This window comes from Lithobates pipiens, unplaced genomic scaffold, assembly GCF_037356315.1.
Source record: "Lithobates pipiens isolate NorthernLeopardFrog02 unplaced genomic scaffold, aLitPip1_a1.2 Scaffold_10, whole genome shotgun sequence".
Classification (NCBI taxonomy): Eukaryota; Metazoa; Chordata; class Amphibia; order Anura; family Ranidae; genus Lithobates; species Lithobates pipiens.
This window is the reverse complement of record NW_027507686.1, coordinates 147023174-147095262: the sequence shown is the minus strand read 5'-3', so window position 1 is coordinate 147095262 and position 72089 is coordinate 147023174. Positions and strand designations below refer to the sequence as shown.

Sequence of the window (72089 nt, the reverse complement as noted above, 5' to 3'; positions counted from 1 at the left end):
AACATTTAATAATCGAGGATTAATCACAGATACATGATTTGTGACAGACAGTAAAATTCATGACAGCAAAAAGAATACAATTCAAACAAAGGTAATGTATATAAAATTCACATGATTAGTACAAACAGAGAACATGGTACGTTGGGGTTGGTTGGAACAAGCATAACTTGGTTACAGTTTGGAGTAATAACATTAACAATATCTTATAACTGCCCTATCATGGATTCAAAACTACCGTTATTCTATTTTGAGAATATCTTATGAGCGTCTCTAGCCTGATACTATATGCCGAGAGAAAAAAAAATGAGTAGAGAGGGAAACACAAAAAGAAGAGAAAAGACAAAAGGAGGGGATTACCAAAAAGAAAATGAAAAAGGGGAGGGGGAGAGAGAGATAAATGAGGGGGTGTTCTGACATAACAGCCGCGGGGCACTATACATAAGTACAACCATTGTCCTTGGGTTTTACTGATCAAAGGATGACCAGGAGGCCCACTTTCTTTCAAATATTGGCAAAGTGCCCCTCAAAGTGTGGTGGACTCTCTCCATGAGCCCGATTGCCTCCATGCGTCTTATTACCTGGTCCCAAGGAACCACCGATGATCTCCAGCGCAGGGCGATTGCCCAGTGCACCACACTGAAGAGCATATGGGGCAGCCCCCGGGAGGTCCACAAAAAGAAGGCCCATCTTCTGTAATGGTAATGGTATATTCCTGTGATTTGGGCCAATTTATTAGCTACTTTTAGCCATATGGGCAGGAGGACCCTGCATCTCCAAAAAATATGGAGGAGAGTACCCCTATCTGGACAACCTCGGAAGCAGCCCCCCGGGACCAAGGGGTTAAATTTGTTCAGTCTTGAGGGGGTATAATACCATCTAGTGTGGAGTTTTACCACAGTTTCACTTACTGCCAAGGATTTTGTGCATTTTCTCATATTTGATATCATATCTATCCACATATCTGGAGCTATTTCTGGGCCTGTTTCTGTCTCCCAGCCAAGCATCACTTGTGACTTTGCGGGGAGGTCTAAGTCATTGAGGAGTTGATACACCGTGGAAATAGTACCTTTGTCCCTGGAGGAGGGCCAACATAAAAGTTCAAATGTGTTCGGTGTATTCGGCCCCTCTCTTTGATAATGGGAAGCATAAAAATGCTGGATCTGCAGATATTTATATAATTCCTCCCTAGGTAGACCATGCTGCTCCTGCAGAAAGGCAAAGGAGCTAAAGGGGGGTTCTTGGGACAGAGCCTCGAAGGTGGTTAAGTCTTTCTGTATCCAATGTACAAACCTACTGGGAGTATTATAGGCCGTCGGGAACAACGGGTCTCCCAGGAATGAGGCCAGGCGGGGGCAATGTGAGACTAGGGCATATGATTTTTTGTATAGGGACCATAGTTGTAGTGATTGGGCGACCAATCCGTTTAGGGTTGCCAAGTCCTTGGGCCGAACTTCATCTTTCCAGAGAATACTCAGGAGGTAATATGGGTTCACCGAGGTTCTCTCAAACTGAAGACATGAGACCTTTCCTGGGGAGTGTGCCACTGTGCCATTTGTATCAGTCTAGCTGAAACATAATATAGTCACAAATGCAGAAGCCCCAGGCCTCCCAACTTCGCTGGTCTGTAGAGAAGCTTTTTATTCAGGTTTTTTTATTTTGCCATTAAATTAAAATTTAGGTTTTTTTATTTTGCCAAACAAAAGCATTGACCTCTTTTTGAATAGTGTCTATAGTTTGACGTGAAACTTATAAAGGCATTGATCTGAAATAAATGAGAAGTTTAGGAAGTATAGACATCTTAATGGCCAGTATCCAAAAATGATATGCAATATGTATCCCACATGCGTAGCAGTTGTTTAATGTGAGCAAAGACCTTAGGGTAATTCACAAAGTATAGCTTGGGAAGGGAAGTGGCAAGCTTAATACCCAGGTAAGGCAATGTTTCCGTGCATAAAGTAAATCCAAAACTTGATTGAATACCCGTTAGTGTATGTTGCGGAATGTTGATTGGAAGTGCAGCACACTATGATAGATTAACCCCTAGGCCCGACAGACTATGGAAGGTGTCTAATATAGGGATCAGGTTTGGCAAAGAGACCACCGGGTCGGATATAAAAAGGAGTACATCGTCTGCGTACATGATTAGTTTAAAATCTTGTTCCCCCTTCACATAGCCCCTGATGCTGAGGTTCAAGCAAATCGCTGTGGCCAGAGGCTTAATCGCTAGCGCAAAGAGCAGGGGGGATAGGGGACATCCCTGCCTGGTCCCCCTGCCCAGAGTGAAATATTCAGAGGTGCAACCCGGCAATTTGATTAGAGTGCGAGAGTGGTGGTATAGAGCTCTAAACCCATGCACGAACTCCCCCCGAAACCCAAATTTGGACAGGACAGATTCTATTTTTATATCACTTTTGCTACAGTATTCTGACTGATAAGTAAAGCTTTGCTGATCTTCTTGCAGCCTTCACCTTTCTTGTGTAAATTTGTATAAGGGTTGTGACCTGTCTCAGCCTGGAACTATACACCAAACAAGCCTCCATCCCTGCATATATATATATATATATATATATATATATATATATATATATATATATATGTATAAAAACCAAAGAAGGGGTAATTGGAATCAGACTTTAAATGAGGCCTGTATGTGTGTATAATAATATAGATGTATCGCATGAAAGTAACCTTAGGGGCAATTCATGGTAGTGATATTGAGAAAACATAATTAAGCAACATAATAAAGCATTATGTAAAAATACAATCATAAAAATTCAACATAAGTTGATAAAATCATAAAACATTTAATAATCGAGGATTAATCACAGATACATGATTTGTGACAGACAGTAAAATTCATGACAGCAAAAAGAATACAATTCAAACAAAGGTAATGTATATAAAATTCACATGATTAGTACAAACAGAGAACATGGTACGTTGGGGTTGGTTGGAACAAGCATAACTTGGCATCACTAGATGAACACTCTACCCATTTCATGACCTTGCGCCAATCGTCATGAGTTGGATGCATGAATTGTACTATAAAGTAATGAGATGTGACATTATTTTAATGGTTAACTAGGTATTAGGTCCAAAAGATTAATAGACAAATGATTACTTTGTTACTTACAAAGTGGCCCATAGATGGAAGGCAGTTCCTGGGGTGGAGTTATGCAGGGTTCTGGTAAGAATGCTCTTAACCGGGACTGAGGCGGGGAATAACCAGATGGAATCCAAAGGGGGGTGAAGCTAAAGGGCAGGTTGACGGTCATTGGATATGTGTGTATATTGAATGATGAATTCAGGATTGACATTAAGTGAAATCTGTGTGAAAATGAGGAGAAAAAAATATTAAAGAAAAGGATTGAAAAAGAGAAAAAAATAATATATATATACAGTATATATATATATATATATATATATATATATATATATATATATATATATATGGGGGGATGTGTGTGTAAAGGGAAAGCTATGTTGAATGGATAAGTGAGATGAAGAGTGAATGAAGGGTCTGAGTGAATGTGTAAGGTAAAAAATAAAAATACCGATATAATGGGATACAATTATATATGCACCTATGAATAGGTGTAGGTTACCAGGAGTGACCTGGTAATAATGTTAGTGATAATAATAAATAGAAAATGGTGAAAATAAAAATAATGAAAAGTAAATGGAAATGAATAAGGATAAATATAAAAGTGGTAGACTGATAAAGAAAGTCCTTTATTACCTGTATGGTTAAATGAAAGTTAAATGGTCTGCTCCTCAGATGGAGTAGGGGCAGAGTGAAACCGTCGGTCTGCTCCTGACTGGAAATACCCCAACTCTGGAGCTACATCCCCCTCCAGCATCATGTATACCACATAAAGGGGCATGTGGGAGGGGCGGCGGGGGTCCACAGGTGTTTGGGAACACACCAACGGATGCCCGCATCCCTCTGCTAGAACAGGAGATGATTACACCTGTGGACAGAAACATGCTGTAATCATCTCCCGTTCTGCGCTTGAAAAAAGTGCTTGAACAATGCCTCAGTGTGAAAGGTGTCTAAGATTAAATCGTCTCTAAGATTAAATCGGGCTATCTCATATGATTTTCCAGCCCTGAATACCACACACCCCTGTGGGACAACATCTTGCATGCTGTCCGGCAAGAAAACGAAGAGTCGCCAGCCTCAACGGTCACTTACCACCTATCTTCTTTGCGCCAAGTAACAGGCAGGCTTGACCAAAGCAGCACCCAGGCCCAGTGGGGCTCCGCGGCCCCAGCCACATCGCCCATGGTTTCTGCCCAACAACAGGAGAACTGTGAGTACCCCACACAGCTAACAAAAGCTGATCTAGAGGATAGTTTGTCTTCTATGAATGAAAATCTAGCAGACAAATTCCAGACAGAGCTGCAAAAGACCACCAGGCATACTGACACAGAAAATAACTGCATTGGGCAACCTAACCGATTTATTAGAGACTAAGCTGATGAACTTGCTCTAGCTCATGCCGATCTCATGCCGAAAGACTATAAGACTTTGGCTGTAAACTTCACATTCATACAGTCCCAAGTAGAGGATTTAGAAACCGTAGAAACAATCTTCGGGGATATCAGGCATCCCTGAGACAGTCAATGATCTCCTGTCAGCATCTGCTAAACTATTCCATATCCTCCTTCCTGAAGCCTCAACAATGGTCTTTGCGTGTTACAGAATATTTCAGGGCCTGCGCCCAAAACTACCATCAGATAAACCTCTTTGTGATGTAATTCTTTGCTTGAAAGATTACCTCATTAAAGAGGAAATTCTGCGAGCCTCAAAAAACACTGCAAACATTGAATTGGATGATGTGAAAATACGAATCTTTCCAGATATCTCCCAGATTACCCTAGATCATAGATGCAAAATGAAGGAAGTCATATCAGTGCTCCAATCAGCTCATAGCCTCTACCATTTGAGGTTTTTGACCTTTAAGCTTATGGTTCCTCATAATGGCACCACGTACATGGCTTATAATGTTACCGAAGGCAAAGAGCTTCTGATCAAACTTGCCCTACTGGAAAGGGATGCATTACCCCACCACACCTCCACTCCCACACCTAATCCATTCTGGGCTACGCCTACCCCCCGCAGGGATCAAAGAAGATGGCGCCAGCTATTCCAAGACCTAACTGCCTAACTGATACTCAACACCATTTTAAATGAATGGCTTCAAAATTTTGGAACTCATACAAACTTTGGCATGACTGCAGAATTCGCACTCATATGGGACAGTGTTAGAATTACTTTTTTCCGGACACATGTACCTTTTGGGGAACTTCCTATGCCACCCACAAAAAACAGATCAGTTGGAGTATTTGAACTGATTTCTTTTGGTTCAGGACCCCCTCTGTTCTTTGCCTCTGTAAACAAAGCATGTACTGCCCTGATGGCACTTCCACCCACCAAAGTACTTTTCAAATAGGACTCAAATAGGACTGGTTTTTGAGCATAGTTTTGAATAACGGTTTGTTTAAGTTTTATGTTTGAGTGGCAAAGATGTGGAATTTCCTTCCACAGGCGGCGGTCTCAGCGGGGAGCATCGATAGTTTAAAAAAACTATTAGATAAGCACCTGAACGACTGCAACATACAGGAATATACAATGTAATCCTGACATACAATCACACACATACTTGATAAACTCGTGTCTTTTTTCAACCTCACCTACTATGTAACTATGTTTTTTGGTTATGGACGATCTATTACGACAGTTCCATTTCAATGTATGCTATGGACAAGGGTCTTTGCTGATGTTCATTATATGCAGCCACCCCACAGACATGGCTACATGGTTCTGGCTACTCCACTGGGACATTCTATCCTGTGCTTTAAACTCTACCACAATAAGACAGAGGATATAGACACAGAAGTGATAACTTTCCTTTTTAAGTCTTCACATTCTACTTTTAAGTCAATGGGCCACTATAACCAAGCTTCTTTTCTGTGCACGGCGGTCCCATTTCCTAACTGGAGCAAGACACTGGAGGGGCTAGATGGTCCCCCTCCCTTGAACCTTCAAACTTCCAACCATATAAACAAGTCTATCCGCTCCTTGCTCCATTGGAAAGGTTGAAGAGATGGAGAACCTGGCCACTCTAAACTAAGAGATTATGGTGCAAAATCATCGCCCGCTCCTGTTTTACACTACAATTATTTGAAGCCTCTATGCTAATCGCAGGCTCCTATATAAGTAAAAGTGTGATGTCGATGTGAAAATCGCCCTATCTGCTTAGAGAAATCCTTTCTTATTTGTTATTTCTGCCCTTTGGCACAACAGTTTTTTTTGGGTTTCTTCTTTCCCATTAAGAAAAAAAATTGATAAAAGCTCCTGAGGAAGCGCTGGTAATAACGTGAAACATGTAGAGCGCCAAAGTATTTCTAAGATCGGTTCTGTAATTAATACCCTGTCCACTATACCCCCTTCTTCTCTGTGTCTTCTCTGTGTACTAATTTACTAATATACTATTAATGTATATTTGTTTACCTTCTGGGTACATATATCTGATGGAAATAGACATGGATATGATGTAAAATTGTATGAAGATAGACAGGTTATATAAAAACAGTACTCAATGTGTTTTATTATTGTTTTTTAAATAAATATATTTTTTTATGCTTAATATATATATAATTTTTTCTTCATTATTTTTTATGCTGTATATTCAATCACAGTGGTATGCCTAAAAAGTCCAACACAACCAACTATTTTTTTTTTTTTGAGGTCTTTTGTGTTTTTCCCCTTTCTGTCTTCTTTTTTCTTTGTTTTATTTCAAGCTTCTTATCTGACAATTTATCATAATACCTAAAATAATAACCCATAATGTGCAGGGTTTTAACCTTCCTCAGAAGCGCAAGGAGGCATTTCACCACTATAAAATAGTAGAGAGGCAGATATCCTATTGTTACAAGAGACAAATTTTTCTACCTATAACCATCCTCAATTTTTTTTTTGACAAAACCTTTAAACTATTTTACTGCACAACCCATTCCACTATTATATTCATACAAAATACAAAATGTTCTTCATGTATTTAAGGATCCTAACAGTAGATCAAGGCACTATTCAAGGCTGCTCTGTTACTATAGCTTCTGCATATGCCCCAAACAATGCACAAACTTAGTTTTTTTTTTATTCTTTATTTTATCAAGATTTATCATACACAGAAATAAAAACATTTCCCCTACCCAATAGGGATATAGGTTAACAAATTTTATTTTCAAACCCTTATCTACCCTCCCCCCCCCCTTTCACCTCATTCTTAGACTCTTCTTTCTACTCTTCTCTAAGTAACCTAAAGTGAAGCTCCACCCTAAAGTGGAACTTCCGCTCATTGGAACCCTCCCCACCTCCGGTGCCAAACAAAAAACTGCGGAAATCCTGCTTTAATCTCACTATATTTCTTTGTTAATTTAAACTTTTTCCACTTTTCCCATCTCTTAATGAATCACTCTCTAGTATCCTCGTGGCTTAGGTATTCCATGTTATATATCTCTTCTTTTATCAAACCACTCTCTAATTTTTGGGCTCTCTACTTCCTTCCATTTCCTCGGTTTCAAGCTTTTTGCAGTGTTCATCATATGTACAATCATTGAGTTTCTATATTCTTTTGTCGGAATATCTATCCCATGAAATAGACATGTCCATATTTCCTCAGGCATATCTATAGTAGTAATTTCCTTGATATTACTCAGTATTTTCTTCTAGTACATTCAAATGTTGGGGCATTTCCACCATATATGGGCCATGGTTCCCGTTTGTTTACCACCTAGTCAACACTCTGTTGTTTGTCCTATTTGATATTTTTCTAGTGTTTCTGGAGTTCTATACCACTGATTTACGCATTTATAATTAATTTCCACCATCCCATTATTTACTGAAGATCCATGTACTAGTTTCAGGATTTTTACTACTTCTTGGTTGCTTCCTCGTTCCCCCAATTCCCTCTCGCAATTTTTTATAAATGTCGGGATTTCAAGCTCTTCCACTTCTATCAAAGTTTTATATATCCTAGATATATTCCCATTTGTTTTTTCGATGGTACAGAATCGCTCTATCAATGTAAGTGCTTTTCCTTCTCTTATTGGGTGAGGAAGTGTTTGAGCTGAAAATATCTCCATTCATTAATCTTCAGCACATCTTTTTTTTTTTTTTATTCTTGTAAGGTGCAAATTTCCCCCCCTTGTATTATATTACGTAGTTGTGTGTTTTCTTTTTTAATTCAATTTCCCCCTATCAAACTTTTCCCCAGTGCAAATAAATTATTTTCCTTTAGTGCCATCAATGGTGAATTATATTTCCATTTATTTTTCTTGTGTAGTGCATCCTAAATTTTCAAAACTATCCATGTCAATGTGTGTGTATTTTCTCCCACTGTCCTTTATAATGTGCTGGTATCCATATATTCCTTCCTAATTGTGTATTAGCCATTATGTGTTCTATATTAACCCACCTTTTCTCATTATTTAATTTAGCCCATTTCACCACACATGTTAACAAAACCGCCTCGTAATATTTTTGAAAATCAAGTTTATTTCTGTCCTCCTCCAAGGGAATGGAAACTCTTGTTGTAGACTCTGTTCCTCTTTCAATTTCATATTTATATTTATTATTTCGGATTTACTCGGGTTGATCTTGAAATTAGATAGATCTCTGTTTTCCTTTAGTGCTTTCATAAGATTGGTCATTGTAATTCGGGGGTTTGATATATAAAATAATATATCATCTGTGAATGCAGCTAATTTCTGCTCCTCTTCTCCGACTTTGAAGCCCCCTATGTCCGCATCCCCCTGCACTGTCGCCAGAAGAGGTTCCAGCAACAGCACAAACAGGAGCTGTCCCATTATTCATTATAAAGGTGGGTGACAATGTTCCATTTACTTTCACCATAGCTGTAGGACATTTATATAGTGTTTGTATCCCCGGCATAATCCTTGGGCCTATCCCCATGCTCTCTAGAGTGCTTATCATGAATCCCCGTTCTACCCTGTTGAACGCCTTTTCGGTATCTATCGATAGGAGTAGACAGGGGACTCTCACTTATTTTATTTTTTGAATTAATAAAAGTGTTCTTACCCCATTGTCCCTCCCCTCTCTCTTTGGTACAAAGCCCTCTTGATCAGGATGGACCAGCTCCTTAATTAAATCTTTCATCTTTGTTGTTAATATTTTAACAAACAATTTTGTGTCCACGTTTAACAATGATATAGGGCTGTAGTTTTAACACTTAGTACTATCTTTACCTTCTTTTACTATAATGGTAATTGATGTCAAAAAGGCCTCTTTACTTATCTCATACCTCCTTCCCAATCCATTCCTATATGTGCACAGTTTTGGGGACCTGATTTCCTTAAACCTTTTTAAGTATAACGTTGTCTATCCATCTGGCCCTGGACTTTTTCCTGGCGCTGATTCTTTTAACTCCCGATTGATCTCCTCTATCGTTATTGGTGTTTCTAGGGATATTGTTCTTTCCTCTGTTATTCGGGGGATCCTAGCTTTTTTTAGATCTTCTTTTATTCTTTCTTTTTTTTCCCTCTTCCCATTGTCCTTTCTGATTTACTGAGTATAATTGCTCATAGAAGCCTTGAAAGACAGTCGCTATTTCCTTTGTATTATAGATCATTCCCCTTTTTTGTTTTGTATTTTTTCTATGAAGTTCATTGATCCTTGCTAGGCACTTGCGGTTTTTATTCCCCCATTGATATCTTTCTTTTGAGATTTTATTGAAGGTTTTCCTTATTTCCTGTTCTAATAGTTCTTTTAGTTCATCTCTTTTTATTACTAGTTCTTATGACAGTCCCTGATCTTGCCTTCTCCCTTTTTTGTGTCTTTGCTCTATAGGTATATTTCTTCTATCAATTTTGCCCTCTTTTTTATTCTTTCCTTCTTTCTCCTAGTTCCCATTGAGATCAGGATTCCCCTTATGTAGGCTTTATGTGCCTCCCACAGGGTATCGTCTGCAATCTCACCGGTTCAGTTTAAACAAAAAAAAATGCTCTAATTCTTTTTTTATTATCCCCTCCCCTTGTTTATCTAGAAGATATTCATTTAGCTTCCATGAATATGCTTGCTTCTGGTATCTTTGTGTTCATGGTCATTGGCACATAGTCAGATAGTGCAGTTATTTCTATATTGGTGGAGACTACCAAGTCTAGCATTCTATGTTCTATCAGCCAGTAGTCATCCCAGTTTACGTCCCCTGTACATGGGAGTAGAACATATAATCTTGTATCCGGGAATGTTCTATATATATCTACTAACTGGTGGTAGTGTAAGTTCTGTTTTATCGCCTGCAATTGGGCATTCCTCATTACCTGCAAGCTTTGTTTTTTAAGCACTTCTTCAGAACATTGGATCAATATCTCTCCCCACATTTAATAGTGGTGGGGGTGGGCAAATTCAATCTTATGACCCATTCAGCCTTAGATAAAAGCAGAGTTATTCCTGCCTCCAAAGTTTTTCCTAAATTGGTAGTTAGTTCTCTAAACTTGCTGCAACTCATTGATGTTTGCTGAGTGCACAATATGGGTTTCAGATCGTACACCCTCTACTCTAACCCACATAACAGTTATGCCCGCCTGGATTATATTTTTTGCTCCCCAAATGTTCTAGCTAACTCATCAGCTGTGGAAATTCATGTTTGTCCTTGTTCTGACCATCATATGGTGGCCTTCTCTACATCACAAATTGGCCTTAAACCCATGACCCACACATGGATACTCAATGATTCTCTGCTTACAAAACCATCAGTTATTGAGTCTCTCTCAAAACATCTTGACAACTACTTTATAAAGAACTCACTTTCAGAAACCTCCCCCTCTACGCTATGAACTGATCATAAGGCAGTAATGTGGGGTCATCTCATTAGTATAGCAGCGAATAAACACAAAGCCAAACTTGCAGACTTGCGATCTCGCACAAAGATGCTAGATCACTTGTACACTCGCTATAATCAATCCCCCTCCCCAGAACTCCTTCAACAAATTAACTCCAAAAAATGAGCTTTGGACCTAATACTATCTAACAACGTAAGTTCGACTTGAACATCGGCTGTTGGTGTGTTTGCTGAACACTTGAACAAATAGAGCATTCGACAGGAAGTTTGCGCACTGTCGAGCGCCCCAGTGCATTGTTTGCTCTTGCAGTGCATTGTTTTTACCCCCTTCTGCATCACAGGTATTCCTCTTTCTGTGTCAGCAGTGGTTCCTTTTTTTTTTATGGCACTTTTGACATTTTTTTTTCAGCAGCAGCAAAAAAAAAAGTCTCCATAATTACTGTTCCTTCTGATGATGCAGAAGGAAGGTGGCCTTCCTTCTGCATCATCACTGTTTTTTTGTTTGGTCTTTCTTAATTTATTTACATTTTTTTGCAGCAGTATATAAATATTCTCCACATCTGCTGCATCCTTATTTTGCTTGTACAAAAAAACACTAAAACAAAATGGTTTTTAGTGCACCAAGCACAAAAGTATTGCACACAAGCACCATATTTTCATCGCTCACTCTATAATAAAATGTTATAAAAATCCTCCCAAAAAATCCCCATCATGTCTGAAAGGCCAACAAGGAGAGGCAGATGCTCACAGGCCACTAAAAGAGGATAGGGTGCATCCTCTGCAGGCGGGGCATGCTTGTTTTTTTTTCCTATGCTGGCCATGTTATTGAGCCACAACATGCAGAATAGTTGGTGGAGTGGATAACTAAGCCATCCTCATCCTACTCATTCTCTGCCACCCAGACTTATACTAGTTTGCCTTCTATCACCAAAGCGGCCTATTCCACAGGCTCCCTGTCCACAGCTATGCCTTCTGTAGTCTCACCATCATGCACGGAGGAGTCACCCAAATTATTTGATCATAGTGTCAGTTACGTGCTGCTGCAATTTGATTGGTTCCCAGGTTGGGGAAGAGAGTAACATGAGCCTAGTGAGAGAGGGTGCCAATGATGGTCAAGAAACTAGCAGTCATGATCCCCCAGCTGCAGCATACTGTCAAGTTTGCTCCAGTGATGAGGAGGGAGGGATGATGAGGTCACTGACTGTATTTTGGTGCCTGAGAGAACAGAGGAGGAAAGTGAGGAGGAGGCACAACTCCAGTGAGGTAGGGTATCCTCCAGATGCCAGGTTAAGGGCAGTTATCCTATTGCATCACACCACAGAGCTCCATAGGTGTAGGGCATTGCTGACTGCCCACTGACTTCCAAAAGTTCATGGCGTGGGCTTTTTTTTAACACATGTGCAGCAGACTGCAGCATTGCTGTTTGTAAACTCTGTCTGAAGTTGATCAAGCGTGGTCAGAGCACCAGATGTTTGGGCACCACGTGCTTGACAAGACATATGATGACTTGCCATGCAGTCCATTGGCAACAGCACCTGAAAGCCCCACATCATAAAAAATTGCAGACTTCTGCTTGCTCCTCATCTGGGATCTCTACACCTACTATATCTCAAGTCTTCTCAAAAACCTCCACTGAGAGGAATGATGGTATAACAATGGGTGACATAGGTATTTACATGCAATCTGCTAGCAGAACACCACCTGTTGATTTCAACAGGTAAATTTTCCTACCCCAGTTGCTGAACCGTAAAAAAAATACTGTCTTAGCCATCCACATGCTCAGCATCTAAATGATAGTTTGGCCAAATTGCCAACTGCTGCCTTTTCATCTGGTAGACTTTGGCTCCATTTTTGAATTTGCAGAATGTGCTGTACAACAGTAGCAGGTTCCAAAAAGACATTTATTTTTGCACGTAAGGCTATTCCAGCTCTGTACCTTCATGTGGAAAGCAATGTTTTGGCCTCGTTGGACAGGGCGGTCAGTAACAAGGTTCACATTACTGCTGACTCGTCATCCAGCAGGCATGATCAGGGACGTTACATTTCCTTCACGGAGCACTGGGTAACTCTGCTAGCAGCTGAGAAGGATGCAGGACAGGGTTCAGTGCTGGAGCTTGTTCCACCACCATGCCTCCAAAAAGCTAGTGGTGATTCTACCACATGTGTCTGCTCCACCCACTTCTCTTCTTCCTTTATGGCCTCTTCTCCTCTTCTGCTGAATTTTCCTCTGAACCAGCAGTGCTTCCTAAGTTATCAAGAGGCTACACAAGTAGGCAGGCTTAAAGATGCCACGCAGAGCTTCAGTTGGTCTGTCTAGGGGACAGGAGCCACACTGGGGCAGAGATTCTGTCAGCTCTGCAGGGGCAGGCTCAGAGGTGGTTGACACCATGTCAGCTTGAGCCAGGAATGGTTGTATGCGACAATGGCACAAACCTGCTCTCTGCCCTTCGACATTGACACTTGACACATGCTTGACTTTGAATTTGATGGTGCAGCGTTTCTTGAACAGGTACCCAGGCTTACAAGATCTTCTGAGGCAGGCCAGAAAGTCATGGCCATTTCCGGTGGTTATACAATGCCAATGTTCGGCTGGCTGACATCCAATGGGACATCCAATGGGAATTCAACCTGCCCACCAACCGCCTCAAAATTGGCATGCTGCAGCAGCTGCACAAGCACCAGAAGGCCATTAATGAGTACCTGTGTGAGTATGGCACAAGGACAGGCTCAGGGGAGCTAGGCTTCTTTTCAACACACCAGTGGCTACTGATAAAGGATGCATGCACTGTCTTGTCACCATTTGATGAGGCCACAAAGATGGTGAGCCGCGACAATGTATGCATCAGTGACATTGTCCCTCTAGTCATTCTGCTTTGTGGAATCATGGACAAGGCACTTGAGGCAGAACAGTGTGAGGAAGAGGAGGACTTCCTTTCCTTGCAAGACCCCCTTTATGCAGATAGTATTCCAGTGGGGGCCGCAAAACACAGGAGGAGGATGGAGGATTGTGTCAGCATGGATGTAGAGGATAACATACAGTAGTCTGCAAGGGATGGTTTTCAGTCCCCAGAAACCCCAGAAGTTGTACATGGCTGGGAGAAGGTAGTTCCTGACAATGTCATCCTTCCTGACCCAGAGGACACAGAGTCTCATGCCTCCTCAAACTTACGCTGTATGGGCTCCCCGATTGTGCAAAGCCTACAAAAGGACCAGAGGATTCAAGGAGATAGATCATTACTGGCTGGCAACCCTTCTTGATCCACTTCACAAGGTTAAAGTTGCAGAGCTAATCCTGCCTTCTCAAAGGGTGAACCATCTTCAGGACGCCTTGAAGAAAAATATGTGTAACACCTTTCCAGACACTGGGAGGTTACCATTTCCTGGACAACGTGTTTCTGAGGCTTTGTTCGGTCACAGGAAGAGGGGTGGAGAAGGTGGCCAGCTGACCAATGCCTTTAAACTGTTCTTTAGTCCTCAGCAGCCAGGGCTGTTAGGTTTAAGCAACCATCGGCAGCATCTGCATCATATGTTGCAAGATTATCTAGGGGCAAGAGCAGACTTGGAGACACTTCCATCTGCGCATCCACTGGGTTACCGGGTCTTGGGGATGAACCACTGGCCAGAACGGGCTCAATATGCAATCAAGCTACTGGCCTGTCCTGCATTCAGCATGCTTTCAGAATGCTGCTGTAGGTTTTGTGATGGATAAAAGAGTGCGTCTGTCTACATACCATATTGACCGGCTGACATTTATCAAAAATAATCAGTCCTGGATCAACAGCAGCCATCAAGCCCCTGATGCTGATGTAACTGATTGAATTTGCTAGGGATCTGGGATCCCTTGAAGATTGCCTATGACGCCTATCCTATTTCTGAATCTTGTTTATGCTAGCTTCCAACAATACTTTTGGTTCAGGGCACCACCAACACCCAAGGCCTAATTTGTCTGCATCTGTTTGATAGGTGCAAGGAATTGAATTTTTTCTAAAAAAAAATAGCAGAAGGCCCGTTTCTGCACCCAGCAAGAGTAACTGTGAGGGGTTGCATTGTTCAGGCACCACTAGGGAGGAGCAAACTTTTTGGGCCAAGCATAAGTTTGACCTGAGAATCGTCCATTCAGGTACTCGCCTAACACCCAACTCTTTCTGGGCACTTAGCGGGATGTTTGCTGGCCGAGCACACAGTCAATAGGTTGTTAAGTCTTCCCCGCTGAGAGCTGAGAATGTACATTAAACAAAACTGGGAAAAAATTGGGTAAAAACAGCATGGGATTCCCCTTAAAAATCTATACCAGACCCGAAGGGCCTGGTATGGACTGGGGTGGGGGAGGACCAACACTTTTTTTTCTTTTTTAAATCTGTATTTCCACGAGGCAGCGATACATTACAGCTGCGAGCAAGTTTAAATAAATTTTTTCCTTTCGAAAATATCAGTATTGCTGCAGCAGGCTCAATACATTGTACAGATGTGTCACTTTACAGGCAGACTAAGGGGACCCCCAGATACTATATTTAAAGGATTTTTTCATTTTTATTGTTTCACTTTAAGAATCAATAAAATCACTGCTCCTTTAAAAATGATTGTTTTAAGAAAAAAATTGCATTGATACATATCCCCCAGGGCAGTACCCAGGTCCCTGTACACTTTTTATGGCAATAACTTGCATATAAGCCTTTAAAATTTGGACTTTTGATTTTTCATGTTAGTGTCCCATAGATTTTAATAGAGTTTGCATGTTCACTAGAACTTTTTCCCTGTTCGAGATGCTCTAGTACAAACCAAACAGGGGAGTGTTGGCCCATCCCTACTGACAACACTTAAAAGTCCTTACGATGGTCTAAGGTGAAATTTTTGTTATTTAGTAACTCTGCTTGTACTATGTTCGCAAGAAAGCTCAACCATACAGTAAAACTGCCCCACATGTACAAATTACGAAACTCTGTTGATGCCCTAGTTTAACACCCAAATTAAATTTTAGATTTTTTTGTTGATTAATATTTTTGATCTCTGACCCGACCTCTTGGACCTGGTTTGCCAACCTGGTTCTACCCACTCTGTCCAGCCATCAACTAGATACTTTGAATGCTCCTTGTACTGCCTCAGAAATTGCAGCTAATATTAAATGCTCTCAAGGCATTGACAGCCTACAGCCAAGATGTTTACACCACCTGTTATTCCAAGAAATTCTCATCTACATTAACCTTGAAACTGGCAACCCTTTATAACCGCATTTTAAAAGGCATCAATTTTACTCCTCAATAATGATTTGAAAATCTTTGGTAGGTTGCTGGCAGACAGATTGCCTTGGGTTATCACCATCCTTGTCTCTCCAGATCAAACTGGGTTTATACCTGGCAGACAAATTACTGATAACATGCGCCTGGTAACAAATATTAAAATTTACATTCCAAGCAGGTTTTTCTTCTTAGCCTTGACATCCACAAGGTGTTTGACAGGGGCAGCTGGTCATACTTATGCCACGTACACACGATCGGACTATCCTGCGGACATTGTCCAGCGGAAAAACCACCGGAGTTTGAAGCGGAGGTCCGCCAGACTTTCCGAACAAGCGGACCTGCCCACACACGACTGGACTTTTCCATCAGACTAGGTGCGGCGGAAAAACCGCCGGACTTTTGAAATGAACGGACTTTCCCACACACGGAGGAAAGTCTGTTCATTTTGAACGTGGCTCCAGGTAGATGGGACTAGCGAAGAAAGTCAATGTTGCCACCTTCGGCGGCAAGATTTATACCTCGCTAGCCCCGTCACCTGGTATGGACGTAAAGGGGAAGCCCTACACCGAAAAAACGGCGTGGTGGTCCCCCCAGAGTCCATATCAGACCCTTATGACCGGCCAGTCAGGAAATGGGGTGGGGATGGGCGAGTGCCCCCCCTCCTGAGTGATGCCAGGCCACGTGCCCTCAACATGGGGGGGTGCGTTGATGAGGACAAGGGCATCTTCCTGACAACCCTGGCCATTGGTTGTCGGGGTCTGTGGGCGGGGGGCTTATCGGAATCCGGGAACCCTATGTTTTCATGGCTGCCCAGATTCAGGCTCCTTCATCCATATTTTTTTCAGTTGTAAGCATCTTAAGCCCATTTGGAAGCAAGCAGCCATAAAATCCTCCTCCATAGCAGGTCACCTGATAACATTAACATTGCAAATGTGTCTCCTCTTTACCCCAATTGCAGATGTTTCCATTCCCTGTGAAAGACTGATTCGCATACTTATTTGTAGCCATCAACTGGGTGACCTTTATTAACCTCGCTGGTGGTACGATTATTTCGGATTTTAGGTGCTTAAAGCGGTACAATTATTTTGCATGAAAATTTGGCATTTTATATTGTAGTCCTGTAATTCTTAGGAATAACTCACTTAAATCTGTCCAAACCAGAGTCTAGCAGACATCCCGGGTATGATAAAGTTTGAAAAATGAAATCATAAATTATAATATAATAAATAATTATAAATAATTGTACCAAATAATAATATAACAATAATACAAATTATTCAATAATGTAATCAAATCAAAAACACAGCAATTTGCTCAGTTGCAGAATTGTCACTGTCAGTACTTTTCAATATTTGATGACAGATCTCCCCACAAATCGCTATCCCTCAATTCTGCGAGTGATTCAAATTTATTATCAGTGTTTTCTAGCTAGTCTAAAACTATTTTTGATGTAAAGGGACAGTTTTGGTTGCTATGGACAATCTCCAGTTTCCAGGCAGAAAGAACAGTATTTATAATATAAAACTGCATGCAGGACACTGGGCAGAACACTAGGGACTAGGGATGAGCTTCGTTTTGGAGTCGAACATACGCTCGACTCGAACATTGGCTGTTCGTCCGTTCGGCGAAGTCCGAACATTTTGGTCCGTTCGCGCCAAATTCGTGTGGCACTCACGGCCCACAATGCACTGCGATGGCGCAGTGCATTGCTGGCTCATGATTGGCCAAGCATGCACTGTGACCCCGCATGCTTGGCCAATCGCAGCGCCAGCAGCGAGGAGAGCCATGATTGGCCACAGGCAGGATGCCTGTGGCCAATCATAGCTCAGGCTGTGTAGTGCACGCCCCACACTATATAAGGCCGCCAGCGCGGCGGCCTTGTGTAGTGTGTTGGCGTCTGAAGCAGTGGGTGTTCTGTGTACCTTCAACACAGTACACACCGATCGTTTTCGGACGATTTTCGATCTTGCTGTTGTGTAGTGGTTGTTGTCTGCATGCCCTGACCGCAGTATACACCGTTATATTCACCTCACCTATATAGCTAGTGATCTATCTTTTATAATAGAGCTTGCAGTCAGTAGTGTTAGGAGATAGTGCGTGCTGTCTGCGTGCTCTGTACCCAGTACATACCGCTATATCCACCTACATAGCTGTTCTCTATTTGAGCCCACTTGCCATCTGCAGGAGTTATTGGAAGTTGTGTGTGCCTCCAGCACAGCACAGTATACATCTGTATATACCCCTTTATCTCTGGTGTTCTATAATAAAGGCATCTGCAGGAGTTAGTGGGTGTTGTGTGCCTCTAGCACAATATACACTATCCAACTGCTGTTTTACCCAACTCCCTTCAGGCCATTACCATGTCTGGAAGGCCAGCAAGGAGAGGCAGACAGGCGCAGGCCGATAAAAGAGGGCAAGCAGGCTATGTGTCTAGAGACAACAGTGCTGGTCGTGGACGCGGTGCATTGTCATCAGCACGTGGCCATGGGACGCGCTTGTCCTTCTTTTCGGCAGCTGGACATGTTGAACCGCAACATGCCAACGACTTGGTAGAGTGGATGACCAAGCCCTCTTCATCCTCCTCATCCTCTCTCACCCAGTCTCAGGGTACTAGCAAAGCAGCTGCCAACGCATCGTCTTCCCTCCTCTCAATGTCATCATCAGTGACGCCTTCCCTAGACCCACCACGTCCTCCTGAGGAGTCTCCTGAACTCTTTGAGCACAGTGTTGGGTACATGCTCCAGGAGGATGCCCAGTGTTTTGTGGGCTCTGATGATGACACTCAGCTAGAGGAAGGCAGTAGTGTGAGCGCAGAGAGAGGGGATGCTCAAGAAGGACAGCAATCTGGCAGTCATGTTCCACAAGCTGCAGCATACTGCCAGGTTTGCTACAGCGATGAAGAGGGAGGGGATGATGAAGGCACTGACTCCACGTGGGTGCCTGGAAGGAGAGAGGAGGAGGAGGATGAGGAGGAGGAGGAGGCACATGTCCAACGAGGCAGGATGCCCTCCGGGGGCCAGCTTAGGGGCAGCACACTGACTGAATCACACCGCAGAGCTCCGCCTGTGCAGAGCGCTGCCTCTGCGCGTTATTCTAAAAGTTCTTTGGTGTGGGCCTTTTTTGAGACGAGTGCATCAGATCGCACCGCTGCTATTTGCAACATATGTCTCAAGTGTATCTCACGTGGCCAAAACATCAGCCACTTGGGCACCACATGCTTGACCAGACATATGTTGACCTGCCATGCAGCTCGTTGGCAAGCGTACCTCAAAGACCCACACCAAAGAACAAAGCGGACCTCTCCTTGCTCCTCATCAGCTGGCATCTCCAACCCCACTAGACCTTCAATCCTCTCTGAAACCTGCTCTGAGAGGAATGAAGGTGTAGAATTAGGTGTGTCACAGCCAAGTGCTTCCTGGAACTCTGCTAGCGGTACACCCATGTCCGATTATAGCAGGCAAATGTCCCTGCCCCAGCTGCTGGACCGGCGAAAGAAGTTCACTCCCAGCCATCCACATGCCCAGTGGTTGAATGCTAGCTTGGCTAAATTGCTAGCACTTCAACTGCTGCCTTTTCAGTTGGTAGACTCGGCCCCCTTCCGTGAGTTTGTACAATGTGCGGTTCCTCAGTGGCAGGTCCCCAAACGCCACTTTTTCTCACGGAAGGCAATTCCGACTCTCTACCGGCATGTGGAAGGCAATGTCCTTGCCTCGCTGGACAGGGCGGTCAGCGGTAAGGTGCATATTACCGCTGACTCATGGTCCAGCAGGCATGGACAGGGAAGTTACCTGTCTTTCACGGCCCATTGGGTCACTCTTCTGGCAGCTGGGAAGGTTGCAGGACAAGGTGCAGTAGTGTTGGAGGTTGTTCCGCCACCACGCCTCCAAAATGCTACTATTGGTTGTGACACACCTCTCTCCTCCACCCCCTCCTCTTCTTCTTCCTCCATGGCCTCTTCCAGTGCTCTGTCCTCAGAACCAGCGGTGCTCCGTAGGCGTTCCAGGGGCTACACAAGTACGCAGGCAAAACGATGCCATGCCGTGCTTGCGCTGGTTTGTTTGGGGGACAGGAGCCACACTGGGGCGGATGTTTTGTCAGCTCTGCAGGGGCAGGCCGCGAGGTGGTTGACGCCATGCCAGCTTAAGCCAGGAATGGTGGTTTGCGACAATGGCACCAACCTCCTCTTCGCCCTCCGACAGGGACAACTGACCCATGTGCCCTGTGTAGCTCACGTCCTTAACCTGGTGGTGCAGCGGTTCTTGGGCAGGTACCCCGGCTTACAGGATGTCCTGAAGCAGGCCAGGAAAGTCTGTGTGCATTTCCGCCGATCATTTAATGCCTGTGCTCGGCTGGCTGAGCTCCAAAAGGAGTTGAACATGCCCAAGAACCGCCTTATATGTGACATGCCCACCAGATGGAACTCAACATTGGCCATGCTGCAGCGGCTGCACACGCAGCAGAGGGCCATCATTGAGTACCTGTGCGACTACGGCACCAGGACAGGGTCAGGGGAGCTCTGTTTTTTCTCACCACGCCAGTGGGGCATGATCAGGGATGCATGCACTGTCCTGTCACCGTTTAAGGAGGCCACAAGGATGGTGAGCAGTGACAGTGCATGCATCAGTGACACTGTACCTCTTGTCCACCTCTTGGAGCATACGCTGCGTGGAATAATGGACAGGGCACTTGAGGCAGAACAGAGGCAGGAAGAGGAGGACTTCCTTGCCTCTCAAGGCCCCCTTTATCCAGACAGTGTTCCTGCTGTGCCACCCATCACACAGGAAGAGGATGAGGAGGAGGAAGAGGAGGAGGAGGATGATTGTGTCAGCATGGAGGTGGAGGCTGGCACTCAGCATCAGCATCAGCAGCAGCAGCAGCAGTCTTGTAGGGATTATTTACAGTCCCAAGAAACACATGGACTTGTACGTGGGTGGGAGGAGGTAGCTGCGGATCATGTTGTTCTTAGTGACCCAGAGGACTCCGGACCGAATGCCTCAGCTAACCTACGCTGCATGGCCTCCCTGATCCTGCAAAGCCTGCGGAAGGATCCTCGTATTCTTCGGATCAAGGAGAGGGACCATTACTGGCTGGCCACTCTCCTTAATCCACGGTACAAGGGTAAGGTTGCCGACCTTATCTTGCCATCGCAGAGGGAGCAGAGGATGAGACATCTCCGGGAGGCCTTGCAGAAAGGTCTGTGCAACGCGTTCCCAGAGACTGGGAGGTTACAAACTCCTGGTCCTGGACAACGTGTTGCTGAGGCATCAGTCAGAAGGAGCGGTGGAGAAGGTGGCCGTCTGACTGATGCTTTCAGACAATTTTTTAGTCCGCAGCACCAAGGTATGATCGGTTCCAGCACCCATCGCCAGCGTCTGATTTACATGGTGCAGGAATACCTAGGGGCAAGGTCAGACTTGGACACCTTTCCCACCGAAAATCCTCTGGCTTACTGGGTCTTGAGGATGGATCACTGGCCAGAGCTTGCACAGTATGCAATTGAGCTACTGGCCTGTCCTGCATCCAGCGTTCTTTCGGAACGCACCTTCAGTGCTGCTGGTGGCTTTGTTACCGATCACAGGGTGTGCCTGTCCACCGAATCAGTTGATCGACTGACCTTCATCAAGATGAATCAGTCTTGGATCACCCACAGCTACCAAGCACCTGAAGCTGATGTAACAGAATAATTTTTTTTGAAATATCACATCCCTTCAAGACTGCCTATGCTGATGCTGAGTGACTGTCCTGTTATGTTTATTGTCTATCCTCTTCCTCCTCCGCTGATATGTTGGAAGAACATTTCTGGTTCTGGTTGATGCCATCAGCCCAATTTTCTGCCCCTGTTTAACAGGGGCGTTTAAGTACAATTTTTGATGCAATGCTTTGCAGCAGGGCTAATTCCTGCAATCAAATAAGAGTATATGGGAGAGGTTGCAGTGTGGTGGCACCAGCACCAGTGCCTAAGGCCCAATTTTTCTGCCCCTGTTTAACAGGGGCGTTTAATTACAATTTTTGATGCAATGCTTTGCAGCAGGGCTAATTCCTGCAATAAAACTAGAGTATATGGCAGATGTTGCAGTGTGGTGGCACCAGCACCAGTGCCTAAGGCCCAATTTTTCTGCCCCTGTTTAACAGGGACGTTTAATTACAATTTTTGATGCAATGCTTTGCAGCAGGGCTAATTCCTGCAATAAAACTAGAGTATATGGAAGAGGTTGCAGTGTGGTGGCACCAGCACCAGTGCCTAAGGCCCAATTTTTCTGCCCCTGTTTAACAGGGGCGTTTAATTACAATTTTTGATGCAATGCTTTGCAGCAGGGCTAATTCCTGCAATAAAACTAGAGTATATGGCAGAGGTTGCAGTGTGGTGGCACCAGCACCAGTGCCTAAGGCCCAATTTTTCTGCCCCTGTTTAACAGGGGCGTTTAATTACAATTTTTGATGCAATGCTTTGCAGCAGGGCTAATTCCTGCAATAAAACTAGAGTATATGGCAGAGGTTGCAGTGTAGTGGCACCAGCACCAGTGCCTAAGGCCCAATTTTTCTGCCCCTGTTTAACAGGGGCGTTTAAGTACAATTTTTGATGCAATGCTTTGCAGCAGAGCTAATTCCTGCAATAAAACTAGAGTATATGGAAGAGGTTGCAGTGTGGTGGCACCAGCAGCAGTGCCTAAGGCCACATTTTTCTGCCCCTGTTTAACAGGGACATGTAATTACAATTCTTGATATAATATTTCACAGGAGGGCCCCTTCCTGTGCCCACCCAGAGTAACGGTGAGGACTTATAGTGTTGTGGCACCAGCACCACAACCACCAAAGGTAAATTTTTATACCACTGTTCAACAATGGCATGTAATTACAATTCTTGATATAATCGTTCACAGCAGGGCGCTCCAGCGCCCACCAAGAGTCACTTTCAGGGCTTACAATGTTGTGGCAAAACCAACACCTTGTTCCGCCATTTCTGCAGAGCATATACGGCAGGCCCCTACTTTCAAACATCCAATTTACAAACATCTCCTAATTGCAATCGGAAGGAGACAACAGCAAGTGAGATGAAAAAAGATGGACGACAAAACAAATTATACAGGGGTGATAAAAATAGTTTTTTTGACTGGAGCTACACTTTAAAAATGTACCAGTTGAAAATTACAAACAGATTCAACTTAACACAACAAACCTACACAGTCCCTGTCTTGTTTGCACCGCCTGTATACTGCTGTTCTGAGTATATAGGGCCTGGGGGCCACACGCATTTCCTTTTTTTAATATGGGTAGGGGGTTCCCCTTAATATGCGTACAAGACCTAAAGGGGCTGGTAATGGGCAGGGAGGGCTACTCATGCCATTTTTCTCAATGATTTTCAACCATATTGCAGGAACCAGATATAACATTAAAACCGCAAGCAGTTTTAAATGGTGTTATTTACGTTTAATGTCATTTTGTGCAGGGACTGTTCTAAACACGGGAAACACGTGGCACTCCACAGGCATACTACAGACACCCCCCAGGCACCATATTTAAAGGAATATTTCACTTTTTTTTTTTCACTTTAATCGTCATTAAAATCAGTGCTTCCGCCAAAACGGCCATTTTTAAAAACATTTTAGGCATTGACCCATGTCCCCTGGGGCAGGAGCCAGGTCCCCAAACCCTTTTTAGGACAGTATCTTGCATATTAGCCGTTAAAATTAGCACTTTTCATTTCAAACATTCGAGTCCCATAGACTTCAATGGGGTTCTAAAGTTCGTTCGAATTTGGGGTCCGTTCGAAAGTTCTGGTGTGAACCGAACCGGGGGGTGTTAGGCTCATCCCTACTAGGGACAAAGGGGATGTGAAATGATTACATACAGCAATGTAATCTGTAAGATTACATTATACTGTATGTATAGTGAGTGTTTCACTTTTTGAATTTGGCACCGATCTCCGTCCCCGTGCGTCGCAACGCTCGCAGGGAACGGAGATCGGCTCCGTGATAGATATGGCTCGCTCGTACAGCGCGGGGACAAGGGAGAAGGTAAGTAAATGTCCTCCTGGATCCAGCGATGCGGTCCCGAGTCTGGCTCGGGGTTACCGCTTTTGGCATAAAAATTCTACCCCGAGCCAGACTCGGGAATACCGTCAGGGGGGTTAAACTGGTGTTCCTCCTCCATTTCCTGGTCACAAGTGTTGGCCAGGAAGGAAATGTTCAAACTATCGGAACAAATATACCATTCTTTGTATGACACAATGGGGTTTATTTACTAAAGGCAAAAACACTTTGCACTAAAAGTGCACTTGGAAATGCAGTCGCTGTAGATCTGAAGGGGACATGCAAGGAAAATAAAAAACAGCATTTTTACTTGAACACGATCGGGTGATAAAATCAGCTTCCCCTCATATCAGATCTTTCCCTCAGATCTAAAGCGACTGCACTTCCAAGTGTACTTGTAGTGCAAAGTGGAGCTGCCTTTAGTAAATAAACCCCAATGCATCTCTTCGATAAGAAATGGGAACACTGAGATAGCCCTTTTTTGTAATCCATATGTGTTTCTTTGATTTTACTGCAATGGATTAGTACAGGTTCTGATGATCTCATTTTCTATCAAGCTTTTATCACAGTTTCGTCCACTATTTATCTCACCCTACTGTTCTCCCAGTATGGTATTTACCATAAACTAACTAAAGGTAACCGTTTCCCTCTTCCAATTCTATGTCAAGTATTTTTGTGTTTGACTCTTCTTGTGTATTGTCGATATGTACGTTTATCATATCCTGTATGTAACTCTATCTGCCAATAAAAACAATTGTAATAATTAGTGATAAAGTGTATATAAAGAGCGCTACCCTATATGGGTTCTTTCTATTACCTCGTGTTTGAATATAAACAGGAAAAATCAATCAACCATGAATGATTAACATAAACAAATCAAATAAAATGCATCATAATTCACATAAAGTCCATTATCTCAAATCTTCTGAATAGTGAATTAAAGTTCCATCGTGCTAAAGTGCCAAGTGCTCTAAACTCAAATGTGGTGCAAATCGTGCTCCCCTCCTGTGTGCCCACTCACTCGCCAGCTGCTATGGACTCCCAATGACAGGAGTCATATACACGTTTGCAAATATCCTAGGTCTGCTGAGCTTTGTAGTCCTGCTTCATCACTCCAGCTGCTATGGACTTCCAATAACAAGAGTCATATACACTTGTGCAGATATCCTGGTTCTGCTTAACTTTGTGGTCCTCCTTCATCACTCCTTAATTATTGGGCAATGGAATGTTTGTACATAGTGTAAACAAATGGCAGGGAAAGATCCACATAGCGTAATTACGTTTTATTACAAAATCAAATGGTTTAAAACATATCCACTCACATGGTATAGGAAAAGAAATAGGCTTAAACCTGGAACCGGAAGTCCACAATGACCTGTGTTTTACTGGCCAGAAATGATATCACCACCCATGCTGTAGGTCTCTGGTTACCCCGGTCAACAGACTTCAACAGAACTTCCCAACTATGGTTATTTCCCTCCGCTGATGCTGAACCCACTTGGTTGGGAAATACTGTTACCAACAAAGAGGCAATTGCAAAGACTGTACTGAGGGATTGGCTGCTGCACAAGTTTATAGTCCTGTCACCAGAAGTCTAGGAAAGTACTCACAGAATCTATAGCTGTACCCTCATCCTTCTGGCACCACAGAGAATCCTCAACCATCCAATATTCTTTCATACATTTTTTGTGCAGTTATCTTTTATATATTTAGTTTTTTTTTCTTGTTTTGTTTACCCTTGCACTTAGCTTTAAAGTATATAGTTAATATTTAGACCACTTAAAAAACGTTTTATATTCCCAGTAACATAACTGCTCTTCTTACATCTTTTTTTTTATTTTTATAAACTATTTCCCATAATGTGTGGAAGCAGCATGATGTCTTCTTATTTGGTCCTTTGTGGTTTGGGAACCCTTTTGATTAAAGCAGAAAAAATATTTGTATACCTCCACTTCACATACTTATTGTACTGTGGCTAGAGTAATTTCTTTCTTATATTGAAAATAATGATACCACGCAACTTAATAAAAATGAATAATGTAAACAGAACCATTAATTAGTTTAATCACATTATACCCTGGAGGGATTCTATTTAATTTTACCACATGATCATATATCTTTACTGCCAGATCATCAAATTGGCCAAATGAACACCACACAATACTAACTATTTACTAAAGGCTCTTTTACTGTGGGATGAGTAAAAATGTACCAGGTTTATAAGAGGATAACATTTACACAGATTAAACAGAAGAGATTACGATGCATATATCCAGTGCAGCTGTGCAATACAAAAAAAAGAGATGAAATTAAAACCTTAGAAAAGAAACATTTCATTTGGGTTCTATGACATAGACAAAATTAGTATTATATTTTAGCACCCACTAAGATTATATATTTGTTTATTTTATTATGCATGCTTTTTACCTGAAACCCCTCCCTTTAGTAGACACCCAAAAGCCTTGAGATTGTTCCTGGACATGTGATGTCAGCAGTTCCAGCAGACTCAGAGTTGTTATTCAAGAGACATTGTATAATATTTCCCTTAGCTCCTCCCTTAGCACCTACATAAAAAGTTATGTATGGGGATGAGGGGCGAAGAAGCTGATCCAGCACAAATATAGTTCCATAGGGGTTTATTTACTAAAGCTGGAGAGTGCAAAATCAGGTTCACTTCTGCATAGAAACCATTCAGCTTCCAGGTTATATTGCGTACTGTCCGTGACACTTTTTTTTATGTGCACTAACATACAATTTTTCAGGACAAGCTTTCGGGGTATGTCCCCTTCTTCAAGGTCCGGCTACAATCACATCAAGTCGGTATATTGCCAAAGCTTAATTGAACAAGCTGAGGTTAGAAGCTGATTGGCTACCATGCACAGTTGCACCAGATTCTGAGTGTACCCATTCTAGTAAATCTACTTCATAGTGACATAGTTAGTCAGGTTGAAAAAAGTCCACCTAGTTTAACCAATAAAAAAATAAATAAATCATACAATCTCATATACATAGTCCTTTTCCCATAGTTGATCCAGAGGAAGGTGAAAAATCCCAACAAAGCATGATCCAATTTGCTACAGAAGGGTAAAACAATCCTTCCTGATCCCCAGAGAGGCAATCAGATTTTCCCTGGATTAACTTTACCTATAAATGTCAGTACCCAGTTATATTATGTACATTAAGGAAAGAATCCAGGCTTTTTTTAAACAATTTACTGAGCTGACCTCTGGTGGGAGTCTATTCCACCTTTTCACAGCTCTCATTGTGAAGAAACCTTTCCGTATTAGGAGATTAAATCTTTTTTTCCTCTAGGCGTAAAGAGTGCCCCTTGTCCACTGTGTTGACATAGTTACATAGTTAGTAGGGCTGAAAAAAACAATTGCCCATCCAGTTCAACCTGTGTAGGTGTATGTGTATCAGTGTCTGTAATGAACTGCCTGCCTGTAGTATATTAGGAACAGCACAAAAGGAAGTCTGCAGTGTGATCTAGAGAAACTGGATACATTATACTGAATATACTGCAGCTAACTGAATTAACTGCCTGCCTGTACTATATTAGGAACAGAACAACAGGAACGGTCTGCAGAGAGATCTAGCTTCACAAGATACAGTACTGAATATACTGCAGCTAACTGAATGAACTGCCTGCCTGTAGTATTAGGAACAGAACAAAAGGAACAGTCCATGAAACGTTGTCAAGCTTATTTTGATGCATCCATTTCATATTTAAGATTCTAGATAGTTTTATTGCTTTACCACCCTGATATAATGTTATGTCTACTCCATTTGGGGTATTGTGATGTACAATATTTACTTTCTGTGTCATATTGGTGACTATTCTCAATATGTATCTTGATACTTTGTATTTTATATGTCAATGTGCTATTATGCATTTATATGGGTTGATCCATGCCCTATCTTTGGTCTAATAAAGAATATTATTTTTTACATATGTATATGGTTTTGTCTGGTTCTACCCCTCACACCTCATCTAAAGTCCCACCACCCCCCCCCCCCTCTTTTTTGCATAAGCAACCAGGGATGGAGGTGCAATATTCCCCGTTGTGTCTCATTCAAAGTCCCACATATTCCCTTTTTTCTTTGATACTAATTAGGGATGGAGGTGTGTGTGCTTCAAGAGCCTTCACTTCCTTGTATCTGACCCCTAGTGGTCAAGTTACCACATACCACATTGAACACAGCTGATTTTGATGGACACACTGCTGCTGTAATTGTCTCTACTCCCTTGAGCTGAATTGGTTCAGTGTGTTCTGCAGCCGACAGGTTTGCCAGTGTTTTGTTTGCATGGGAGCTGCGATGCACGCTGCATGCCTTCCTTCTCAACTCCTTCCTGCACATTATGGGGGTGGGGGATTGGGCGGGCAGCTTCATCGTGCATCGGCTCCAAACCCCCCGCACCATGCATGCGACGCCCAGTGGGCATCCCTTCATGCAGGTGTGTGCTATTTAAGCTTGGCTGACACATAATGAGTAGGTCCGGCTTCTGCCGTGCTGTCTCTCCTTTGTTGTCATGCCAGTGTGATGCTAGATGGGACCCTGGCCACTGGACTAACCCTGCAGTTCCCCTTCATTGACCATTTCTCAGCAGCGCCAGGCTGCACTCCATTTTTGGTTCATATCCCATCAGGACCTACATGGGGAAAAACATAGCAAGCTCTTGATTTCTTTTTAATTCCTCTATAACAATCATCATTACTATTTCTTTACTCTAGCTTTCATTATTTTCTCCTGATTTCAGGAATCTCATCTCCGCTTCCCTATTTTCACTATATGAATGAATGAATGAATGAAATACTTGTATAGCGCACAATGCGAACTGAATCGCCTCTAGGCGCTGTGGCGAGCTTTGATCATCTGCTAAAAGAGGAAGGTCTTGAGTTTTTTCCTAAAAACCAGGTGATTTTCTTCCAGGCGGCATATGGACACCTTATTTTTTCACTCTGTGCACCTTGATAATATGCTCCACAATATACTTCTATACTGTGGTGATGGGTCTACTCTATATGACATTTCTTTTTAATTTTATTTTTATTTATACAAACATGGTAACAAAACACTTACTTTATTGTAAACAATATAGAAACCCCATCCACAGCTACATCAAGATTTTTCCATACACACTTTTTGGGGGACTGCGTTTGTACTCTGGGTTCATGCTTCAGTCCTTTCCTCAGCTCCCGTGCTGGACATATTTATCTGTCTGACCTCCAGCAGGTGGTATCGCATGGTCTCGGTATCAGTTCTTATGTGAGTACTTTCAGTTATGGCCGTTTATCTGTTCATCGTCATACTTAATCCCTCCAACCCCCCAGTCTGTGGTTATATCTAACTATAATGGTGTTTTTTTTTTTCATTTTTTAGTATATGGATGCATTCTGATGAGTGGATAGAAGTCTATGAAACGTCATCAAGATTATTTTGATGCATCCATTTCATATTTATGATGCTAGATGGTTTTATTGCTTTACCACCCTCATATAATGTTAGAAAATTTGAGAGTATAGCCTCAGATAAGTATAAACAAAATATGATGTACCATCATCCACAAAGTTTTTAGAGAATGGAATTTTTGGTATGGGGGTATTGAGATAGCCGTTCATGCTAGCGTTTTATACTCAACCCAGACCAATGATTGGTGTTTGGACTATACCGGTACTTTATATATAGAGAGAAAAAGGAAAGATAGATAATAATAAAATGTAGCACATGTTTAATAATTACAAAAAATACAAAATACAAAGTATCATAAATAAAATCATAATACACCCCAGATTAACATATACAGGTACTCATAACAGAGTTCAATTCTGGTGGCATATAGGGAAGGTTCCTCTACTAGTTTCGTGGATCATCCGCTTCTTCAGGAGGATGTCTATATAAATGAATAACATACAATTCATTAACAGTCAACAAATTCATATAGATAAAGAAATAGAACATTATTCAGCCAATAATTATATAAAATAACAAATAAAAGTAAGAATGAGGGGAATATGGGGACATTTACTCACCCAGAGGGTCAGAGAAAGGGAAGATAAAAAACAAACTTCGGGTAAGTGGGCCCCTTTTATATTCCCCCTCCGGAGGACATGGGGGATGGAATGCGTATGGCACTAGTAGAAATAAAGTATTTAACTCAATTAGCGGAGAGAAAGAAAAAAAGAGACACACAGCACCACTCCCTACCGTCAAATAACAGTAAGAGCTTACCGGTCACAGAGTATGCAGATATTTGTGGTAACCAAAGTGAGGTATCACACAAAATTTGATGGTATAAGCAGTTAGTGAAAGCAGTTAGTGAGACTGCAAATGATTCAGCATGTTGGATAAGGGTAAGATATCACTGCGTCTATATCAAAAATTAGAAAGAGGGGAAAAATATATACACATATTCCTTTTCTATAGCGGTGGCACATATTTAAACAATCTAGATAGAGTAAACATATTACCTGGCAGATGTGTATAAACAGGGTAAAACCACCCGTCCTATACCGTTGCCTGTTCAGTAATTTGGACTTGTAGATAGTTCACTATCTTGGTTATAAATAAGGCACCGCTGCGTCTACATCAAAAATAAAGAGAGACCAGGGAAAGGTATGTATGGCCAACTATCCCATATAGTGGTCACGAATATTTGTAAAGATCCAGATAGTATTCAAAAACATATTACCTGACAATTGCAGATTACTGAAACAGAATCGCCGGTCCTACGCCAACGCCAGCCCAAACACAGCAGTCTAAACAGACCGCTGCTTTATGGGATCCCCAACGAGCGTTCCGTCAGGCGTGCCCGCCGGCGAGAACGTCGGCGGCGTCTGACGTCATGCCGTCAGCACCTCCACACTGTGCAGATGCGGCGTAGGGTAACGCCGCACCAGAAGTGCGCAGGAAGGAACAAATAGACAGCGGAAACTCCGGTGTCACTGTCCTAAAACCTGCAAGCCATGGGGGAAGGAAAAAAACGCCCCAGGCCAGGGGGAGCACATGTCCGCCGGAGGGGGAGATACCAAACAGGGATTCCACCAACAAATACATATCGGGAGGGAAGTTACACCAGGAGAAAGGGGGGAAAAAAGGAGGAAAGGACAAATTTTTCTCTAATAGGTCTGGGCAAGGAAAAGTCCCACAATATACAGCAAAAGTTTTAATAACAATTAATATATTTATCATTGATTCAATAATACAGACATGGTATTACAATAGCATATCTGAATAATCTAAGACAATGTACATGCCATAAGAAAAAGGGGGGAAAGGGGAAAATTCCCAAAGAAGAATATTGGAAGAAAAAAAAATTAAAAATTCCACCATACTGTCTAAAGGAAATGTTTGTAGGAAATTGTCTCATTAAGTCCGGGAGGATGGGTGGCATTGAGACGTTCGATCCAGAGGGTTTCTCTCTGTAGGATCGCTCGGTCCCAATCCCCGCCTCTTGGGTTTGGGGGGATCACCTCTAATACGTAGAACTGGACAACGGAAGTATCAAACCGGTGGTGGAGACCAACATGTCTCCCAATGGTGTAAGTTTTCCATTTCCTGAGTAATAGAGGTGATCTCCAATGCGTTGTCTGAATTCCCGAATTGTTTTGCCAATATAAAATGCTTTACATTGGCAAACCATCATATATACAATACCCCTAGTACCACAGTCAGAAAAGGTACGTGGCCGAAATAATTCACCACTGGGTAACGTGAATTTATTTCCTTCCATAATCCATGGATAACGGGGACAGTCATTACATTTATATGTACCTCGAATAGTATGTGATATCAGATTTTGTGGAGTATAGTGACTTTTTGTTAGATGGTCTCGTAGGGACCGGGCTCTGCGAAATAACGCCTCTGGTGTAGAACGTACAAGCTTGGTTAATATATGATGGTCCGTAAGGAGATGCCAGTTTTTACTTAAAATATCCCGGAGGATTGAATGATGGGCAGAGTACGTAGTAATAAATCTAACAGAATCCTTATCTGTGGTTTTAGGTCGTTGGTGCAATAACATATTGCGGGAACGTGAGGTTACTTTATTAAATGCTTTTCTCAGGCACGTCTAGGAATAACCCCTCAATAAGAGACGGTTCCGTAACGCATCAGCTTGTAGTTTAAAGTCTGTATCCAAGGTACAATTTCTACGTAAGCGCAGGGATTGTGCAAAAGGAATACTGCGTATTAAGGGTTCTGGGTGAGCGCTAGTAGCGTACAGAAGGGTATTTCCTGCCGTAGGTTTTCGGAAAAGGTCTGTATAGAGAGTACCATCGGGACGTTTTATAATAAGCAGATCCAAAAAAGAAATTTGTTCATGATCAAAATTAAATGTAAATTTCAAATTAAGGTGGTTATTGCCCAATGCCTGTATAAATTGTAATAGTCTTTCCTTTGTTCCTGTCCAAACTAAAAATAGGTCATCCAAATAACGATACCAAAGCAAAGTGTCTTCTAAAAAAGGAGCCAGGTGGTCACAGGAATAGACATATCTCTCCCAGCCACCCAGGTGTAGGTTTGCATATGCAGGTGCACACGAAGTGCCCATAGCGACGTCTTGGGCCTGTAAATAATGTTGGTTATTAAATAGAAAGAAATTATTTTTAAGGATAAATTCAAGCAGGGACAAGATTAATTTATTAAAAGGCCATGTATTTAGATCTTGTTCATCTAGGAAGGATCCAGCCGTCCGGACGCCCAACTGGGGGATACTCGAGTACAAAGCCTCGATATCTATCGCCACGAGGAGGGCGTCCGGAGGGATCGGGATCCCATCCAGATGTTGTAGCAAGTCTGTGGTATCCTTAATATAGGACGGTAAACTTCGTACATGGGGCATTAAGTAGGCATCCACCAATTTACTAGCGTTATCAGTTAAGGAACCCATTCCTGAAACAATTGGTCTACCTGTTTTTGTAATTATTAAACATGTATTAAATTTTATTATTATCTATCTTTCCTTTTTCTCTCTATATATAAAGTACCGGTATAGTCCAAACACCAATCATTGGTCTGGGTTGAGTATAAAAAGCTAACATGAATGGCTATCTCAATACCCCCATACCAAAAATTCCATTCTCATATAATGTTATGTCTACTCCATTTGGGGGACTGTGATGTACAATATTTACTTTCTGTGTCATGTTGGTGACTACCCTCAATATGTATGTTGATACTTTGTATTTTATATGCCAATGTGCTATTATGCATTTGTATGGGTTGATCCATGCCCTGTCTTTGGTCTAATAAACAATATAATTTTTTACATGTGTATATGGTTTTGTCTGGCTCTACCCCACACACCTCAACTAAAGTCCCACCCTCCCCACCTCTTTTTGCACAAGCAACCAGGGATGGAGGCACAATATTCCCGTTGCGTCTCATTCAAAGTCCCACATATTCCCTTTTTTCTTTGGTAGTATATTAGGAACAGAACAACAGGAACGGTCTGCAATGAGATCCAGCTAAACTGGATCAACTGCCTGCCTGAAGTAGATTAGAAACAGGACAGCATGAACAGTCTGCAGTGAGATCTAGCTAAACTGGATCAAATGCCTGCCTGAAGTAGATTAGAAATAGTACAGCAGGAACGGTCTGCAGTGAGATCTTTTTTTATTTTTTATTTTATTTTTTATTCTTTATTTAGTTTTTCAATACATTCCAAATACAAACATTGTAAAACATAGTAGGACAGAGGGGACAATAATTCAAATAACATTACATAAGAATAACCGTAACTCATTTTCCCCTTTTTCCGCCCCCCATCCCCCCCAACCTATACTTCTCCCGGGCCTCCCACCCCACTCTCTATTTTGTGGGTGGGAGGCCGGGGAGCCCTCCCCCCTACCCTCCAACAGCCCTATTACCTCGCTATACTTCTTCGTTAACTTGAATAGTTTCCATCATTCCCATTTCTTCTGTGGCTCCCTACTTCCACTCTCCTCATCTACCACTGGTCCTTCCATTTTGTATATTTTCTCTACTCTTTATAGCCACTCCCTTGATTTGGGTGCTTCTATTTCTTTCCATTTCTTTTGGATCAGGCTCTTTTCCGCTTTTATTAAACGACTTATAAGGAAGTTTCTATACTCTTTTATTGGGATGTCTACACCATGAAAAAGACATGTCCAAGGGTTTTCTAGTATCTGGACATTAGTTATTATTTTGATGTACCCTAAAATTTATCTCCAGAACTCTTTGATCTTTGGCAGTTCCACCAGATATGTACCATATTCCCTAATTGTCCACAGCCCCTCCAGCATTTCCCAGATTGGTCTTCTTGAAATCTCGCCATTATATCTGGTGTCCTGTACCACCTTGATAGACTTTTATAATTCATTTCTATCAGACTAGTATTTTTGGAGGTTCCATGTATCAGATACAAAATTTTTCCTATGTTCTGCTTTTCCTCCCATGGTCCTAGGGTTTTCTAGTATCTGGACATTAGTTATTATTTTGATGTACCCTAAAATTTATCTCCAGAACTCTTTGATCTTTGGCAGTTCCACCAGATATGTACCATATTCCCTAATTGTCCACAGCCCCTCCAGCATTTCCCAGATTGGTCTTCTTGAAATCTCGCCATTATATCTGGTGTCCTGTACCACCTTGATAGACTTTTATAATTCATTTCTATCAGACTAGTATTTTTGGAGGTTCCATGTATCAGATACAAAATTTTTCCTATGTTCTGCTTTTCCTCCCATGGTCCTATTTTGTCTTCCCATTTTTTTTATATAAGTTGGCACCTCCATTTCATCAATCTGTCCCAGCATCTTGTAAACCTGCGAGATACTTATCCGTGGTATTTTTCCCTCACACATCCGCTTGAAAGCGGTTCATTTTTCTCCATCTCTCAACGGTTGAGGTAATGCTAAAACAAAGTGTCTGAGCTGGAGGTACCGCCATCAATTTATATCTATCCATTCTTTTCCTTTCTGTAATGTTTCTAGTGTATTAATTTTCACTTCTTTTATTATGTGTCACAATTGAATATTTTCTCTTTTTATCCAGTGTCCTCCCATAGTGCTTTTACCTGGTGGGAATAAGTTGTTCTCTTTTAAGAACATAAATGGGGAGTTGTATTTCCATTTATTATGTTTATGGACTCCCTCCCATACTCTAAACACATTTTTTGTAAGTGAAAGTGTTGCTTCTCCAAGTGATCTATATTTTGGTGGTATCCAGATTTCCTTCCCTAACTGTGTCCCTGCTAAGCTGTGCTCTATTGCTACCCATCTTTTTTTGCTTTCTAATTTTGTCCATTCTACCACCCATGTTAATACTACTGATTCATAATATTTTTTAATTTAATCCTCCCTGCTCTTTTTCCAATTGTAGAATCTTTAATGATATTCTAGGTTTCTTATTTTTCCAAATAAGCTTGGTGATTAAGGACAGAGGTTTTGTTGTTTTTATATCTTCTCTTACTTCATCCAGGGGAATATAGTATAGTATAGTATAGTATTTGATATCTCTCCAGACTCCTCAATAACCTTTACCAAATTTGGCATAGAGATTTGGGGTTTTGACAAATAAAACAACACGTCATCCGCAAATGTGGCTACCTTGTGTGTCTCTTCCCCGACTTCGACTCCTTCTATATCAGGGTTTCCCCTCACTGTCTCCAGAAATGGTTCCAGTGTCAACACAAACAGTAAGGCTGACAGCGGACACCCCTGTCTAGTCCCATTGTACATCCTAAAAGGAGCATAAAGTATACCGTTTACCATTACCGTAATCCATTGGACTATTATAGAGTACCTCTATCCAGCTCAAGATTTGAGGGCCAAACCCTATTCCCTCCAAGGTACCTATCATAAATCCCCAGCAGAGGCCTTTAGGGAATATTATGAGCAATTATATCTGGTAAAAAAGAAAGAGACGGGACAACAAGAGACCATCAGAAGGGGAAAAATCAAAGAATATGTACTGCAAGCAAAGGTCCCTAGATTACCACAGGAACTAGCTCAGGAACTCGAGAACCCCATATCCGTGCAAGAAATAAATCAGGTAATAAAGGAAACCTTGGGAGAGAAAAGCCCTGGCCTCGACAGCTTTATAATAGAATATTTTAAAAAATTTGGGGAAATATTAGCACCAAAATTATGTGCATGTTATACTGGATTATAATGGAGTATACAATATGGTTTGAGTAAGGAAGCCTCTACAGTTACGATCATTACAATACTGAAAGAGGGGAAAGAGAACACAATATGCCCAAATTATAGGCCGATTTCATTATTGAACACAGATATAAAATTGTTTGGGAAAGTGCTAGCCGCCAGAATAAAAAAGCTAATGCCTACTCACTGAGAACCCCTCTCGCACCAACACTGAACTTTTCAGTCTGGATACACATAGTCGCAGTTCATCATTTCAGGTAACACCTATTTTATTGAATATTGAGCCCCAACGGGAGAATCCTACCATCTCCACACCTGTCGATATCTGCCCGCACTCCTGGGCCATACACTCCTTCCAAGTAACCTACTCTCTAACGACACTATCCCTTCCCCACTCAGAAAGACCATATAAACTCCATATTGTTTCTTTCTCCTTCCAACGTATGATAGCTTCAACCGCTTATAATCGGCACATAGTTTTGTTATAGATTTTCTGTTAATTCTTAGTAATTACTTTCTAGTTATAGCAGCATTCCTACACACTGTTTCTTTGACCAAATTTGCATACATTTTGCTCCTATACTATATTATAGTATCTAGTCACAGTAAGTTCCCATTTGGGGTGACTGGATACTGGATTCTTTTAATTGACTAGCATGCAAAGATTGACCATGGTCACTAAAATAGTTGTAGCTTCACCTTCCCCCTCCCAAGGGGTTTCTCAACAGACTCTATCTCTATCATTTTTCTCAGAATATTCTGTTCTGTGACTCACGACATTAGATGTTGCAGTTCAGTACGACACTAGCTTCTGAGCTAGACCTAATTATTACATGTTTTGTCGATTGATGTTTGTAACGGTCTACATTTTCCAAGCTGCCTTCAATATATTGTTATTGTTAATATATTGTTATCAATATTGTATACCTGACAAATTTGAAAAAAAACTTTGTTGAAAAAAAAAAAAAAAAAGCTAATGCCAGACCAGGTGGGCTTCGTGGTGGGCCCGGGAAGGAAAGGACAATGGAGTGAGGACACTTTTGCTTCTCCAGAAAATGCGAGAGAATATAATCCCCAGTCTACTCCTATCGATAGATGCTGAAAAGGCTTTTGATTGAGTAGTTTGCAGTGAGATCTAGCTAAACTGGATCAACTGCCTGCCTGAAGTAGATTAGAAACAGTACAGGATGGATGGTCTGCAGTGAGATCTAGCTAAACTGGATCAAATGTCCGCCGGAAGTAGATTACAAGTAGTACAGCAGGACTGGTCTGCAGTGAGATAATAACAAGTCCCTAAACATTAGAAACAATGGCTTTGAAATGACAGAGCTCAATTCTTTTAGGATCTGTGAGTGCATGCCATATTTATCCACCTTTATTCTGTCCAAATATTTCTGGACCATATCACTTTTGAGCCATTGTGTATCATTTGGGGCTGTGTCAATATTATCCCCATTATGGGCATGAGCTTCCCCGTGCTCCTTTGTATACACAGAGCTGAAGAAGGTATTTAATACATATGCCTTCTCTTTGTCCCCAGTCACCCTCTCTAGATTCTTTTGTAAAGGGCCTACATGCTCAGACCTGATCTTTGAACTATTAATATATTTTAAGAATTTTTGGTGGTTTGTCCTACTATCTTTTGCAATCCGTCATTTGTTTTGAATTTTTGCGTCCTTGATTTCCTTTTTTACATATTCTGTTATTATTTATAACATTTAAACAATGATAAATACATAATTAGAAACTAAAAGAGGAGAGGGCTATGATCCGCGAGGAAGGAAGGTCTGTACTAGGGAACTAACTCTTACAAAAGCATTTATATTTTCTAGCAAGTTCAGAGGTACATTGCAAGTAAATTAAAAATATATGGGGGCGTGGCTTGCCGTGAGAGAAGATGGCAGCTTAACTCCTGAGCTCCATCACACCCTAGCCTTTTTCTTTGAAATAATTGAGGAGACAACTAAGCTTTCTCTCTTCAGGTGATGGGGACGGCATCCAGAGGAACATCTCATTCCAGATCGCGTTCCCCCAGAGAAAATTCCACTCGTGGACCGCAGAATATCCCTGATCTCTTCAGAGCACAGAGAGCCAACATGGCAACCTCCTCCACAGCCTCCTCACAAGACGGGATTGTCTTGTCACCGTCCCCCTCACCTTCTTCTCTGTCGGACCCCCCACAAGCTGCTCTACAACAGCCGAGCCTTCAAGATTTGCGCACTGTGGCAGCGGACATTAAAGATACACTCTTCGCTGCTATCACTGACCTCAGGAACGAGATACATGACATAGCGGGAAGAGTACATGAGGTAGAGAAAAAGACCGCCATTCAGCAAACCGCGATCTCTAGGATCCATCGCTCCATCGACACTCACACTGCCCAACTGAGAGACATCCAAAGGCACGTCGAGGATTTAGACAATAGGGGCAGGAGACGCAACCTTCGGGTGAGAGGACTCCCCGAAAGTGTGGACACCGATCAATTGCTCTCTGTGGTCTCATCACTCTTTAATGAATTGCTCAACAAGCCTGGTCAATCTGCCATAGCTATGGAGAGAATACATAGAGCTCTCAGACCCCGCGGTCGTGACACGGATCCACCGAGGGATGTAGTGTGCTGTCTCTATGACTATCAACTTAAAGAAAATATTCTTAAACAAGCCAGGTCTCAGCGGCAACTTGATTTCAACGGGCATCACATCACCATCTATCAGGATCTCTCGGCTATAACACTAAGGAATAGACGAGCGCTCCGTCCCTTACTGGAATCTCTAAAAATCAAAGGGATTGCTTATCGTTGGAGGTTCCCGTTTGGTCTTTCGGCCTCTCATCAGGGAAGATCAGCTCTCCTAAGAGTACCTGAGGATTTGGAGGCTTTCTGCTACACCTTGGACATTCCATTAGTGTCCCTTCCAGAATGGTATGCAGATTTCACCATCCCAAATGCATACTCCAATCAACGCTCGGATGCTCAGATGGAGACCCAGCAGTCCCACTTCAGACGACAACGATCACCATCTCTGCCGAGAACGACTCAAGCAGTGGCCTTGCAACACCAACAGTCACACCTGAGAAGTCCCACGGCTGCCCCCACCTCCCGCAGGGCTCGCCGTGACCGCTAAGTGAACTGGCCGCACTTACACAGCTAAGTTACCCTCACATTCTTTTTTCGTTTTTTCTTTCTTATTGGTTGATGTTTTTCTCTCACTTAGCCCCAGTAAATTATTACTTTTACCTCAGATCGCAATGTACGAATAAGTAAATTGATATAGAGACAGGGTACACCAAGGAGCTTCAACATATGCCCTTTATTCTCTCCTGATTCATACCTACAATAACCTGCTCTTACAAGAAGTTGAAACTCGAGCTATAACGTATCATCTTTGCTACCAGTATGTTCGTTATCCCCGTATCCCTCAAGATAGATGCTTGTATGAGAACTGCCTCTCTTACTATAGCGCGAGTATCCCACTCAGGCTTGCGGTCCACTTCAACGAAATACTGTAGTGTACATTAGAGTTATCTGCCTCGAGACATAGCAAGAAGGTCAAGCAGTCGTCTTAAGCAGGAATTCGATTTCAACATACCCCTCCGTGTTGAATTTCTGGATACATCGGATAAGACTTGTTTCACAGGCCATGCGAAAAGACATAGGATTTACCAAGCATATTTATGCAATAACGACATGATACCTGTGTCTACCAATAGACTATATGATACATAGCTTGGAGAGTCTACCGGAAGATTTATTGGTTAAACGGTTAGTTTTACAGCATTATGTTCTAAAGCTGCATAATGGTTACCACACGTCCTAATACTTACTCTAAGTGGCATTGTTCTTTGAGTGGGGGCGGGAGGCTCTGGTGTGTCGTGCGAGTCCTATCGCTCACAACGAGATTGAACCTAATTGACCTGTTGACTAATATGACCGTTACCCAATCTTATCCACGTGGTATTATTGCCTTAAATTCCTCAAAGGTCAGACCTCTCGTTTAGTTTTTGCCACATACCAACGGAAACCAGTATATGAAGATGGGGCTGGAGAGGCTTGCCAGAGCTGAAGGCCCTCAATGTTTTGGTTATTATAAAAGTTATTGTCTTGCTTATGGTTCTTGTTATTGTTTAATGCACCTGTAACGCGAGAGTTTTACAACAGACTAGAACATCCTAGATATCTTCACTGCAATCCTGTACGTGTCGGTTTTTCTAGGGCCATAATACTGTATATCTATTGATGCATTCAGGACCGCCTACTCTTACCTCTGTTTACAGTCAGCAGTGAATGGTTCCTTTACCCTTATATTTTAACACAGCATAGACCATCCCGATCTCACTGTAATAAGACCATTTGTCCCTTGTCCTAAGCACACATTTCCTAATAGGCTAGGGGTGTGATGGACACACCTTTACGGTTAGTTACTCTTAGGCAATCACCTCCCACTCAGTGACTTGTAGAACTATTCTGTATTTTAGCATACGGAATTTGTTCTATAGGTCCCTATTCACTTCCGGCTTTCCCACGACCTGTCAGGGAAATAGCCGCAATCTCGCGAGGCACGTTCGTGTTAGCGCGCGTCGGCGCCCACGTAAACGCATAGTAGTTTCTAAACGAACGACCGACGCTACGCCTAACCGGGCGGGCGTGCGCAGGGATGTTACGAGTACTCTACGTAGCCGTACGATCGCCCCGACGCGCCCACGACGTGACCCGGTCATCTCGTCTATTTAAACGTTCACCTGACAGAGCCGCATCGCTGGATTATCGTCAGCTCTCCTGTGTACCTGTGCCTGTGATCCTTGTTGACTTGACCTCCTGTGTACCGACCCGGCTTGTTTAACCTGTTCCTGTTGTTCTCCTGGCTTCTACCCTTGGCTTGTACCCGACGTTCCTTGTCTGCTTCCTGCACCCGATCTCGGCTTGGCTCAGACTCCTGCTTCCGGTCTCATCTAAATCTCCGAGGACTGACCTCCCGTGTTTGAACCTCAGCTTGGTTTGACCTCTCTACTGAACTTCCTAGCACGGTTGCCCCGGACTCCTGTTCACCAGGCCCTTGTCCTCTGCTGCTGCTACCTGGCAACCTGTGCTACTGTGGGCATTGCATCCCTGTATCACCTTCAGGGTTGTGCTGCACTCGGCCGCAAGGGGAGCCCTCTCAGCATCTCGGCCTCATCTCCCGGACGTGACAGTATAATCCAGCCATGTCAGAGGCCGACAGAGGCAACTCCCCAGAAGAAGCCATTCTACAAGAAGTTATGGCTCTTACGCCAGCTATTCAGGAACTCCAGGAAAGTTATCTTTGGCTGAAGGAACGTCTACAGCACTGTCTCGAATTGCCCACCTCTCCTGGTCAAGTACCTGCTCCAGTAGTCTCAACCGCTCCAGAACCATGAGTTCCAGCCCCAGAGCGTTTTTATGGGGACCGAAAGAAATTCCGATCCTTCAGAAACTCATGTTTCCTATACTTCTCCCTGCAACCTCAGACCTTTTCCTCTGAAGTAACCAAGGTGGGGTTCACCATTTCACTGTTAAGAGACGATCCCCAGACATGGGCCCATGGCCTGCTGGAACACCGCAGCCCTTCGGTAGAAACTCTGGATCTGTTCTTCGAAGCCATGGCACGCCTATACGACGATCCTTTTCGGACGGCAACAGCTGAGGCAAACTTGTACGCCCTTCGCCAGGGCGAGCGACCCGCAGAGGACTATACAGCAGAATTCCGCATATGGAGTACTGACTCCGGTTGGAATGAAGCAGCACTCAGATATCAATATCGGATGGGGTTGTCCGAAGCTCTTAAAGACGAGCTAGCCAGATTAGAGGTTCCCTCTACCCTCGAGGATCTTATCCAACTCACCATCCAGCTAGACAGGCGTCTTCGGGAACGTCAGTCCGAACGTGCTCGGATTCCCTGTTCTTCCCAGGCTTCACCTTCGGTTCTCCCAGCAATGACTGCTGTCCCGTATAACATGCCCCGTCCCGCCTTAACCTCTGAAGAAAGACTGTATCGCCGACAGGCACGCCTTTGTTTCTATTGTGGGGAATCAGGACATTTCATAGACAATTGCCCTACAAGACCAAGTAGACCTGTCCTCTGTACCCCATTTCACCTACAGGTGACAAGGTTGGCCTCCACCCACGTCACCCTTCCGGTCACTTTGATGGTAGCAGGCAAGAGGGTCCCGCTACAGGCAATACTTGACTCTGGCGCCTGTAGCTGTTTTCTGGATCTAGCCCTGGCTAAAAGTCTGGCCCTTCCACTCAACCTCAAGAAGCAGAGATTGACCGTGCACCTGGCCGATGGCTCCTTACCTAGCTCTGGCCATGTTACCAAAGAAACCATACCCATCCTAACGATCACTGATTCAGGTCATCGGGAATTCCTAAAGTTCGATGTCCTGAGTTCTCCAATGTTTCCCGTTATCCTGGGGACCCCCTGGCTGCAGGCACACAACCCCAGGATTGATTGGATCAAGAAGGAGGTGTCCTTTACGTCTGCCTATTGCCAACAACATTGCCTGGATCCCGAATCAGGTGACTTGTCCCGTTGTCTGACCATCCAACCCGTACCCAGTCCACATCCTGACATTCCAGCAGCGTACCAGGAATTCAAAGATGTCTTCGACAAGAAGAAAGCCGATATTCTACCGCCACACCGTCCCTACGATTGCCCCATCGAGTTACTTCCGGGGGCCCCCATTCCATTTGGCCGGATATTTCCCCTTTCAGAAACTGAACTTGAGGCCCTGAGACAATATATTGATGAGAACTTGGCCAAGGGATTCATTCGTCCCTCGTCATCCCCCGCCGGTGCAGGCATCTTTTTCGTGGAAAAAAAAGACAAGACCTTAAGACCGTGTGTGGACTATAGGGAATTGAACAATATCACCCTAAAAAACCGTTATCCACTCCCGCTCATCCCCAAACTCTTCCAAAGATTCCACACCTCACGTATTTTCACCAAACTTGACCTACGTGGGGCTTACAACCTTGTCCGTATCCGGGAGGGGGACGAGTGGAAGACGGCGTTCAGAACGAGATTCGGGCATTTCGAGTACCTAGTCATGCCATTCGGACTATGTAATGCTCCAGCAACCTTCCAGCATTTCATCAATGATATCCTCCGGGAACATCTAGACCACTTTGTGGTCGCTTATCTTGATGACATCCTTATCTTCTCAACCTCTCTGGAACTTCACAGAGTGCATGTTAAAAAGGTACTATACATCCTTAGAACGCATGGGTTATATGTCAAGGCCGAGAAGTGCGATTTCGAGAAAGAATCTATTCAATTTCTGGGACTTATTATTACCACAGGTGGAATTGCCATGGATCCCCAAAAGGTGAAATCTATCCTGGACTGGCCCGCTCCCTCCGACAAGAAGGGGGTTCAGAGATTCATTGGGTTTGCCAACTTCTACCGAAGATTCATAAGGAACTTCTCCACCATTGTGGCACCCATCACTCAAACTACTCGTCTACACACCAAATTCCATTGGTCCCCAGCAGCGCAGTCCGCCTTTGACCAGCTCAAGACCCTCTTCACTACCGCACCAATCCTGCAGCATCCAGACCCCGCCTTGCCCTACGTGCTAGAAGTTGACGCCTCGGAGGTGGCCACAGGGGCGATTCTATCTCAGCGTCAGGGTTCCAAGGCTTTACTTCACCCCGTAGCCTTTTTCTCTCGGAAGATGAGTTCCCCAGAGAGGAACTACGATGTGGGGGATCGGGAACTTCTGGCGATTAAAACCGCTTTAGAAGAATGGAGATATCTCTTGGAAGGTGCTGCTCACCCCGTCCTCATTTTCACGGATCATAAGAACCTAGAATACCTCCGTACGGCCAAACGCCTGAGACCCCGACAGGCCCGATGGGCTTTATTCTTTTCAAGGTTTAATTTTCACCTAACCTATCGCCCAGGATCTAAGAATGGCAAAGCAGACGCTTTGTCCCGGATGTTTCCTGATACTCCGGAGGATGCTCCACCCAGTACAATCTTGTCTCCCCAAAATTTTCTACTAATACAACCGGATCTGAGGTCTTCAATAGAGCAGGCCTCTAGCCAGTGTACGGAGTCTGAAGTTTCTTCTCTAAGAAGCCAAGGAGGGCTTTTATGGCATCGAGACAAGATCTTTGTTCCCCGGCAAGCCAGGTTACTGGTATTAAAAACTTTCCACGACCACCAACTAGCAGGCCACTTTGGAGTTCGAAAAACAATTGACCTTGTACAGCGGTCCCTATGGTGGCCTACCCTAAAGACGGATTGTAAAGACTACGTTAACTCCTGTACCACCTGTCAACGTAACAAGGGATGTAACGCCAGACCCTGGGGTCTGTTAAGACCACTGCCAGTCCCGGAGAAACCATGGAAAGAAATTTCCATGGATTTCATCGTAGAGTTACCTCCCTCTGAAGGGTTTACGACTATCTTGGTAGTGGTAGACCGCCTGTCCAAGATGGCGCACTTTTTGCCATTGAAAGGAACTCCCTCTGCCTTGGATACAGCGAAGACCTTTATAAAGGAAATTGTTCGATTACACGGGGTACCTGATAGCATCGTATCAGATAGAGGGGTACAATTCACCTCTAAGTTTTGGAAGGAACTTTGTAAACTGCTCTCGATTGGAATATGCCTGTCCTCAGCCTATCACCCACAGAGCAACGGTCAAACTGAGAGGACCAACCAGACATTAGAGCAATATCTACGATGCTTCTGTTCCTTTTCCCAGGATAATTGGGTTTCCTTGTTACCTTGTGCAGAATTTGCCTATAACAACTCAGTACACGCTTCTACCAATCAATCGCCTTTCTGGGCGAATTACGGATTCCATCCTTCATTTCTGCCTAATGTCATTCCTGAATCCTCTGTCCCGGCAGTTCAAGATAGGGTAAACCTTATTCAGGCAAACTACCAAATGCTCCAAGACACCATGAAGAAGGCTCAGGAACAGTACAAGAGACAGTACGACAAGGGGAAAAGGGTTAATCCTGCCTTCAAGACAGGGGACAAGGTGTGGCTCTCAGCGATAAATCTTAAGCTGCCATGTCCATCCCGGAAATTGGGACCTAAATTTCTGGGTCCTTTTGAGATTAAACGGGAGATCAATCCTGTAGCATTTGAGCTCGTTTTACCTGAATCTTTTAAAATCCACCCTGTATTCCATGTTTCTCTGCTTAAACGTGTTACCTTCAGCCCTTTTTCAGGAAGAGAAGAAGTGCCCCCGCCTCCAGTTCAAGTTGGTGAAGAAACTGAGTACGAAGTTGAGTCTATCCTTGACTGCCGCCGGAGAGGTAGGACTGTTCAGTTTTTGATCAAGTGGAGGGGGTATTCTGCTGAGGAGAACTCTTGGGAGCCTGCTAATCACGTACATGCTCCTAAACTTATACACAGTTTCCGCAGCCGGTACCCTGAAAAATGGGCTCGGTTGGGCATCCGGAGGCTGCCCCTTGGGGGGGGGCACTGTCAGGGAAATAGCCGCAATCTCGCGAGGCACGTTCGTGTTAGCGCGCGTCGGCGCCCACGTAAACGCATAGTAGTTTCTAAACGAACGACCGACGCTACGCCTAACCGGGCGGGCGTGCGCAGGGATGTTACGAGTACTCTACGTAGCCGTACGATCGCCCCGACGCGCCCACGACGTGACCCGGTCATCTCGTCTATTTAAACGTTCACCTGACAGAGCCGCATCGCTGGATTATCGTCAGCTCTCCTGTGTACCTGTGCCTGTGATCCTTGTTGACTTGACCTCCTGTGTACCGACCCGGCTTGTTTAACCTGTTCCTGTTGTTCTCCTGGCTTCTACCCTTGGCTTGTACCCGACGTTCCTTGTCTGCTTCCTGCACCCGATCTCGGCTTGGCTCAGACTCCTGCTTCCGGTCTCATCTAAATCTCCGAGGACTGACCTCCCGTGTTTGAACCTCAGCTTGGTTTGACCTCTCTACTGAACTTCCTAGCACGGTTGCCCCGGACTCCTGTTCACCAGGCCCTTGTCCTCTGCTGCTGCTACCTGGCAACCTGTGCTACTGTGGGCATTGCATCCCTGTATCACCTTCAGGGTTGTGCTGCACTCGGCCGCAAGGGGAGCCCTCTCAGCATCTCGGCCTCATCTCCCGGACGTGACACGACCTAAGTGAACAGGTGAGCGGGTACTCACCTGTTGCCGGATAACCCTTCCCTCTCTCTACCCATTCCCTCTTATCTTACAAGCAAGTACTCTATCACTTGCGTCCCCCTTCCCCCCCCCCCTTTTTTTATATATATATATATATATATATATATATATATATATATATATTTTTTTTTTTTTTTTTTTTTTTTTTATCACTAAAACCTCACGTTTCACATAACCTACTGGACCAATAGGGTAAACATGTTGAATCTTGAACATCTAAAACTCATCTCCCTGAATGCTAGGGGTCTAAACATCCCTGAAAAGAGATCGCAACTCCTACTCTCCATGCACAAACACAAAGCTGATGTTATATTTATTCAAGAAACCCACTTCCGCACCACATCTATTCCGAAATTACACAGTCGTTATTATCCCATTGCTTATCACTCTACATCGCCTAACGCAAAGACAAAAGGGGTCTCCATTCTTTTTGCGAAAAACTCTCCATTCGCGATTACTGACACCCTGGTTGATGAAAATGGCAGATTTTTATTTCTTAAAGGCACTTACCTAAACAAGACCATAACGCTTGCGAACATATATGCACCAAACACCCATCAAGTAGCATTCATCAAAGATATAGTTCAAAAACTGACCGACTTCCAGGAAGGTATATTGGTGCTTGGGGGAGATTTCAATGTTCCCCTAGATCCTATACTGGATACGTCCTCGGGCACCTCATCACTCACCTACGCTGCCCTAAAAGCCATTAAATCTCAACTACTATACCTCCTTTTACATGATTCCTGGCGTACCCTTTACCCAGATACGAAAGATTACACCTTTTACTCAATCCCGCACAATAAACACTCCAGGATCGATTTTCTCTTTATTTCACAAGCTGCTCTGCCCAACCTTAAACTGGCGTCCATTGACCCTATGTTTCTTTCAGATCACAACCCAATATCAATTACACTTTCCTTCCCTACATATCAATCGAGATCAAATTCCTGGAAACTGAATCCCTCTCTATTAACAGACCCCGCTGTAGCGTCAGAAATTGAACAGGGTATCTCACAGTTCTTTTTAGACAATATTGCCACAGATACTTCCCCTTTTATTAATTGGGAAGCACACAAATGTGTGATACGAGGCCTATTTCTTAAAGCGTCTGCTAGGGAAAAAAAAGAATCCCAGCAACAATTCCTTGCTTTAGCCGCTAAAATTAAACAATTGGAAAACACACACAAACTCACCAGAGCAACAACTCTTCTCGCTACTCTTACTCAAGCTAGAAAAGATATGTTAGAGCTGCTAGGGAAACAAACAAGACGCAGATATATTCTCTCACAAAAAACCTATTATGAATATGGCAATAAAGCGAGCAAAATGCTTGCGAGAGCACTCCAAGCAAAGAAGGCACGAAACACTATTCATTGCATTCATGACACGGCGGGAAGTAAATTGCATTCAACACCTGATATAGCTGCTGAGTTTGTAAAATATTATTCCAAACTTTACAACCTATCCTACCCGCACGCTAATGACACTTCCGAAACAAGCAACAGGGAAAAGGTTATCTCTGACTTCCTAAATCAATTCGGTCCATCCCCGATATCCGAAGAGTCTCTCCAATTGCTTGATATGCCTTTATCAACTGATGAAGCTGGAGTAGCACTTAAATCTATGCAATCTGGTAAGAGCCCGGGCCCCGATGGCTTCACGGCTGGATATTACAAAACTTTCGCACACTTATTGACCCCACACTTTATCTCCTCTTTCAACACATGCGCATCCCGTATTGACCCGCCCCGCCACCTTTTGACGGCCCATATAGCCGTTATTCCCAAACCAGGAAAAGACACTGCAATAGTGCAAAATTACAGCCCTATCTCACTCTTGAATGTAGACGTTAAATGGTACGCAAAAATCTTAGCTAATAGACTCCTCCCCTTGATTCCGAATCTCGTCCATCCCGACCAAGTGGGGTTCATACCTGGGAGGGAGGCGAGAGACAACACCCTTAAGGCTCTCAATATACATCACTACTTAACGTCCCATCAACGAAAAGGATTCTTTTTGTCTCTAGACGCGGAGAAGGCATTCGATAGGGTGGCATGGGACTACATGAATGCCATGTTAAAAGCTATCGGATTACCTGAAAGAATGCTAAACTTCATTCAAGCGCTCTATTCTGGTCCCACAGCTAGGGTACGAGTTAATGGCCACCTATCGGATGCCTTCTCCATCACGAATGGTACTCGCCAGGGATGCTCACTCTCCCCGTTAATTTTTGTTCTCTCGCTTGAACCACTTCTGAGGCAAATAAGAGCCAACCCAGACATAAAAGGGATAGATGTCAGAGGCCGTGACTGCAAGATTGCCGCCTTTGCGGATGATATCCTTTTGTTCTTATCAGACCCTCTGACTTCTATCCCTAACCTGTTAAAAATTCTAGACTGTTTTAAATCTATCTCTAACCTTCAAATTAATTTTTCTAAGTCGAATGCACTAAACATATCCTTGCCTGAAACACTCCGATCCCAATGTATAGATAATTTCCCTTTTCGATGGAGCTCTAAGAGCCTGACGTACCTAGGAATACAGCTACCAAAATCACTGACTGACCTATACTCCCTTAACTTTTTACCTCTCATACAAAATTTGACAAATGATATTACAAGATGGTCTAAGGGAATCTTCTCCTGGTTTGGGAGAGCTGCCATCATAAAAATGAACGTATTGCCCAGAATTTTATACTTACTACAGAAAATCCCGATTAAACTCCCCAAGACTTTTTTCACTTCTATTCGTAGACTATTTACGAAGTTTATTTGGAACTCTTTACGTCCCAGGTTAAGCCTTGAACGCCTCACAGCCCCGAAATTACACGGTGGTGTAGGCTTACCCGACATACACAAATATTACTTAGCCAGCCATCTCACTAGGATCATTGATTGGAATGTTCACCACTCTACAAAAGATTGGGTCCAACTAGAAACGTCTCTAGACCGGATCTCTCTAACCCAAACCCCGTGGATTCACCCTAAATCTGTTCCCACAGTCTATTTAGACCATCCGATAATTGCTCCAAAAATTGCAGCTTTTCACCATGCATGCACTCACTACCATATTTCCACGCCTTGTGGTCCTTTGACACCTGTTAAATTCAATCCTGATTTCCCCCCGGGCATGAATTCCTCATTTTTAACCGGATTCTGGCCTCACCCCTCAGTCCTGTCCAAACACTTTTTTGAAAACGATCAACTCCTCTCCTATCAGGCTCTCACACATAAACTCAATACTGACCAACTCTCCATATGGTCGTACACTCAAATCAGACACTTCCTCACATCTACAGCTCTGAAAGTAGAAGGTTCCAGAAAACTGACCCCATATGAAGAAATATGCACTAGTAACGAACCACAAAGACACTTAATTTCATTTTCATACAACTTGCTTTTCCCTCATAGTTCTAAGTCCAACCATTGGACCAATAGGAAATGGCACACAGACCTAAAAACTAACTTAACTGAAGAAGAATGGGAAAAAGTTTATACCATAACCCACAAGGGCTCTTTGAACGTTAGTGCCCAAGAAAATATGTACAAGTTAATATCCAGATGGTATCAAACACCGTCTATATTACATCGATCATTCCCTGCTACCTCTCCCTTATGTTGGAGATGTAAAACTGATTTAGGCACTCTCGAACATATCTGGTGGTCTTGTCCTTCTCTTCAACTATTTTGGAAAGAAGTGCATCGCCTTACTCAAGTGATCACCACTTATTCACTTGACTTTTCCCCTGCTCAACTATTGTTACATGTTTCAAAACGATCCAAGCGGTCCTACATGGGTTCGTTAACTATGCATCTCCTCATGGCGGCAAATTTATGTATTCCTGCCAAATGGAAGTCCTCAGATCCACCGTCGCTACGAGACTGGTTCCGTAGAATAAATAAAACAGCAGAATTAGAGGAACTGATCCACCAATCGAAAGATACCCCTTCGAAATACACCAACACTTGGTCCTGTTGGTTACACTTTCGCCATACTGCTGAATACAGATCAGTGATCCCTTAAATTGATAACGTGTGATTTCTCTTCTCCCCCTTGACATGTCATTCCCTCCCCTTTGGCCCTTTTTTTTTTTTTTTTTTTTTTCTTTTTTCTTTATTTGGTGAAACCTGAGGATCCTTTTTCTTTTGTAAGCTGTTTAAACAGATGATTCATGTGGTATTACTTAGGACAATAACCGGCATATGTTTACTGTTTTAATGTTCTTTATCTTTCACACAGCGGTTGCATCCGCGATTTATATTCTTTTTCTTCTTGCATTTATGTAATGTCATATTGTGAGTTTATGAAAATTTAATAAAGAAACTCATTTTCCAAACCCAAAAAAAAAAAAAAAAAAAAAAAAAAATATATATATATAGAAAGGAAAAACACAAAAAGCAAGTATTTAAAACATTTGATTTTCTGTTGCTTTTACCTGCATTTTTTTTAGATAGGGTCAGGAGCTCATTAAAATAAAAAAATAAAATAAAAAAGCCTGTCACAGTCTATCAGTCTCCTTTATACTATAATCATCCTCAGACAACAATTCCATTTTTTTTTGTCAGGGTGAAAATAATCAAAGATTGTCAAATTTGCAACAAATATTCAACTATAGCCAACCACTGGTGTAAGCTATCTGACAAACTTACAGGTGCACTAGTGTTTAGAGTAAAGCTAGCCATAAACATTTAGATTTCTAGTGCTCAGCCCAAAAAATAATAGATTCCTCGATCCATGCTAAGTAGCAAAAAGAATCTGCACTGCTGGCTACTGTATACAGACAGCTGCAGCACACATTCCTGTTTGAAAACCCAAATAGCAACTGCATATAATAAAATACAATCATGGTCTAGCCAATAATTTTTTTTAAAACCAAATTTTGGCGAGTTAAGTGATGCTGACAGGGCCACCGAAAGCCCTAATTTCAGTAGTGTATGGCTATCTCAAAGTGATTGTAAAGTCAAAAATTTTTGGGTAAAAATAACAAACATGTTATAGTTACCTGCACTGTGTAGTGGATTTGCACAGAGCAGCCTGAATCCTCCTCTTCTCGGGTCCCTCTTTGCATCTCCTAGCCCCCCCCCCCCCAATGACTGCCCCCACAGCAAGCAGCTTGCTAAGGGGACACCTTAGCCAAGTTGCAGCTCCGCATTTCCATTCAGACACAGAGTTGCGGCCCTGCCCCTTCTCTCCTCATTGGCTGACTGACTTTGAGTGACAACAGCCTGAGACAATGGTGCCACGCTGCTAGTTCAGCCAATGAGGAGGGGAGTCCTGGGCAGCGGAGACAATCCTACAACATCACTGGATAGAGAGGGGGATCAGGTAAGTGTTAGAGGGACGGGGGTTGCTGCATGCAGAAGGAGGGTGGAAGGGTTTAGTGTTTGACTATGTAAGAGAGTAATGTTGTCCTCTATGCAATGCCTTTATGCAATGCCTTATCAGTTCTAACTTTATCACACAGAATTCCTCTCTGTTCCTTTAGCAACGTGTGCCATTCCTCTTCACAATATCACATGCTAGCATTCCCTTATATGGCTTGGTTATCTTCTGACCCATCTTCCCCTCCTTCCTCTGGGCCACCCAACTCGTATCCAAGCTCTCTCACTCTATTCTGTTCCTCCGCCGCAGTCTCAGCTGCCGGCTCCAGGGGGCAGTATGGGCAAATAATGGGTTAATATCCCTCCTCCACTGCTTTCTGTTCTATCTCCTCGAGGGTCTGCCCAAACTCCTGTCCTACACAGGAATCCAAAGGGTAGGGGCTGATAGAGCTGCAGGGAAAAACAAACAAGCTTCTCTCCCTGTCCCCTCGCACTCTTCTGGCTGTTCTTGACTATATAGTAAACTCCAACCACCCTCATAGATGCCAAACATTTATCCACATACACATTTAGAACATGACATTACCTCTGTCGCCCCTTGCACTGCGAAGCCTCAGCAGCTGAGCTAACCCTCAGGGGTCTCTCACACCATCAACCCGGAGTCACCATCCATAGACGCTTGTTGCAAGGTTCCGTCTTCTCAGGGGCCAACAGCTCACCTGAGTCAGGACACTTTCAGTCTGCTGAGTCGCAATCCTTCAGGACGAAAGACACTGAACAAATAATACACAGTCAGCAGAGATCCAGTGGCAGGTTCGTGAAACAGCCCCAGGCGAGGAATAAAGATTACCTGTCTCTAAGATGACCTCCGGAAGCCAACAAGACCAGCGGCCAGACCGGAAATACTCTCAGGGTTGCAGAGGCCCTCTTGGTCTGTCCCGGCTAGCCACTCAGTCCCTCAGTCACGGTCTCCCTTCGGTCGGAACCTGGGGCACCACATTTTGGGAGCCAAATGTAATAGATTAGAACCACAATCAGGTTCAGGTTAGATGTTTGCTGCTGCTCTTAATTATGAAGTGTGAATGTACGTACACACCGGGAGTAATCACACTGACATCTGCTCAGTTCAATTACTTCCTCATCTCTCTTTATTGCAGGGCAGTGCCCGTCATTTTATAATAAGTAAGGAGTTGCATAGAATCATATTACATGTAAGAAAATAGGCATTTTATAATTATCATTATGTTCATTACATTCCTTCACACAGTGAGAAAAAAAATGCTTATTTATTTATTTATTTACACTTTGCAGCCACCTGAAACACTTCTACAGTTCAGAATGGAAATAAAATTAAAACAAGCTAACTTTTGCTATTGCAAATGTGTACTTTATAAAATTCTTTGATTGCTTGGCCCATTCATATATCTATGAATAACTAGTACTAGGAGAACAAGATGAGGTTCAGGTTAAGGCCATATTGACATTGGTTGTCAGTAAAACTGGGGGGTTGGCTGCAACTAGGGATGAGCTTGATATTCAGGTTGAACATAAGTTAGGCTCGTTCGCCGAAGAACGAACATTATGGGGCAATTTGCGGGAAATTTGAGCGCTGCGGAATGCCCCATAATGCACTGCAGTGCATTGCTGTATGATGATTAGCCAATGCATGCACCTGACCTACATGCTTTGGCCAATCCCATCGCCCTCTACAAAGAGAGCCATTATTGGTCAAAGGCAGGGTGCCTTTGGCGAATGGCTCAGAGGGACTAAGTCCACGCTCCACAGTATATAAGGTTGCCTACTGTGTAGTGTCGTGTGGACGGAGAGATACTGTAGCTTGATTTAGATTAAGCAAGCAGGTTATTCAGTTAGTGGCAGTGTATTTGATACATATATATTATATTTTATATATATATATATATATATATATATATATACTCTGCATCCAGTGTAGACTATATCTACAGTGCATTCCGTGGTGTACGGTTTCTACTACACTTCTGGTACAGTGCATACAGTGCAGCTGTAGTGCAGTTGCTACTATTGATGGACGAACATCTAACGGGACGGTCGTGAACGCGATCAAATGTTCGCAAACCGCAGGTTCGTGGCAGGTCCCATTCAATTTAATGGCAGGGGAACATTAAAAACCTCCAGGTCATATTTGCCGCCACAAAATACTTACTAGCTGTGCACATGCATAGTCCCACAACATGGACACTGACATACCAGAAGTATTAAGCAACTCTGCGATCGACAACGACAAGCATTCTTTTTTTATCTGTGAAATTTCGTCAATTCAGGAGCTTATGAAGGCCATGGAGGAGAGGCAAGCCCAGGCCAGGCTATGAAGCAGGTGCAGGAGATGATCCTGCTATTGGAAAAGTTGCCATCATTTTTTTTTGTAGCGGGTATCCCAAATTTAGGGGTGACCTGAGCAATAGTTGGCTTGGGTCTTCTAATTGTTTGGACTCTGCCTTGCTGCTGTTTCACCTGGCGTGCAGTTCCCCTTAGGTGTATAGGTGGTGCTGACACTTGTACCCGGGGTTGAACCACAGGTGATGGAGTGGCTATTGGGTGTCCTCTCTCGGCAGCCATGCAGTGGGCGTGGTCTACATGCTGTGCATACCGGAAGAGGGAACAAAAGGGGCAGATGCCATTGTTCTTGGCACGAATACCCGGGGATCTGTACCCGGAGGAGTGTATCCCCTCGGGGGGGGGGATATGAGCATTGACTGTGGGGTCTCGGGCACCTTCAGCCCGAGGCTACGGAGTTCCAGGTAGGCCCAGTACCTTTAACTGGGTCTACAAAGCCAGACTAAGAGGAAGCCAGGGGAGGATAGGTCCCATAACAGGAGGCGAGTGATAAAGATTGCTGTCTCGGGAGAGGCCTGGTGACCTGTCGGAGGGAAGGATTCCTTGCTCTGCAGACTGCCTTTGCGGAGTGCTGCTAGCCTGCTACCTAAGGAGGGATCTCCTTGACTTTGTCCTTGGAGGGGGACTAAGTCACTGTTCGAGCTCGTTCCGGCTGCTAGTGCCATTGGGTTACTATCCTGGTGAGCTGTACCCACTCGGGACCGAGTGGCGATGAAGCCAAGAATGTGCCTGGGGGGGCGTGGCAAGATGGCGACCTGAGTGGACGTGTGTGAAGGGAGCTCCGCGCTGCACTGATTATTTATCCGCATGAAAAAGGATTTATCACGCCTGTCTAACCTTGTGATTGTGCCACTTGACTCTGGGCATGAGAAGAGGGCACCCCAGCTTACAGAAGAAGCGGCAGCAGGCCCAAAAAACCTTGCCGGATCCCCGGGAAGCACGTGCGCTCTCCCTCAACATGGCGTCCCAGACGGATAACCCGGAGTCGGCAGCGCTGGGGACCGACCAATTCACCGCTCTTATGCAGGCAATTACGGGATGCCAGACTTCGCTGACGGCCAAAATAGAGCATATGCAAATAGAGATGGGTTTGATCCGGAGGGATATGGACAAAAACAGAGACCGGCTTGCTGAGGCTGAGCGGAGAGTGGGGGATACGGAAGACACGGTCCACTCGCATGACAAATCTATCCAGACCCTACAGGTGAAGATGAGGGTATTGGAGTCCCGTGCCGAAGACCAGGAAAACAGAAATCGGAGGAACAACCTCCGCCTGGTGGGCCTTCCAGAGGGGACGGAGGGCCGGGAACCGGCGACTTTTGTGGAACACCTGCTGCGCACCCTTTTACCCCAGGCTGTTTTCTCCCCCCAATTTGTGGTTGAACAAGCGCACCGGATGCCGTCGGTGAAGGGACCGCCGGGGACGCCGCCGAGGACCTTTATATTCCGGCTCCTGAACTTTCGTGACCGAGATGTTGTGCTGCGGGAGGCGAGGAAGCTGGGGGAGCTGCGATACGAGAACGCCAGGATTATGATTTTCCCGGATTATTCGACTGAAACACAGCGCCTCCGTCGCACGTTCGATCAGGTTAAGGCACCGCTTCGCGCCAGAGGCTTGAAGTACAACATGATGTTCCCGGCTAGACTACGGGTGATCGATGGCGAGGCTGTCAGATTCTTCGGGTCACCGGATGAGGCTTCTCGGTGGATTGAGTCGCTGCCTCGGGACCGTTAGATCTCCCGCTCTTCGTGGAGGTTGGTGACGCTCCTGCCGCGTTTGCGGCCTCTCTGTTCCCGACACCTGTGACTTTATCCTGCTATAGGTACTGGCTGGCTGGGCTTCAATACCCGTGGGCACCCCCATTGGATCCCCGCTTATCCTTGTTTGCCCCCCTCCCTTCTCCCCCTGGGACCGTGTTTGGTGCTGGCAGAAATGTACTGGGGCCTTGGGTTGTCGCACTGTAAATCGGCGCCTTGGGCTCGGGGGACATGGGGGGACTCCAACCTGTTGCGGGACTGGATGACTTTTCTGGGGGGCTGGTGCAAAGCCATTACTCTGGTTCGGGATGGGGCCATTCCGCGGGGAGAGTGAGTGAACCTCCCCCTCCCTTTTTCTGATGGCTGGACGCCTTCGCGCCCTCTCCCCCCCTTTCACTGGATCCCCTTTGGACTTGTTCACAGCTATTAGCCCGGGGGTTGGCGGGTGGGGTGGGTGGTGGGACTGTCGGTGCTGGGGTTGTCTCCCCGCAGGTGAGGTGTCCCCTGAGGGTCTCTACGGAGGTCGGTGGGGCCTGGAAAGACTTTTATGGATGGAACTGAGACGGGCGGTGGGAACATAAGTTGGTGCCCTTAGTGTATGCTAAGAGACGGTTAATGCATATGTTCTGTTAATTACTAGAGGTATATGATGCCTCCTATACTTCCTGATTCTGTGCAGGGTTGCAGGGTGGAGCTCCCAGATTCTCTCTCCCTCTCCTTTTCTTCCCACCCCTCTTTTTTCTCTTCTTCTTCTTCCTCGCTCTTTACTCTTGCTCTCTCTTTTTCTGGTGATTCCATCTATATCTGGTCTCCACGGTGGGCTGCTGTGCCACGCTGTCCCAATAGGAGACCTTCCTATGTAAGTTTTCTTTGATTGGTTTGGGTATGCAGACACCTTACGCTACGGTTGGCGGTGTGGGGTGGGGGGGGTTGGGAGTTAAAGTTTAAGTTTAAGTTTTGCTTTTTTGTTTTTACATTCCAAGATGTTATGGCTGCACTTTCTGGTAGACAGATATATTTTTATGTGTACAAGTGGCATTTGTGGGTGTGTGCCGCCCCACGATTACGTCCGGCTTTTGAGGGGTGGGTTTGGGCTCTTGGGTTATGGAGGGAGGGGCTGTCCTCCCGGGGCCCGGCTTGTCTACAGTTCCCCGAGTGTTATCTAACTCGACCCGTGTTATGGCCCAGCTGAAGGTTCTCTCATGGAACGTCAGGGGTCTTAATAATAAAATCAAACGCTCACTGGTTTTCGAGTTCCTTAAAAAGTATGACCCCCACATCTGCATCCTACAGGAAATGCACCTGGTGGGCAGCAAAATTCTTAGCCTCAAACGACCATGGGTCGGCAGACATTTTCACGCTACTCACACGGGATACTCTCGAGGGGTTAGCAACTTGGTTCGTAAATCTCTTACCTTTGAATTGCTGGATGTCAAGCTGGACCCTGGGGGACATTATGTCATTATACACGCTTGCGTGAACAGGTTGGAGTTGGTGGTGGTGGGTCTCTACCTACCCCCTCCGGCTGACATGTCCTTACTACACAGCATGGTTCCCATACTGGCACAATATCCCACGGACAATATTCTTATGATGGGCGACTTTAATATTGCCCCGAACCCATCCCTGGATAGATTGGCTGCTGGTACCTCTACTGAGTCTAGTCTATCTAAATGGGCAGGAATGTTCAGTCTGGAGGATGTGTGGCGGTGGAAGAATCCCGGGGAACGCTCCTATACCTGTCATTTCCTTCCCCATAATACATTGTCGCGAATCGACCTTGCTTATGTAAGTACCGCTATGCTCCCTAAACTCAGAGATATTAGTATTCTCCCTAGAGGTATATCGGTCCACTCCCCTTTGCTCTGTAGCATACAAACGGCTACTGCCCCCTCTGATAGAATCTGGCGCCTCTCCAGGTTCTGGATTAGTCACCCCACTATAGAATTTGAAGTGGGGGCGCTGATACAGCAATACTGGAGGCTGAACGCCGGGTCCGCCTCTCCAGGCATTGAATGGGATGCTTTTAAGGCTTTTGTACGGGGATGCTACCTTTCATCTATTGCTAAGGAGCGCAGGAATGACCAGATCGCCCTTGAGGAGGCTGAGGCTAAGGCCCAGGCCTTGGAAGCACGGTTTGCCCGTACGACTAACCCGATCACCGGACAGGATATGAAGGTAGCATACATGGAGGTGATGCTCTTGCGGGTGGCTAAGGTTCACAAAAGGCAATTGGTTTAGACACAGAGGATATTTGAACAGGGGGAGAAGACGGGAAGGATGCTGGCCTGGATAGCTAAGGAACAATCCCCGATGTCTACCATAGCTAGGATACAATCTGCGGATGGGACCAAACACACTGACCCAGCAGGCGTCAATGATTGCTTTAAAGACTTCTATGCTGGGGCGTGACCGGATGTCAGGGTGAGAGGTCGCGGCGGGCTTAGACCTACCGCTCGCTCCAGAGACTAATGCTGCCGAGGTAGTGTGGAGGAGGAGGAGGGAAGGAGAAGCCGAGCGTTGAGGTGCCGAAACGAGGGGACGCTGCGAAGCTGTGACACCACCAAAGCGAGAGTAACGGTACATTCGGTTGACCGAACGGCGCAGCAGTGGAGGTATGTGAAGGTCGCCACAGGAAGCTCTCCCACAGAGGAACATCGATCCCCTCGTAAGAAACCCTGTGAGAGAGGGAATCAAAGCGAAGGGAGGGATTGAGCGATACCCCCCCCCCCCCCGGTGGAAGAGACGTAAGACCTGAAGGCATGACCAGGAAAAGGGGGGTGGAGGAGGCGACCACACATAATGGATCACAAACATTACGTAGTTCCAAAGATAAGGCTGTCTCGACCGGGCTGACAGGCGTTGCTGCTGCTGCCGCCGCTTCTAAACTGGAGCGATATGCCCATACGCCTAATCAGACTCCAAACCAAACACCCAAAAAGAACGTGCAAGTCGGAGAGGGGCGGCCGCAGAGTACTGCAGCCGTGCAAACGGTCGGAAGGAAAAGCCAGGGCTTGACGACCAAATTAGAGCCGACAAGTTTAAATAAAGCAATATGTATGGCAGTCCGGTCGGACACTACGGGTGTAATGGGTGGAATATCGGAAGCACAAGCGTCCGTGAGTAATCTCTCCTTAGAGAGGGGGACTGGACGGGACACTGAGATAAGTACAGAAGGAGAAATTTGGGCAAAAGGTAAAGAACCATCACTAAAAGAAATTCTTTCTGCGGTGAATACATGTAAATTATCATTGGATGATGTATCAGATCAATTAAAGCAGATAAGAGGAGATGGGTTAAATCTTAAAAATGAAGTACAGAAAACTGTGGCCCGTATATCAGATATGGAGGAGAGAGTCAGCCAGGTGGAGGATGATGTACTCCCGCTGAAACAGGAGATGCAAATGATGAAGGGACAGTTAAATTTGTGTATGGCTAAAATGGACAATATGGAAAATACTATACGCAGGAAAAATATCAGAGTTTTAGGTTTTCCGGAGAAAAGTGAAGGCAATGATCTTGCTGAATTTATGGAAATATGGATAAAGGATAAAGTAGGGAGTGAGAAGCTATCAAGATTTTTTGCCATTCGAAAGGGCGTATAGAATTCCGTTTAGGATGGTGGAAGGAAGAAGTCATCCTAGACCCATAATCATCCAATTGCTGTCCTATAGAGATAAAGTTGTTATCCTTCAAAGAGCAAGAGAACTGCGTAATCTTGAATATAATGGGATAAAGATTTCATTGTATCCGGATTTTTCCCCAGAGCTGCAAGGACAGAGAGCCAAGTTTATAGAGTGCAAAAAGAAATTGCAGAGTCTTAAAGTGAATTATGCATTGCTTTATCCGGCAAAGTTGAGGGTATCAGCATTTGGGGAAAACATATTTTTTAATAGTCCAGAAGAAGTTAAGTCGTGGTTGGAGGAAAATAAATGTCTGCTGCAACAGAGGGGAATGCTGTAATATGAAAACAGAAAGAAAATGGAAATTTTTTTTCTTTTTTTTTCCTTTTCTTTTTTTCCTTTTTTCCGGACTAAGAGGGAATGCCCCCATATTGCTCTGTTTGTCTCCCTCCCTCTCTTCTTCCCCCCTTCCCTTTTTTTTTTATTTTTATTTTTTTTCCGGCAGTAATGTGGACTATTTTTTGTTATAGAAATAAGAGTAATGGGAGTGGGTGGGTAGGGTGAGTAGGTGGGGAGGATATATCACCCTGGGAGGTAAAAACGGTCATGTTGGAAGCCCCTTAGAAGGGCCCCAAGTGGGGCATGGGAGGGTTGGGGAGGGGAAAGAAAAAAGGGATGGGGAGTATGAATGGATGAATGATAGCGAGAGAAAGGAGGTTGAAAGGATAGGAAAGGATATAGGTAGGCATGGTAAAGGATTATTAATTGCACAAAAAATATTTAAGTATAAAGTTGATGTGTGAAATTGCATTAAATACGGTGGTCAGCGAAAAAGGGCACAAGAAAATGAAATTAAGGGAGGCACAAGGAAATAATATTGTTCAATTTATATAAAATGTGTGTAAAATGTGCATAAGAAATATGGTAAATATGAGATACAAAATATGTGTGGGACTAAAATTTTGGAGCACAGGGGAAAAAAAAAAAAGTAAGGGGGAGATCACGTGTGAAAACACAGAGAAAGCACGTAGAATGGAGAATAAAAGTATGATATTGTGTTTTTAGGCCTTAAATATGGGAGTAAGCAGTAAGGTAGGGAACTTCACTAAAAAGGCTAAAATCTGTTCTTGGAATGTACGGGGGTGAAGGAACAGTTGAAGAGACGTGCGTTATTTTCCATGGGGAATATGGGTAATTACGGGATGCTCTGTTTGCAGGAGACCCACCTGGACCGAGATACAATCAGTGTGCTAAGACACAGAAAATATAGGATACAATATCATTCTACATACACCTCCTACTCAAGGGGAGTGAGTGTCTTAATAAATCCTGGGTCGGGTCTAACCTGCAGGCAGAGCATCATAGATGGTAAAGGGAGATATGTGTTCCTTTTTTGTGGTATAGAAGATAGAGTATGTGTGATTGCAACTGTGTATATCCCACCACCATTTAATGCAGAAATATTATATGAACTGCTGAAGTTTATAAAGGATAAGCCTGGAATCCCAGTCATAATAGCAGGGGACTTTAATATGATAATGGATCAAAAAATAGATAGGTTCCCACAGAAGGTCAGTAGTAGGGAGGGACCTAATGGGTTGTTATTTCAATTCTGTGAAGAAACAGGTTTTGTGGATATATGGAGAAGGTGGAACCCCTTAAAAAAACAGTATTCTTGTCACTCTAAGACGTACTCCACCTTGTCCAGGATCGATATGGTGCTGTGTAATGAAGAGGCGCTGGGGATGGTGGAGAAAGTGGAGTACGAGCCAAGGGGAATTTCGGACCATTCACCGGTAATGTTTTCAATGACAATAGGGAGAGGATGTAGCAAAAGGGAATGGAAGATAAATCCATTTTGGTTAGAACTAATGGATAACATGGAGGGGGTAAAAGAAAATCTAAAAGAATTTTTGAGCATAAATGTGGGATCTACGTCCCTGGGAATAATGTGGGATACCTTGAAAGCCTTCTTAAGGGGGGAACTAATAAAAAAGATATCGCAGATTAAGAAGAATGGGTTAGCAAAGGAAATAGAAGCAAAAGAAAGGGTAAGGAGGTCAGAAGAGAGGTATATAAGGGCCCCCTCAGAAGAAAGCTCCAAGGAATGGGAGAAAAATCAGGTAGAATATAAAAGACTTATATGGGAGAAAGAGGAGAAGAAAAGGCAGTTCCAGAGGCAGTCCTTCTTTGGCGAAGGGGAACAAGTGGGGAGGGTACTGTCATTGATTGCTAAATCAAATAGTTCGTCCCCAATAATACCGGCGATATTGGACAGGGAGGGAGGTATGAGGAAGTCAACACCTGAAATAGTGGAAGAGTTTAGGAAATATTATGAGGAACTATATAAAGTTTCAAACTCCGAAGTAGAGGGGGAGATGCAGGAATTTTTTGGGAAAATAACATTACCCAGGCTGTCGAAGGAAGATAGGGAGGGCTTGGAAGCACCATTGACCCTGGAGGAGCTGCAAAAAGTAATAGCAGAAATGACAAATCAGAAAGCCCCAGGTCCGGATGGACTGCCGATTTGGGGAGATACTTTTACCGGCTCTCCTACAGGTGCTCAATGGGGCTTTTGAAGCGGGACAGCTGCCGCAATCAATGATGGAGGCCACAGTGGTGGTCCTAGCAAAAGAAGGGAAAAACCAATTGGAGACCGCATCATATAGACCTATATCGTTATTGTGTTCAGATGTTAAAATCTTGGCAAAAGTACTTGCAACAAGGGTAAAAAATATAATATCAAAATTAGTACATCAGGACCAAACTGGGTTCATCCCCGGGGCGGTCCACAAATATGAATGTGAGACGAGCCTATTTAAACATTCAGATTCCTTCAGAAAACAAAGGGAATAGAGCAGTTATGTCCCTAGATGCGAAAAAAGCCTTCGATAGTGTGGAGTGGCATTATTTGAGGAGGGTGTTGGCGGAATTTCAATTTGGTCCGAGATTTATGCAATGGATAAGAGTACTGTATACAGATCAAAGGGCGAAAGTGAGAATAAATGGGGAATGTTCAGAGGGATTCCATTTGGAGAGGGGGACAAGACAGGGGTGCCCTTTGTCGCCCCTGCTTTTCGCCCTCTCGATGGAGCCTATGGCGATAGCCTTGAGAGAGGCGCAGGATATCCGGGGGTTTAAAAGAGGGAATGAAGAGGAAAAGGTTGCTTTGTATGCAGACGATGTACTGTTGTTTTTAGGGGACACGGGGCCCTCGTTGGTGGCGGCAATGACCCTGATAAAAGAATTCGGGTATTTCTCTGGACTTGAAATTAACTGGGAAAAATCTGCTCTCCTACCAGTGGATCCCCTCGATACCCCACTGCCAGTACAGGTATCCCAAATAGAAATAGTTAAACAAATGAAGTACTTGGGAGTGAATATGACGGCAGACCCAAGGCAGTATATAGCAGGGAATTTAGTTCCACTTATGGCAAAATTAAAGCGTAAAATCAGAATATGGAAGAACCTCCCCTTGTCAGTAGCCGGTAGGTGCAACTTAATTAAGATGGTGTGGATGCCTCAAATATTATATGTTATACAAAACTCACCGGTTTGGATTCCAAAATATTGGTTTAAAAAAATAGAAAGTTTGTTTAGAGAGGTGATATGGAAGAACCGTGTGGCAAGAATCAGCTTACAAGTACTACAGAGACCAAGGGAAATGGGTGGGATGGCACTACCTAATATGAGATACTACTTTCTGGCTGCCCAATTACAGTATATGAGGGGAGGTAACCTAGTAGCAGTGACAGGAAAGGGGGGTGGTCCCCTGGGGAGGGATACTCCACATAATACGGTCGCGGAAGCAGTGGAAGCCGACTCATTTAGGACCAGCTGCCCCACAGTCCAACTGATGGTAAAGTGTTGGGAGGAGGTAAAAGTAATATTGGGGTATAGAGGATATACAGAACTCTCACCAATATGGGAAAATAAAAATTTGGAGGAAATTAAGAAAATGGGGAGACTAGCAGAATGGGATCGGAGGGGCGTACACTTCTTAGCGCAGTTATATAAGGACGGGAGACTGAAAACATTTCAGGAACTAAGGGATGAATACGGGTTGCCGGCTTATTACCTCCTTAATTATATACAAATTAAACATGCGTTAGAGGCACAATTTAGAGACAGGAAGTTGGAATGGAGTAAGATGCCTGTACTAAGGAGAATTATAAGTTATAATATATCGAAAGGAGGTATTTCTGAGATCTATAGGTATCTAAAGGGAACAGAACAAGAAGGGGTAATAGAGGAGAAAAAAAAGGTAAAATGGGAAAGAGAGGTGGGCCCAATATCGGTAGAACAGTGGGAAAAGGTTCTGGCATTGGGGGCGAAAGTTTCCTTATCACCATCACATATTATATCTCAAATGTATTTAATCCATAGGGTATACTACACTCCTCTTAAATTGTTTAGATTTGGGAGTAGACAGGACGCAGAATGCCAAAGGTGTGGAGACCGAAGAGGAGATTTAATACACATGATTTGGCGATGCCCAAGATTATACAGATATTGGGTAGGAATAATAGGGAAAATTAATAAAGTGTTTGGGTTATCACTGGAAGTAGAAGCTAAAATCTGTATAATGGGATTGATAGAAGAAGAGGAGGTACGAGGGGATATCCACATAGCTGTTATTAGATGCCTTTTTCAGGGGAGGAAATTAATTGCGTTTAAATGGCAGAGGAGGGAAGCGCCTACAGTAAAGGAATGGATGGAAAGGGTGAAAGATAACATAAAAAAGGAGGAATACATATATAGGAAAAGAGGTAATTATGGGAAGTTTGTTAAAATATGGGGAAAGTGGAGTGAGAAATGAGAAAGGGTGAGTAAGTTGTAAGAGGGATGGATGAAGGAGGGAATGAATGAGAGGTGGGGAGGGGGATGGGAGAAGGGAATGAGTAATTTGTTTAAGTTTGATGCTATTTAAAATTTCCTTTTTTTGGTATAATTGTGAATTGAATATTATTGTCGGAGGGAATGGGAGGGGGAGAGGGCTGATAGGGGGAGGGGGGAGGGGAGGGGGGGATAAGGGAAATTTGTTTGTAAGGGGAATTATTGTATGTGATTACTTTGTGGCAATATTTGTGAATCTGAATATAAAGCAAATAAAATAAAAAAATTTTAAAGATTAAAAAAAAGACTTCTATGCTAAATTGTATTCTTCTTAAATGGATTATTCCATTGAGCAGTTACACTAATTTTTAGATGATGTGCTGTTTCCGACCCTGACCCCTGAAGCTAGGGAGGCCCTGGATAGTCCAATTACGTTAGAGGAGGTGCGGGTTGCGCTAGGATCCCTCCAATCAGGAAAGACCCCGGGTACGGATGGGCTCCCACCTGAATTTTTTAAACAATACGCGGACGAACTGGTGCCCAGGCTCCACGACATGTTCACGAAGACGTTGTCCGGCGATGCCCTTCCCCATTCTATGGCTCAAGCTATTATTGTAGTGATACCCAAACCTGGCAAGGACCCGCAGTTCTGCTCCTCCTACAGACCTATCTCACTTCTTAACTCTGACGCCAAAGTATTGACTAAAATCCTAGCTAGACGCCTCAACGAGGTAATTCTTACCCTGGTTCATGACGACCAATCAGGCTTCATGCCCGGGAAGGGGACGGACATTAACCTTCGGAGACTGTATGCGGTCTTGTCCTCGGGGGTCGGAGATATTGACAAAGCGGTTGTGGCCTCCCTGGATGCGAAAAAAAGGCTTTTGACTCCGTGGAGTGGGCCTATCTATAGGAGGTCCTCCGCAGGTTCGGTTTTGGTCCCATCTTCGTCTCCTGGGTTGAGGCCGTTTACAGGTCCCCGACTGCCAGGGTGCGCACGGGGGCTGTCCTCTCCCCACCTTTCCCCCTTCAAAGGGGGACGAGACAGGGTTGCCCTCTATCGCCGGGGCTTTTTGCCTTGGCGGTGGAGCCTATGGCCATTCTTCTCAGATCCACGACCCAAGTGCAGGGCATAGTCGTAGGCCCTCTGATGGAAAAAGTGTCCCTCTATGCGGACGACACGCTGCTGTACCTTAGAGATGATGGTGCTTCCCTGCAGCGAGCACTTGCGGTTATAGATCGGTATGGGCACTATTCAGGAGTCCGGATAAACTGGGGTAAGTCTGTGCTTTTCCCGCTCCATTCGGGGGTAGGCCCGATAGACTCTGATGGGCAGCTCCAACGAGTATCCCAGTTTCGGTACCTGGGGGTGGAGGTCAGTAAGGATCTTGGGCAATACGTTGCTCTTAATCTTGCCCCGGTGGTGACTCAGATCACGCAGAAATGTGCGGCTTGGAGGTCTCTTCCCCTAACCCCGGTAGGTAGGGTCAATTTAATTAAAATGTCTATACTACCTAAACTTATCTATCTGTTTAGGCAGACTCCCGTCCCCATACCCGCCTCCTTCTTCAAGAAACTGGACAGTGTAGTCGTCACCTTTATTTGGAATGGGAAGGCCCCAAGGATAGCTAAATCTACCCTACAGCTCCCGGTTGCAATGGGGGGCCTCGCCCTTCCTTGCTTTCTAAAATATTACTGGGCGGTGGTTCTCGTGACACTTAAATGGTGGCTGGGTGGGCAACAGGCGAATCCGGCGGCGGTGGTGGAGTGGGCCTTGTTGGGGACCCATTCCGACTTGCGAGATCTAATTTATAGAGGGCCCAGATCTAATCCGGGGGTGACGACGCCTATGAAGACAACAATTCAAGTCTGGGACACGGTGACCAAAAAGCTGGGACAACCACACACCTGGTCCCCCGAGACGCCATTATGGGGTAACCCGCGTCTCCCCCACTTCTACTCCATCCCGGACCCGGTTGTCTGGACTAGATACGGGATTGCCACACTGAGGGATATAGTGTCCCAGGGGAGGCTTCGCACGTTTGATGACTTGAAGGGTCTTAGAGGCCTATCAAACCGCATGTTTTTCAGGTATCTCCAGATCCGACATGCTTATAGGTCCCAATTTCCTGAACCAATTACTCTCCAAATGTCGGATCTGGAGAAAGAGTTTAGGTCTCCTGAACGGACTAAAACGATGTCAAATATCTATAATATACTGTCACTCTTGGACACTTCTAGGGTTTCCCAGCTGTATGAGACCTGGCGAAGGGACATTCCAGATCTAAGGGAGGAGGACTGGGAGGAGGGGATCCAGCAATACTTGACCCTGGTTGTTTCCTCCAGGGACAGGTTTGCTCAATTAAAGTTTATACACCGTGCGCATTTCTCCCCGAAACGCCTGGCCAGGATGTATCCGGACAGACCAGCGGCATGCCCCAGATGCGGAGCAGGGGAGGTGGATTTCTTCCACATAGTCTGGTCCTGTCCGCTGATTAGGAATTTTTGGTCAGAGGTCCTGGATGATATCAACTCTGTCAGTAAGCTACATGTTCCAAATAGCCCCCTTCCCCTTCTCCTGGGCATATGGTCTTCCATAGAAGCCCCCCAGCGGAAGAAATTGTTTGTGTTCTATGCCGCTATGTACGCTAGGAAGGCAATTATGCTTCACTGGAACCAGACTCAGCCTCCTACCAAACAGCTATGGTTGACGCTTCTTAATAGGGCGCTGCCTCTGTATAAATTAACATATATGGGAAGGAATTGCCCTGGAAAGTTTGATAGAGTATGGGCGGCCTGGGTAGAGGCAAAACAGGTGACTATTGGGTAACAATGTTTCCTATCTGGATTGACCGAGATTGAAATATGCTCTGACGCCGCGCAGTGGCTGGAGTGGTGGGCGGATGGGGATGGGCGGTAGAGAGTGGTGGGTCTGGCGCCCCTTCCCCTCCCCCCTCTGGGGGAGTGGTCTGGGCCCTGGCAGTACCTCTGTGTTTACCACTTTGTGGGTGGGCCGCGGCCCCGAAGACACGACCATTCGTATTTTAGATGTACTAGATAAGTTTCCGGATCTGTAATCATCACTTGTAATATCTGTCTATTTTGACTGTTTTTGGATTGTATATATATATTGTTTAGCCATGAATAAAAAAAAATTATGTTAAAAAAAAAAAAAAAAAAAAAAAAGAATGTGCCTGAATTAGTTCTATCTGCTAACTCCTTTCTCTTTTCAACTCTCTGGTTACTGAAGCATAAAAGGAAAATAAACTTGTGTTGGAGTTGAAGCGTGGTGTGGACATTGGCCTTCTTTGGGAAAGGTAAAGACTTGCCTCTAAACTCTAGAGGGGAGAACCAGTGGAAGGAAGCAACTCGCTGCGGGAACAGGAGTCTCCTCTTCAGACTCCTGTTGTTGACTTGTCTCAGATAGAGTAGCCCCCCCCCCCGGGAATTCATCCAGCATTGCAACTTCCTCATCTTCCTGCTCCTGCTCTTCGACGTCTTGATCAATGACACGACGCAATGCACGCTCCATAAAGAAGGCATAAGGTACAATGTGACCAGTTTGGTGATTTCATCAAATGGCCGCAGAAGTCTGCATGCATCGCGCATGAGCAGCCACTGGCACGGTGAAAAAAAACTAAGCTTCCAGAACCTGTTCTGCCACAGAGTTCGTACAGGTATCAAGCATATTCCTTTGCGTCGGGCAGTCACAAATAAGACGTCTGACCGACAGATTGTGTTGCCGCTGAATGTCAGCAAGGTGAGCCATGGCCATGTAAGATCTTCTGAAATGGGCCGAGATTTTCGTTGCCTGCTGCAAGACGTCCTGGACCCCAGGTTATTTGACAACGAATCACTGCACGACCAAGTTTAAGACGTGTGTCATGAATGGCACATGTGTAATTTTGCCCTGTTTCAACACGCTCAGCAGATTGGCACTGTTGTCGCATGTCACTTTACCCACTGTCAAATTGAGCGGTGTTAGCCACTAATCTGCCTGTGAATGCAAAGCTGAAAGGAGTGCAGAGCCAGTGTGCCTCTTGGCTTCCAGGCACAACAGACGCAGCACAGCATGGCAACGTCTCACCTGGCATGTCGAATAGGTTCTGGGGATCTTGGGCGGCGCGGGGGAAGAGACGTTAGCAGCGGAAAAGGAGGAGTCAGCCGAGGAGGAGAGGGACGATGGAGTAGGAGGAGGAGAAGAAGAGGCAGGCCTGCATGCAATCCGTGGCGGTAAAACCAAATCTACATGGGTGCCACGGGTTACATGCTTGACGGACATCAAAAAGGTTCACCCAGTGGGCAGTAAAAGTTATATACCTTCCCTGCTCGTGTTTGCTAGACCACGTGTCTTTGGTCAGATGTATCTTGGCGCCGACACTGTGTGCCAGAGACACATTCACTTGCCGCTGAACATGGCCATATAGCTCTGGGATGCCCTTCTGTGAGAAATATTTCCTTCCTGGGACCTTCCATTGTGGTGTTCCAATGGCCACAATTTTTGAAAGGCCTCCGAGTCCACCAGTTTATATGGCAGTAGAAGGCGGGCTCTCAGTTCTGACAACCCAGTGGTCAACAGTTGGGCAAGAGGGTTATCCGGCGTCATCATTTTTTTACGCTCGAACATTTGGCCCACGGAATACTGCCTTTTTCCAGAAAAATGTGAGGACAGCATGATGGAAGGTAGAGTGGAGGACAATTGTGATGAGAGAGGAAAAGGAGAAGTAGAATAGGCTGGACGGTGAGAGCCTGGAGTGTGGCTTTGTGGGCTCGGTGATGGGAGTTCATGTGCCTTCTTAAGGCGGTAGTCCCTAGGTGAGTGTTGGGCTTACTGTGACTTATGCATTGACTGCAAAGGCTGCAGATGGCAACACTCTTGTCAGCAGCGGACACATTAAAAAAAGCCCACACTGTGTCAGCGGCCTGGGAGCGCCAGATGTGACTGTACATGGTTGATGGCTCGCTCCTGATACATTAGCAGTCTGGTTTGTCCCTCCTGTGCAATCTAAGTTCCGCCTGCTTCTCCTCCCTATCTGCTGGTCCATCTCTCCCTCTGAACTCCCCTCCTCTTCCTCTCTTGTGGGCACCCACGTGACATCCCTAGACACGTCACCTTCCCCACCACTATAATTAGAGATCTCGGAGTAGGCAGCAACAGCAGGGAACAACCTCCTTGGGCTGATCTGGGTACTGTCATCAGATTGCTGAGTGGCGGTTGTTGCTACCTTCTCTTCCTGATCCAATGTCAAGAATGGCTGCGCATCGGAAATGTCTTGTGATGGATCAGAAAATAATTCCTGTGACTCAAGCAGAGGGTATATGGTGGTAGTGGTGTTGGTGGTAGTGTCTTTGGGGGTGCACACAGCAGAGCGTGAAGAGGGTGCAGATAGAGAGGATGAGGAGGGTGCAGAAGAGTAAAGCTGAGTGAGCCACTCAACCAAGTCTGGTGCGTCCTTTGACCAAATCGAATGCACCTTCTGCAACTTCCCACTTTGGCTCAAGCCTGGTGCTCCTGCCCTACCCCTACCACCCCTGTGGAAGGGCCTACCTCTTCCTCTGCCTGTCATTTTTTAAATGACCCTGTGACAAAAGTCTCTAGAGAAGTGCAGTATATGTGGAAGAAGGTATATAACACCCCGCTTCAATCTGTCGTTTTGGGGGGCCACTGGTCTATCACACCAGTTCTAATACTTTTTTCTAATTGAGTTTGTCACTCTTTGTAGTATCGCTGCAGAATCACGCAGCAGTCACAATGCTGCACAATAGAAATGCACTATAATATGCTTTCTATATTTGAAAGTATTTTATACGTGTATTACACCCCTATATGATGCACACCTAATAGTACACCTATACCAGTCCTTCAAAGGACTTTTGTGGACCTATATTCGTTAGCGATTTGTGTCGATACAGTCTGTCCCTGCGACACACAGAAACCTCTCCCTACACTGACAAAAGAGCTGCAGAACCTCCCAGCAGTCACAATGCTGCACAGTAGAAATGCACTATACTATGCTTTTTAAATTTGAAGTATTTTATACGTGTATTTCACCCCTATATACTGCACACCAAATAGTACACCTATACCAGTCCTTAAAAGGACTTTTGTGAACCTATATTAGTTAGCGATTTGTGTAGCTACAGTCTGTCCCTGCTACACACAGCAACCTCTCCCTACACAGACAAAAGACCCCCAGAACCGCTCAGCAGTCACTCACAATGCTGCACAGTAGAAATGCACTATACTATGCTCTATATTTGAAAGTATTTTATACGTGTATTACACCCCTATATAATGCACACCTACAGTAATAGTACACCTATACCAGTCCTTCAAAGGAGTTTTGTGAACCTATATTCGTTAGCGATTTGTGTCGCTACAGTCTGTCCCTGCGACACACAGCAACCTCTCCCTACACTGACAAAAGAGCTGAAGAACCGCTCAGCAGTCACAATGCTGCACAGGGGAAATGCACTATAATATGCTTTCTATATTTGAAAGTATATTATAAGTGTATTACACCCCTATATACTGCACACCAAACAATAGTGCACCTATACCAGTCCTTAAAAGGACTTTTGTGCATCTAAAGGCCCATACACACGATCAGACTTTTTGACAACAAACATGCAAATTAGCTGTTTTGGAGCAACATCCGACCGTGTGTATGCTCCATCGGACAAAATTTTTTGTTTTTTATCGGACTTTTGTTGGCTGTGCGAACGGACAAACTTTCTGGCAACAAAAGTCCGATGGAACAAATTCTGATCGTGTGTACAGAAAACCATAGGACTTTTGTACAAAGTACAAACAGGCATGCTCAGAACCAATGCAATAGATCAGACAACAATACAGAAGTTGACCAAAGGTGGCGGTAAAGAGCAGAAAAACCATGTGGTTTGGTGAAAGTTGGCTGAAAAAGTCCTGCTGTGTGTATGCAATACAAGTTCAGGGCCGATGCCCTTTGTACAAAAATCCAAGGGAAAGTTTGTACAAAGTCCTATCGTGTGTATGAAGCTTAATAGCTAGTGATTACAGACTGTCCCTGCGACACACAGCAACCTCTCCCTACACTGACAAAAGACAGGATGTAAAATGGCAGCCAGATCAGGTCTATTTATAAGGTAAGGGTCCATGTGCTGAAATGTCTCAATTGGCTGCCTTCTACCACATGATTGATGTGTCATGGGTCAAAGTTCTTCACAATGTAAAAGAATATGGTGGCCGCGAACAGTGTCATATGTCTGCCGGTTTGGCGAATAGCGAACGCGCAAAGTTCGCTGCAAACCGACCCCTGGGCGAACCGCAAGGCATCTCTAGTTGCTACTACTTTTCAGGTGGTGTACACAATACAGTGCAACCATAGTGCAGTTGCTACTACTTTTCTGGTGGTGTACACAGTACACAATATAGTGCACCCGTAGTGCAGTTGCTACTACTTTTCTGGTGGTGTACACAGTACACAATACATTTCAGCCGTAGTGCAGTTGCTACTAATTTTCTGGTGGTCTACACAGTACACAATACAGTGCAGCCATAGTGCAGTTGCTACTACTTTTCTGGTGGTGTACGCAGTACACAATACATTTCAGCCGTAGTGCAGTTGCTACTAATTTTCTGGTGGTGTACACAGTACACAATACACTGCATCCATAGCGCAGTTGCTACTAATTTTCTGATGGTGTACACAGTACACAATACAGTGCAGCCGTAGTGAAGTTGCTACTATACTTCTGGG

General features: G+C 44.3%; 1 long non-coding RNA gene across 1 annotated transcript; it reads right to left on the bottom strand.

The window, feature by feature from the left end:
• Positions 1-29849: 29849 nt before the first annotated feature.
• On the bottom strand, positions 29850-52888 carry LOC143934800 (uncharacterized). Its single transcript, XR_013263370.1, has 3 exons — positions 52608-52888; positions 52344-52530; positions 29850-30028 (listed from the first exon to the last, which is right to left on the bottom strand). It is a non-coding gene; the product is annotated as an uncharacterized LOC143934800 (long non-coding RNA).
• Between the last annotated feature and the right edge of the window lie 19201 nt (positions 52889-72089).